The following is a 72,089-nucleotide window of genomic DNA, read 5'->3' on the forward strand; positions in this document are numbered from 1 at the left end:
TATTTTATTAGACGGGAGTAGGTAAATTAAATTTAAAGATAAATTTAATTTACAAGTGTCCCTAAATTTTTAATATGGCTATAGGATTGCAAATTTAAATTTTTAGAATTTAAATTTGATTAATTATATAGTTAACGGAGAGAATATGGATTTATGAATTGGGTGCAGAATAATTCATAAGTCCCCAGCGAATATGTTTGGTGCTAATATTCGCGAAATATTTTAAAAAGGTTATCGTGAAAATTTGATAAAATTTGGAAGCAGAAATTTTATCAAGCGCAGTCAATGCGGGCTTAATAAATCAAAAATGATTTATTAAGAATAAAATATAAGTCGGATGGGAATAAAAATAATATTTTTATTCTTGTTATATTTTATTTGATTTTTGGTAAAATTTTCACGAAATTTGGAAGTCGTTTCCGTTTAAACTACAAACGACTAGTTTAGAAGTTGGTTTAAAGTGCATGATTGAGCTAGTACTAAAACGTACTTTAGCCAATCTTATATATATAACCAAATGTTAGCCAAATGAAGGCCAACATTTCATTTCTTCATCTGAAGAAATAAAACAGAGCTGATTAGGCTTCTCAGTGCGACGGAAACCTAGGGTTTCGGCCGTTCGATCCGTTTCTCGATTCTAACTCCATTTCTTCAACGATTACTCAAGTAATCGAGGTAGTATACCCGTATTAAACGTTTATTTTGATATATATCGATATATTTCGAATATATATTCGTTTATAAACGGTTACCGTATCGAATCGAACGTAAACGTATTAGTTTTACGTTTCGAACGTGAATATGGATAGATTGGAATGTGTATACGTGTTAGGGGCGGAAAAAAATGGAGTTAAAGCACGTCGGAAAGCCCGAAAAATTGACTTTTCCGGGGCTGTGCACTCGGGTGCACGAACGTGCACCATGAGAGGGTGCACGAACGTGCACCATCTGGGGTGCACGAACGTGCACCAATAGTGCACGATCATGCACTACCCCAAGGTGCACGATCGTGCACCATGCCGAGATGTCGTTAAGGGGGGACTTTTTAAGGCTTTTTACCCTAAGAACTTGACGTAGTTTCGTTGAGTCGAAAACGTTTTAAAACGATAACTTGTGTTAGAAGAAATTGAAAAGGTTTTATATACTAAACCTAAAGACTTTTAAAAGGAGATTTTAAAAGTAAAGTTAAACGTTTATAATAGACTTTAAAAGAGTTAAAGTCAACGTTTAAACGGTTTTAAAGATTTAGCAATCGGTTTTGCTAAATACTTAGTATATGACCGAGAATTGTTTTGACAATTAGGTCTATACTATAAATGGTTTTCTTAGGGTATTGTGATACCTAAAATAACTTCCAGAGAGAAGTTAGAAAGTTTTCTCAAAACGAGAATCTATAATATGGTTTTAAAAGAAAACAGACCATAAGTGCTATATGTTTAAATGATTATATGTTTGACCTAGATCTGGGTTTAAGGACCTAGAAGTTTTATAGGAAACATATATTGATGTGTTTTATCCTGTTTGCTTTGTGTGTTTAGTCCGACCAGCTACCCAGCAGCCTGACCACAACCACAGGATTAAGTTCCAGACCTAGCGGTGTTTGTGAGTTCATTTGTTTACTTTTGAATATTAGTGTTCAATTGTTTTTAAATCCATAAATCGCACTAAGTATGAAACTTAGCCAAGGAAGATCCACTGAAACGAGCTATCTATTGGGCAACAATAGGACTGTGTGATCACCGGTGTTAATGAACTAGATGAGAGGTAAATATTATAAGCATACATACTGAGATTAGGTTTTAAGCCAGATGCTTGCTAAGCGGCTTAAACCTAATGGGTAGTCCTGAGGTGGCAGTGATTTAAGTTCCGGCCCAGCAACCCTATACAGAGTCAAGATGGCTGTGATACATATGTATACAGCATATCCTGTATTAAACAAGAGTTGTGCATATGCATTATATATATGATAGCATTATAACGTAATCAGGATTAGGGTTTCATTTGGATTGAAGACTGGTAATATTTTTATATACCTATATTTTGTCTATACGCGATTTTGGTATTTAACTGTAAACCTATCTACTCACTCAGAAATATTTATATTTCTGACCCCGTTGTTGTTTATAATTTTCAGGTATCTAGCTACCGGGTCTGGTCGAGCTTCCACCCTTTTCCATCAGGGAAGCTTATTCTGTTGTTATGTAAATAACACTTTAAACTCTTAGATGCTGCAATAGTGTATATAGGTTTGATATGCTTGTGGCCACGTCATGGTTCCTCTGTCTATATACTCTGATAGGAACCTGACTTTGTCTAGCTCTAATAAGTGGCTACTTAATAGGCATATGGTGTTTTATGGTGTCCCCTACGGGTGGGCCAAGCTTCGTGTCTTTGGTCTGCAAAGACACTGTGTGTAGTTTTAGCTGGCCTTACGTTTGTGTGCCTGCTGTGCATGTTTTTAAATATGTTTGATATAACGCTTTGAAAAGGAAAGTGTTCGATATATTTTATTAAACATATTGTTCGGGTGCGCGGTTTGAGACAGGGCTGCCTGCGAGGCAAGGCACGTGAGCCAAGTCCCTGTACCACCGCACCGGTTTTCAGAAATGCGCGTGGGTCAGAATAACTGGGGTTATTCAACCAGCATTTCTGAAAACGCGATATCGCCTATATGAATATTTTCAGAATGTGTTTTCCACGTTAAACGGAAAAATGTTTTAACGGTGTTTTCTGAAAACGGGTCGTACGCGAGGTACGATCTAGATTTATATATATTTATATTTAGGAGGCGAAAAATTTATAGAGGTTTTAGGCTTGCTACGGGTTTCGGAACAACCATTCCCATTCCCTAGCGCCGGTCTCGGCTCGAGTTTCGAGGGGGAAATCGGGTCGTGACAAGTGTGGTATCAGAGCAATGTTTTAGGACTTGAATGTCTGAAGAATTGTTGCTGATATTTGTTAAGTAGAGGTACTAGAAGTCATAAGAATTCCTAGTGAACTATTGCAGCAACATAGGATTCGAGTCATGTCTTGATCAGTTGTCAGTTATTGAATACAATCAGCTATAGATAGCAACTATACATGTGTGTAGTGTGTATTGATGTTTTGATCAGGAACACATGAGTTGTTCTTGTGTTAGAGATACGTTACAACTGATGGAACATGTGAGATGTTCCTAAGTTGGAAACACGTTACAATCATGAGGCGGAATGGTCATAACAGATGACCAGTATTCGAGGAGAATGGTTCTGTTAGAACACAGGACAAAGCGAAGATTTCTTCTGAATTTTTGTTCGAGAAAATAGTTAGATTTTCTCTGAATTGTGTGTGATTGTTATGTGTTTTGCTTATATAGGTTTAATAGTTGATACCTGTTATATAAAAATGTGATTTTTCTATAACTATTACATACGGTACTTATGCTGAAATTTCATGTGTTTCAGTATGTCTGGGCCTAGTAGAGCTCATACGCATGTGGGGTCTGATCCACATAATGTACCAGGTTTTCCTGTTATACCTGATACATCTATTCCCATAGAGGCTGTTGACTCAACATCAGCATGTGACATGGACATATGGGAGGATGCTATTGGAGTAGAGGAATTAGAGAGAATGTTGAATGAAGACATAAACAGTACTGGAAATAGTCATAGCTCTGTGTCTGAATCGACTGCTACGTCAACTTATCTGGGATTTAAGGTAAAAGAGTTCTTAGCTGAGGTGGACCATCTAAGGAGGGTTCAACAGCAAATAAGACACTCGCCGAATCAGTCATGGGAATACGTGAGCGAGTGGGAGGTGCAAGAGAACCAAAGTTTAGATAGGCTGAGAGATTATATGGACAAGTATACTAGGGAAGATTTGAATGTGGAGGCATATACTGTTGAGTTTATGCGTTTATGTGAAGAAGTACCTGAGTTAGTTCGTGATGGTGAGGAAGTTGCGAGTAGGTACGTCAAAGGTTTGGGGCCTGAGTTCGAGGAACTCATGGCGGTAAAGTCTGATTCTGTAGCATATCTGGCTGGGCGTGCGAAGCAGATAGAAAGTAAGTTGAGGAGGAATGACATACCCCTCCAGCCGTACTATTACACCAAACCTGAAGAACCTACTGCTACATTTCCTAGGATAGGAAACTATGGACCCGCGAGGCACTACAACCCCTACTTTGTTCCGCGAGGGGGAAAGGATAAGGGAAAACTGAAATTCCGCGGAGGGCGAGGTAAAGGCCCGATGATTCGTGAGGCGTTTCCGTCTTCGCGATCATCGTCAGGTAATGTTTAGTTATGTGTTTGATGTTTAAGTTAGTCTGTTTATGTGTTTTCAATATCACGATAGAATTGGAAAACATAAACTATAGATATAAATTATATCCTTAAACAAAAAGAAATACACATATAAGTAAACATTAAAAGTAAATGATAAATGAGAATTGATAAGTTAGGGATGTTAGAAACGTGCATCCTTAAAAATAGAAATCAATAACTATTGATAATTAACCAAATGATGTGAAGCAATAATAATCCTAATGTGAGGATAAATTATTAGGATTAAGAAACTTGAAATATTACGGAGAAGTAATTTGAAAGAAGCTTACAAAGTGAGTATTGCAGTTTTGTTTTAAAAGAATGTATTATTGTGCTCAGATGCATCATGAATGCATATTGCAACAATCACTATAGAAAAAGGAATACTTGAATTCCATATACTTATACAAAAAGATTTTGTTAGGACATGCATCATGTATATTAGTATATCAAAGAGAAAGTGGATTGTATAGCAACTCTTTGGGGATGAGAGATGTCATCACCCTGAGCCACAATTGTACAAAAGTTTTAAAAATGTGAATTGTTAGATTCACAGTTTTGAAGAGATGAATTTAAAGAAAAATCCAGCTGGTACACACATATATACTTATATATGTAGGTGAATATGTGTATATGCACATATGTTTGAAACGATTTGTTTGAGAAACCATTTGTTTATAAAATAAAATTGTTGTGAAATAAATTGTTGAGAAACAATTTGTTTACAAAAACAAACTGTATTTGTTTTAAAATGTAAGCATACTCAAACGAAAACTCTGTAATAATGTCAAGATAGGATACAAGATAGCGAAAATAAGATGTTGTGATTTTTATTGTTCATAATAAACAATAAAGATCTGGATTCTAATGTTTCATTCCGAAACATCAGAAGTTACTAAAGATTGAGAAGAGTAGGAAGTGAGAATTTACATTCTTACTCTGAGATAGACTAAGAGGTAAGTCTAGTAATGGACTTTTATGATAAATAAAAGTTCAAGGGTAGATAATAGAAGATAACTGCGATTAAGATAAGAGAAAGTAGGATCTAATTAAACACAACTCGGTTAGTTTGACTTCAAGTAACTGTTGGTGAACAAAGTCATACGCATGTGTTTAATTAAAATGGATCTGAGATTGGTCTTACGGACAGAGCAGATGTCAGTAATGGACATATCTCTTAAATCCAAACGAGTGGCTAGATAAACCAAAACTCATAAGTCTGAGAGGAGTAAACCTCAGCACTTAACTAATAAATAATAACGAATAGTTAAAAGAAAGATGATAAAAAAGAAACTAATTTTCAGAACCAAGTAGTTATACTACTAGTTCTGATTTGAATAAAGAGAGTCGTTAATTATGTTAACGACTGACAGACTTTGTGAAGTCGTGTCAAACAAGGTATTCATTATTAAAGGATTATTAATTACTTAATTAATAAACAATATACTTAAACAGTATAATAAACCTTGGATTAACATAAATGGAAATGTTATCAAGGTGAGAAAGAGATAAAAATAGTGAACTGAAGGATTAAGTTTCAGATGTTATCTGAAAACTAACAAAGTGTAGTAAATACCCCAGTAATTAATGATCGAACCGTTAGATCGGTTTGATATTGGGATAGGATAATCCCAGGACGATTATCTAACTTTAACCGTTGCGATTGACGAACGGAGAGGAATATGATGCTTGAAGATGAAGGTGATGCTGTGAAACTTGCGTGAATTTTGGCAGTGAGCCAAAAGCGCAAGTGATCACGATAGTAAGTATAAACTTTAGTTAGCTTGGAATTGTCAACATAAGCTCCATATATGTATACAAAATGAATTTGAAAACTGTGTTGAGACAGTAATTTCAGAAGATAAATTCCGAGAACCGGGCCATATGACTGTGAAGTCTAGGCTGACTGGTAACGGAATATACATGTAGCGTACATGTATTTTGAGTGTCGGGTTAAAAATGCATAATGCATGGCCGACTAAAAGTGGAAAAATATTTAATAAACCTTTTGTTTTAATGTGAAAATGTTTTGAAAATGGAGCTACAGTTGATAGTCAGTTAATTAAATATGATAGTAACAGCTATAGCACAGTTATGAAAACTGTTAGCTGTGAACAAGGAAGATATGTATATGGAGAAGAAGTTAAGAAGTCTAATTAACATTGGAAATTCCGAAAACTAGGAATGAAAGTATAGTTTTGCGGTGATTATAAAGGAAGTTACAAGGTGCTCTATAGTGAGATAGTTAGATTATAACCACACCTACACCTATACAACCACACTCTGGAAAGAGAGGAGATCAGTTACCCAATCTGTAACAGGAAGTTACTATAGATTGAGGAGTAAATAAAGGACATTCTATACAAGGTATAGAAATGTAAGGAAACTAAAAGATGAGTAGTTAGTTTATGAAACTGTAATCATAAAACATACTAAAAGTCATCTCAATAATAAGATGAGCCATAAACAAACAATTAAGATTGAAAAGAAAAGTTAAAGAAAGAAAAATGAAGTAAATAAATATGTATGACAAAGGTGGTATATTAAAAGAGGAGTTATCGAAAGCTAGCAAAGGTAACCTAGTTTTATGATAACCCTGGAGTAAGTTAAATGGTATTAACTTATACCTACCTACTTGGATCGCTTAGCAAGAAAGAGACTAGAGATTAGTTCTTGGAATGCGTTGCAGGACGCTAAACTAAGGAGCAAAAAGGTATTCTATACGAGTTATAGGATCAAGAGGAGTATATAAAGTGGATAATCTGCTGCTGAACAGAAGTTCAAACAGATGATAAGAACAACAGCGAGGAAGAGAGATATGATTGAGGATGCCAGTCAAAATGGTGCTATGCTTTTCAAAGCATGAAGTGAGATTAGGAATAAGTGAAATTTGGATTATAAGTGAAAAGTAAGTATATGTAAATTCGAGGACGAATTTATATAAGGGGGAGAGAATGTAATAACCCGGAAATTTAAGGGATAAAATATAGCCACATGTCTAATATTTTATTAGACGGGAGTAGGTAAATTAAATTTAAAGATAAATTTAATTTACAAGTGTCCCTAAATTTTTAATATGGCTATAGGATTGCAAATTTAAATTTTTAGAATTTAAATTTGATTAATTATATAGTTAACGGAGAGAATATGGATTTATGAATTGGGTGCAGAATAATTCATAAGTCCCCAGCGAATATGTTTGGTGCTAATATTCGCGAAATATTTTAAAAAGGTTATCGTGAAAATTTGATAAAATTTGGAAGCAGAAATTTTATCAAGCGCAGTCAATGCGGGCTTAATAAATCAAAAATGATTTATTAAGAATAAAATATAAGTCGGATGGGAATAAAAATAATATTTTTATTCTTGTTATATTTTATTTGATTTTTGGTAAAATTTTCACGAAATTTGGAAGTCGTTTCCGTTTAAACTACAAACGACTAGTTTAGAAGTTGGTTTAAAGTGCATGATTGAGCTAGTACTAAAACGTACTTTAGCCAATCTTATATATATAACCAAATGTTAGCCAAATGAAGGCCAACATTTCATTTCTTCATCTGAAGAAATAAAACAGAGCTGATTAGGCTTCTCAGTGCGACGGAAACCTAGGGTTTCGGCCGTTCGATCCGTTTCTCGATTCTAACTCCATTTCTTCAACGATTACTCAAGTAATCGAGGTAGTATACCCGTATTAAACGTTTATTTTGATATATATCGATATATTTCGAATATATATTCGTTTATAAACGGTTACCGTATCGAATCGAACGTAAACGTATTAGTTTTACGTTTCGAACGTGAATATGGATAGATTGGAATGTGTATACGTGTTAGGGGCGGAAAAAAATGGAGTTAAAGCACGTCGGAAAGCCCGAAAAATTGACTTTTCCGGGGCTGTGCACTCGGGTGCACGAACGTGCACCATGAGAGGGTGCACGAACGTGCACCATCTGGGGTGCACGAACGTGCACCAATAGTGCACGATCGTGCACTACCCCAAGGTGCACGATCGTGCACCATGCCGAGATGTCGTTAAGGGGGGACTTTTTAAGGCTTTTTACCCTAAGAACTTGACGTAGTTTCGTTGAGTCGAAAACGTTTTAAAACGATAACTTGTGTTAGAAGAAATTGAAAAGGTTTTATATACTAAACCTAAAGACTTTTAAAAGGAGATTTTAAAAGTAAAGTTAAACGTTTATAATAGACTTTAAAAGAGTTAAAGTCAACGTTTAAACGGTTTTAAAGATTTAGCAATCGGTTTTGCTAAATACTTAGTATATGACCGAGAATTGTTTTGACAATTAGGTCTATACTATAAATGGTTTTCTTAGGGTATTGTGATACCTAAAATAACTTCCAGAGAGAAGTTAGAAAGTTTTCTCAAAACGAGAATCTATAATATGGTTTTAAAAGAAAACAGACCATAAGTGCTATATGTTTAAATGATTATATGTTTGACCTAGATCTGGGTTTAAGGACCTAGAAGTTTTATAGGAAACATATATTGATGTGTTTTATCCTGTTTGCTTTGTGTGTTTAGTCCGACCAGCTACCCAGCAGTCTGACCACAACCACAGGATTAAGTTCCAGACCTAGCGGTGTTTGTGAGTTCATTTGTTTACTTTTGAATATTAGTGTTCAATTGTTTTTAAATCCATAAATCGCACTAAGTATGAAACTTAGCCAAGGAAGATCCACTGAAACGAGCTATCTATTGGGCAACAATAGGACTGTGTGATCACCGGTGTTAATGAACTAGATGAGAGGTAAATATTATAAGCATACATACTGAGATTAGGTTTTAAGCCAGATGCTTGCTAAGCGGCTTAAACCTAATGGGTAGTCCTGAGGTGGCAGTGATTTAAGTTCCGGCCCAGCAACCCTATACAGAGTCAAGATGGCTGTGATACATATGTATACAGCATATCCTGTATTAAACAAGAGTTGTGCATATGCATTATATATATGATAGCATTATAACGTAATCAGGATTAGGGTTTCATTTGGATTGAAGACTGGTAATATTTTTATATACCTATATTTTGTCTATACGCGATTTTGGTATTTAACTGTAAACCTATCTACTCACTCAGAAATATTTATATTTCTGACCCCGTTGTTGTTTATAATTTTCAGGTATCTAGCTACCGGGTCTGGTCGAGCTTCCACCCTTTTCCATCAGGGAAGCTTATTCTGTTGTTATGTAAATAACACTTTAAACTCTTAGATGCTGCAATAGTGTATATAGGTTTGATATGCTTGTGGCCACGTCATGGTTCCTCTGTCTATATACTCTGATAGGAACCTGACTTTGTCTAGCTCTAATAAGTGGCTACTTAATAGGCATATGGTGTTTTATGGTGTCCCCTACGGGTGGGCCAAGCTTCGTGTCTTTGGTCTGCAAAGACACTGTGTGTAGTTTTAGCTGGCCTTACGTTTGTGTGCCTGCTGTGCATGTTTTTAAATATGTTTGATATAACGCTTTGAAAAGGAAAGTGTTCGATATATTTTATTAAACATATTGTTCGGGTGCGCGGTTTGAGACAGGGCTGCCTGCGAGGCAAGGCACGTGAGCCAAGTCCCTGTACCACCGCACCGGTTTTCAGAAATGCGCGTGGGTCAGAATAACTGGGGTTATTCAACCAGCATTTCTGAAAACGCGATATCGCCTATATGAATATTTTCAGAATGTGTTTTCCACGTTAAACGGAAAAATGTTTTAACGGTGTTTTCTGAAAACGGGTCGTACGCGAGGTACGATCTAGATTTATATATATTTATATTTAGGAGGCGAAAAATTTATAGAGGTTTTAGGCTTGCTACGGGTTTCGGAACAACCATTCCCATTCCCTAGCGCCGGTCTCGGCTCGAGTTTCGAGGGGGAAATCGGGTCGTGACAAGTGTGGTATCAGAGCAATGTTTTAGGACTTGAATGTCTGAAGAATTGTTGCTGATATTTGTTAAGTAGAGGTACTAGAAGTCATAAGAATTCCTAGTGAACTATTGCAGCAACATAGGATTCGAGTCATGTCTTGATCAGTTGTCAGTTATTGAATACAATCAGCTATAGATAGCAACTATACATGTGTGTAGTGTGTATTGATGTTTTGATCAGGAACACATGAGTTGTTCTTGTGTTAGAGATACGTTACAACTGATGGAACATGTGAGATGTTCCTAAGTTGGAAACACGTTACAATCATGAGGCGGAATGGTCATAACAGATGACCAGTATTCGAGGAGAATGGTTCTGTTAGAACACAGGACAAAGCGAAGATTTCTTCTGAATTTTTGTTCGAGAAAATAGTTAGATTTTCTCTGAATTGTGTGTGATTGTTATGTGTTTTGCTTATATAGGTTTAATAGTTGATACCTGTTATATAAAAATGTGATTTTTCTATAACTATTACATACGGTACTTATGCTGAAATTTCATGTGTTTCAGTATGTCTGGGCCTAGTAGAGCTCATACGCATGTGGGGTCTGATCCACATAATGTACCAGGTTTTCCTGTTATACCTGATACATCTATTCCCATAGAGGCTGTTGACTCAACATCAGCATGTGACATGGACATATGGGAGGATGCTATTGGAGTAGAGGAATTAGAGAGAATGTTGAATGAAGACATAAACAGTACTGGAAATAGTCATAGCTCTGTGTCTGAATCGACTGCTACGTCAACTTATCTGGGATTTAAGGTAAAAGAGTTCTTAGCTGAGGTGGACCATCTAAGGAGGGTTCAACAGCAAATAAGACACTCGCCGAATCAGTCATGGGAATACGTGAGCGAGTGGGAGGTGCAAGAGAACCAAAGTTTAGATAGGCTGAGAGATTATATGGACAAGTATACTAGGGAAGATTTGAATGTGGAGGCATATACTGTTGAGTTTATGCGTTTATGTGAAGAAGTACCTGAGTTAGTTCGTGATGGTGAGGAAGTTGCGAGTAGGTACGTCAAAGGTTTGGGGCCTGAGTTCGAGGAACTCATGGCGGTAAAGTCTGATTCTGTAGCATATCTGGCTGGGCGTGCGAAGCAGATAGAAAGTAAGTTGAGGAGGAATGACATACCCCTCCAGCCGTACTATTACACCAAACCTGAAGAACCTACTGCTACATTTCCTAGGATAGGAAACTATGGACCCGCGAGGCACTACAACCCCTACTTTGTTCCGCGAGGGGGAAAGGATAAGGGAAAACTGAAATTCCGCGGAGGGCGAGGTAAAGGCCCGATGATTCGTGAGGCGTTTCCGTCTTCGCGATCATCGTCAGGTAATGTTTAGTTATGTGTTTGATGTTTAAGTTAGTCTGTTTATGTGTTTTCAATATCACGATAGAATTGGAAAACATAAACTATAGATATAAATTATATCCTTAAACAAAAAGAAATACACATATAAGTAAACATTAAAAGTAAATGATAAATGAGAATTGATAAGTTAGGGATGTTAGAAACGTGCATCCTTAAAAATAGAAATCAATAACTATTGATAATTAACCAAATGATGTGAAGCAATAATAATCCTAATGTGAGGATAAATTATTAGGATTAAGAAACTTGAAATATTACGGAGAAGTAATTTGAAAGAAGCTTACAAAGTGAGTATTGCAGTTTTGTTTTAAAAGAATGTATTATTGTGCTCAGATGCATCATGAATGCATATTGCAACAATCACTATAGAAAAAGGAATACTTGAATTCCATATACTTATACAAAAAGATTTTGTTAGGACATGCATCATGTATATTAGTATATCAAAGAGAAAGTGGATTGTATAGCAACTCTTTGGGGATGAGAGATGTCATCACCCTGAGCCACAATTGTACAAAAGTTTTAAAAATGTGAATTGTTAGATTCACAGTTTTGAAGAGATGAATTTAAAGAAAAATCCAGCTGGTACACACATATATACTTATATATGTAGGTGAATATGTGTATATGCACATATGTTTGAAACGATTTGTTTGAGAAACCATTTGTTTATAAAATAAAATTGTTGTGAAATAAATTGTTGAGAAACAATTTGTTTACAAAAACAAACTGTATTTGTTTTAAAATGTAAGCATACTCAAACGAAAACTCTGTAATAATGTCAAGATAGGATACAAGATAGCGAAAATAAGATGTTGTGATTTTTATTGTTCATAATAAACAATAAAGATCTGGATTCTAATGTTTCATTCCGAAACATCAGAAGTTACTAAAGATTGAGAAGAGTAGGAAGTGAGAATTTACATTCTTACTCTGAGATAGACTAAGAGGTAAGTCTAGTAATGGACTTTTATGATAAATAAAAGTTCAAGGGTAGATAATAGAAGATAACTGCGATTAAGATAAGAGAAAGTAGGATCTAATTAAACACAACTCGGTTAGTTTGACTTCAAGTAACTGTTGGTGAACAAAGTCATACGCATGTGTTTAATTAAAATGGATCTGAGATTGGTCTTACGGACAGAGCAGATGTCAGTAATGGACATATCTCTTAAATCCAAACGAGTGGCTAGATAAACCAAAACTCATAAGTCTGAGAGGAGTAAACCTCAGCACTTAACTAATAAATAATAACGAATAGTTAAAAGAAAGATGATAAAAAAGAAACTAATTTTCAGAACCAAGTAGTTATACTACTAGTTCTGATTTGAATAAAGAGAGTCGTTAATTATGTTAACGACTGACAGACTTTGTGAAGTCGTGTCAAACAAGGTATTCATTATTAAAGGATTATTAATTACTTAATTAATAAACAATATACTTAAACAGTATAATAAACCTTGGATTAACATAAATGGAAATGTTATCAAGGTGAGAAAGAGATAAAAATAGTGAACTGAAGGATTAAGTTTCAGATGTTATCTGAAAACTAACAAAGTGTAGTAAATACCCCAGTAATTAATGATCGAACCGTTAGATCGGTTTGATATTGGGATAGGATAATCCCAGGACGATTATCTAAGTTTAACCGTTGCGATTGACGAACGGAGAGGAATATGATGCTTGAAGATGAAGGTGATGCTGTGAAACTTGCGTGAATTTTGGCAGTGAGCCAAAAGCGCAAGTGATCACGATAGTAAGTATAAACTTTAGTTAGCTTGGAATTGTCAACATAAGCTCCATATATGTATACAAAATGAATTTGAAAACTGTGTTGAGACAGTAATTTCAGAAGATAAATTCCGAGAACCGGGCCATATGACTGTGAAGTCTAGGCTGACTGGTAACGGAATATACATGTAGCGTACATGTATTTTGAGTGTCGGGTTAAAAATGCATAATGCATGGCCGACTAAAAGTGGAAAAATATTTAATAAACCTTTTGTTTTAATGTGAAAATGTTTTGAAAATGGAGCTACAGTTGATAGTCAGTTAATTAAACATGATAGTAACAGCTATAGCACAGTTATGAAAACTGTTAGCTGTGAACAAGGAAGATATGTATATGGAGAAGAAGTTAAGAAGTCTAATTAACATTGGAAATTCCGAAAACTAGGAATGAAAGTATAGTTTTGCGGTGATTATAAAGGAAGTTACAAGGTGCTCTATAGTGAGATAGTTAGATTATAACCACACCTACACCTATACAACCACACTCTGGAAAGAGAGGAGATCAGTTACCCAATCTGTAACAGGAAGTTACTATAGATTGAGGAGTAAATAAAGGACATTCTATACAAGGTATAGAAATGTAAGGAAACTAAAAGATGAGTAGTTAGTTTATGAAACTGTAATCATAAAACATACTAAAAGTCATCTCAATAATAAGATGAGCCATAAACAAACAATTAAGATTGAAAAGAAAAGTTAAAGAAAGAAAAATGAAGTAAATAAATATGTATGACAAAGGTGGTATATTAAAAGAGGAGTTATCGAAAGCTAGCAAAGGTAACCTAGTTTTATGATAACCCTGGAGTAAGTTAAATGGTATTAACTTATACCTACCTACTTGGATCGCTTAGCAAGAAAGAGACTAGAGATTAGTTCTTGGAATGCGTTGCAGGACGCTAAACTAAGGAGCAAAAAGGTATTCTATACGAGTTATAGGATCAAGAGGAGTATATAAAGTGGATAATCTGCTGCTGAACAGAAGTTCAAACAGATGATAAGAACAACAGCGAGGAAGAGAGATATGATTGAGGATGCCAGTCAAAATGGTGCTATGCTTTTCAAAGCATGAAGTGAGATTAGGAATAAGTGAAATTTGGATTATAAGTGAAAAGTAAGTATATGTAAATTCGAGGACGAATTTATATAAGGGGGAGAGAATGTAATAACCCGGAAATTTAAGGGATAAAATATAGCCACATGTCTAATATTTTATTAGACGGGAGTAGGTAAATTAAATTTAAAGATAAATTTAATTTACAAGTGTCCCTAAATTTTTAATATGGCTATAGGATTGCAAATTTAAATTTTTAGAATTTAAATTTGATTAATTATATAGTTAACGGAGAGAATATGGATTTATGAATTGGGTGCAGAATAATTCATAAGTCCCCAGCGAATATGTTTGGTGCTAATATTCGCGAAATATTTTAAAAAGGTTATCGTGAAAATTTGATAAAATTTGGAAGCAGAAATTTTATCAAGCGCAGTCAATGCGGGCTTAATAAATCAAAAATGATTTATTAAGAATAAAATATAAGTCGGATGGGAATAAAAATAATATTTTTATTCTTGTTATATTTTATTTGATTTTTGGTAAAATTTTCACGAAATTTGGAAGTCGTTTCCGTTTAAACTACAAACGACTAGTTTAGAAGTTGGTTTAAAGTGCATGATTGAGCTAGTACTAAAACGTACTTTAGCCAATCTTATATATATAACCAAATGTTAGCCAAATGAAGGCCAACATTTCATTTCTTCATCTGAAGAAATAAAACAGAGCTGATTAGGCTTCTCAGTGCGACGGAAACCTAGGGTTTCGGCCGTTCGATCCGTTTCTCGATTCTAACTCCATTTCTTCAACGATTACTCAAGTAATCGAGGTAGTATACCCGTATTAAACGTTTATTTTGATATATATCGATATATTTCGAATATATATTCGTTTATAAACGGTTACCGTATCGAATCGAACGTAAACGTATTAGTTTTACGTTTCGAACGTGAATATGGATAGATTGGAATGTGTATACGTGTTAGGGGCGGAAAAAAATGGAGTTAAAGCACGTCGGAAAGCCCGAAAAATTGACTTTTCCGGGGCTGTGCACTCGGGTGCACGAACGTGCACCATGAGAGGGTGCACGAACGTGCACCATCTGGGGTGCACGAACGTGCACCAATAGTGCACGATCGTGCACTACCCCAAGGTGCACGATCGTGCACCATGCCGAGATGTCGTTAAGGGGGGACTTTTTAAGGCTTTTTACCCTAAGAACTTGACGTAGTTTCGTTGAGTCGAAAACGTTTTAAAACGATAACTTGTGTTAGAAGAAATTGAAAAGGTTTTATATACTAAACCTAAAGACTTTTAAAAGGAGATTTTAAAAGTAAAGTTAAACGTTTATAATAGACTTTAAAAGAGTTAAAGTCAACGTTTAAACGGTTTTAAAGATTTAGCAATCGGTTTTGCTAAATACTTAGTATATGACCGAGAATTGTTTTGACAATTAGGTCTATACTATAAATGGTTTTCTTAGGGTATTGTGATACCTAAAATAACTTCCAGAGAGAAGTTAGAAAGTTTTCTCAAAACGAGAATCTATAATATGGTTTTAAAAGAAAACAGACCATAAGTGCTATATGTTTAAATGATTATATGTTTGACCTAGATCTGGGTTTAAGGACCTAGAAGTTTTATAGGAAACATATATTGATGTGTTTTATCCTGTTTGCTTTGTGTGTTTAGTCCGACCAGCTACCCAGCAGTCTGACCACAACCACAGGATTAAGTTCCAGACCTAGCGGTGTTTGTGAGTTCATTTGTTTACTTTTGAATATTAGTGTTCAATTGTTTTTAAATCCATAAATCGCACTAAGTATGAAACTTAGCCAAGGAAGATCCACTGAAACGAGCTATCTATTGGGCAACAATAGGACTGTGTGATCACCGGTGTTAATGAACTAGATGAGAGGTAAATATTATAAGCATACATACTGAGATTAGGTTTTAAGCCAGATGCTTGCTAAGCGGCTTAAACCTAATGGGTAGTCCTGAGGTGGCAGTGATTTAAGTTCCGGCCCAGCAACCCTATACAGAGTCAAGATGGCTGTGATACATATGTATACAGCATATCCTGTATTAAACAAGAGTTGTGCATATGCATTATATATATGATAGCATTATAACGTAATCAGGATTAGGGTTTCATTTGGATTGAAGACTGGTAATATTTTTATATACCTATATTTTGTCTATACGCGATTTTGGTATTTAACTGTAAACCTATCTACTCACTCAGAAATATTTATATTTCTGACCCCGTTGTTGTTTATAATTTTCAGGTATCTAGCTACCGGGTCTGGTCGAGCTTCCACCCTTTTCCATCAGGGAAGCTTATTCTGTTGTTATGTAAATAACACTTTAAACTCTTAGATGCTGCAATAGTGTATATAGGTTTGATATGCTTGTGGCCACGTCATGGTTCCTCTGTCTATATACTCTGATAGGAACCTGACTTTGTCTAGCTCTAATAAGTGGCTACTTAATAGGCATATGGTGTTTTATGGTGTCCCCTACGGGTGGGCCAAGCTTCGTGTCTTTGGTCTGCAAAGACACTGTGTGTAGTTTTAGCTGGCCTTACGTTTGTGTGCCTGCTGTGCATGTTTTTAAATATGTTTGATATAACGCTTTGAAAAGGAAAGTGTTCGATATATTTCATTAAACATATTGTTCGGGTGCGCGGTTTGAGACAGGGCTGCCTGCGAGGCAAGGCACGTGAGCCAAGTCCCTGTACCACCGCACCGGTTTTCAGAAATGCGCGTGGGTCAGAATAACTGGGGTTATTCAACCAGCATTTCTGAAAACGCGATATCGCCTATATGAATATTTTCAGAATGTGTTTTCCACGTTAAACGGAAAAATGTTTTAACGGTGTTTTCTGAAAACGGGTCGTACGCGAGGTACGATCTAGATTTATATATATTTATATTTAGGAGGCGAAAAATTTATAGAGGTTTTAGGCTTGCTACGGGTTTCGGAACAACCATTCCCATTCCCTAGCGCCGGTCTCGGCTCGAGTTTCGAGGGGGAAATCGGGTCGTGACAAGTGTGGTATCAGAGCAATGTTTTAGGACTTGAATGTCTGAAGAATTGTTGCTGATATTTGTTAAGTAGAGGTACTAGAAGTCATAAGAATTCCTAGTGAACTATTGCAGCAACATAGGATTCGAGTCATGTCTTAATCAGTTGTCAGTTATTGAATACAATCAGCTATAGATAGCAACTATACATGTGTGTAGTGTGTATTGATGTTTTGATCAGGAACACATGAGTTGTTCTTGAGTTAGAGATACGTTACAACTGATGGAACATGTGAGATGTTCCTAAGTTGGAAACACGTTACAATCATGAGGCGGAATGGTCATAACAGATGACCAGTATTCGAGGAGAATGGTTCTGTTAGAACACAGGACAAAGCGAAGATTTCTTCTGAATTTTTGTTCGAGAAAATAGTTAGATTTTCTCTGAATTGTGTGTGATTGTTATGTGTTTTGCTTATATAGGTTTAATAGTTGATACCTGTTATATGAAAATGTGATTTTTCTATAACTATTACATACGGTACTTATGCTGAAATTTCATGTGTTTCAGTATGTCTGGGCCTAGTAGAGCTCATACGCATGTGGGGTCTGATCCACATAATGTACCAGGTTTTCCTGTTATACCTGATACATCTATTCCCATAGAGGCTGTTGACTCAACATCAGCATGTGACATGGACATATGGGAGGATGCTATTGGAGTAGAGAAATTAGAGAGAATGTTGAATGAAGACATAAACAGTACTGGAAATAGTCATAGCTCTGTGTCTGAATCGACTGCTACGTCAGCTTATCTGGGATTTAAGGTAAAAGAGTTCTTAGCTGAGGTGGACCCATCGGTTTAGTGTATGGTATCTTCAAACTTCTTTCAAAGACCTTATCTCGGATATTAGCAGTTTGAAGATACCATTTGACTCGAGATTTTTAAATCCACACCAATTCCACCTTTTTCTCCATAATCCATAACCCAGCTTTGAGATTAGCAATGTCAAGCAATTCGGCCTCAGCAAGTAGCCCTGACTCACTTGCCACATCTCTCATGTGAATATCCTCGCAAGCTCATTGATCTTTTATTTTGATCCCCAAAGATATCCATGTTCCATAATCTAATATTTTACCTAAACTCCTTTAATCTCTAAATGAGATTAGAAGTATTAGAACATACCGAACTCCAACTCTCTTCCACCAAAGCACCAAACTCCTCATGATCCCACCAAGCATCCACAAAGCGAAAAGGTTTGGGTCTCCAATCAAAAGTATCAGTAGAATGGAAACATATATGAACATCATTAGATTGACCTCTAGATAATGCCAAAAGACACAGACTAGGCCAAATAGTTTCAGCAAAAGCAAAAACTAAGCACCTATCAATATAGGACTTAGAATAAGAATTTTTCCAAGTAAAAAATTTTCCTTGTAGAGGCAAATCCAAAAGCTCAGAGTTATTCACAAAATCTCATAAAGCCAACATCGACGCCGAAAAACCTATCATATTTAACCTTTTTCCTGGAAGTAAAGTTTCATTGATATCACCACTGATAAAAATAGTGCCCATGAAGCCTAATAGAAGACTTAAATCTTTTCAACAAAAAAAAGCGCTCTTTCCATTGCCAAATTACTGGCATAAATATGAATATGATGAAATCCATGACAATACATCTAACACCCTTAATAATAGTCGCATTACTAATTAAAATGGTGTTCCAAATAATAACAAGCCCTCCCCGGGAACTATTTGATGTAATCCAACCAAACCCAAAATTCAAATTTGGCCGCATTTTCTAATAATAAAAGAGTCAACCACCTTACGTTTTGAATTCACCAAACAAATAAATAATAAATTATGAGCAGAAATCAAATTACGAATAGAGTTCTGCTTCCTCGAGCTCTATAAATAACCCATGCAATTCCAAGAAACAAAAGAAATAGGCATAGACATCAAAAAAAAAATCAAGCTAAAACAAGCTTATATATGTTGCCTCGAGTCCATATGTTTTGCCAATTTCTGCATCGTGTATGATCGTGAATTCATTTGAAAAATTCCCAACTCATGCACAATGGACCAAGTCTTACTCACTTCATACTCTACCTAGTTATAATAGTATGAAAACCAATATAGTGATCTGAGGGAACGGGCTACCTATTGGGCGTTAATAGAGATGTGTGTTCACCGGTGTCGATTTAAGTCGAAAGTGTAATACTCCGCAATTTTAAGTGAATTAAATGTGCCACGAGGTCAAATTTGGATAATCAAAATATTAGAAATAACATTTTGATATTCGAATATTAAGAAAATTATTCGTAAACACCCCATTTTATTTGTCGAAAGATAAAAGTCAAGTTTGGCAATTTCAGGTTATTAATTAAATTACAGGAAGTGATTTAATGTATCTGGAGTACATAAATTAAATTTAAATTTAAATTTAATTTAATTTATAAGTGTCCCTAACAATATATCCTGGTTACAGGTTTTTAAAATTTAAATTTGGGATTAAATTTTAATGAGTATGGTGTGATTGGGACTAAGGAAAAATTTATAAATTTAAATAAAATAATTTATAAGTCCTGGGTAAATATTTTTAAGGTTAATATTCATAAAATATTTTTAAGAAGTTATCATTAAAATTTTACGAAATTTTGGACGTAGTTTATTTTATCAAGTGGGACTGAGCGGGACCTCAGTTGTCGTTAAATATTTTTAGAAAATAAAATATAAGTTTCGTGCGAATAAAAATTATATTTTTATTTGTTTTATATTTTATAAGATTTTTGGGTAAAGTTTCACAAAATTTAGGATTAGTTTTTGTATTAATTACGGTCAAATAATTAAGAAATTGGGTTATAAGTGCATGATTGTCTTGACTTGACTGATCGACACTCATTGTATCTAAACATTAACCATTCATTAATGTTGGAGTACGACTAATCAATAAGTCTTAACTTCCATTTAACTTATTCGAATAATTATCTTTTACGTTGATTAGTCGTACTCCAACATTAAATGGAAGTTAAGACTTATTGATTAGTCGTACTCCAACATTAATGAATGGTTAATGTTTGGATACAAAGAGTGTCGATCAGTCAAGTCAAGACACCGTGATATTTCAATGATGGGCTATGAAGAGCATACATTTTGGTGATATAGGTTTTGTGAGTTTACAGTTTTCTTTTGCGTATTAATATTAAAAATTTAATTATTATATTACTATAATAAATGCATCGCATATTATATGGTATTATGTATTTTGATTATTACGATGTGATTTCACATAGTAATATGAAAACCAGTATAGATCCGAGGAAAGGTACTACCTATTAGGTGTCAATAGGACTGTGTGATAACCGGTATTGGTCTAAGTCTTGTGTCTTTGTTTTGTGATTCGTAAGAGTATAAGTCGGACATCCTTTGTCAGATTTGAGGTAACTCGGTAGATGCTCTCGGGACTGAGATCTCGGTGGAAGTGAATTTCTCGGAACCAGTATCTAGTAAGTAACTCGATGGTCTTCTCGAGCCTCACAATTTGGGTTTCAGAATGGCATTAGTAAATCGGGATCATGTCACTTGGATTAAGTTTTATTTGATTTGATATGTTTGGTATGAGTATAGAGTGTGTATTTTGGATTAAGGTTTCGATTGGATTGAATATTTGGCTATGTATTATGAATGGTTTTGATATATGCAATCTTATTTTATTTAATATGCATTAGTAAAGTGAACTAACTCATAAATATTTATATTTCTGATCCTCCTGTGTTTTTCCTTTCAGGTTATAGAGCTATGAGGTCAGACTTCCATAATAATTCCGGAAGTTGTCGTCTGTAGCTGTAGAGTTGCAAGTAGTTGGGTACCGGAAAGTCTGTCTTTCTGTTTTCAATAGTTCAACTGTATTTTAATAAACTCTAATTTTAACTAATGTATATGATATATGTTTAAAAAGCTGCGTGTTTGTCTAAAATGATTTGACTAGTTGTTTAAAGAGGTACACTGGTCTTATGTTAATAGCATTTTATTATTGTATTGAAAACAGAGCAAGTACGTCATAAGAAATTGATGTTTGTGCTCTGCTTTCTTAAGATACAAAAATGGTTTTACAATCGCATTTTCAATAAAGGTTTCAAAGTGTTTCTGCAACGAAGTTGCAAACCTTTTTATGATCTTAAAACGCGAAAAAAATTGTAAAGGTTTTTAGGCTTACTACGGGTTTTGGAGCAACCATTCTCATTTTTTAGCGCCGGTCTCGGCTCGAGATTTCGGGTGAAATTCGGGTTGTGACATTTTTAATCGTTATAATTTAAAAAAATTATATTTATGGGTAGCATGCCACACTGTCATGGGATTAGTAACGGTGACATTCGTCATAAATTTGCAAATCTCGCAATAAGAGTCATCCATTCCCCGAACATGTTTGCAATGGCCTTTTCCTTGGCAAACCAAGTTGTCTTGTATCGAGGCTTAACTCTCAAATTCTGGAAAATCCCCTCTTGAAGCTTTTTAATCCTAATGTCACGTTGCATTTGCAATTGCGTCTTGATTTGTTCAGCTATCTGTCGTGCTCTTAAATCCTGATGGTCTTGGTTGATTGCTTGGCTGATGCATTAGAGGGGGCCGTTATATCTTGTTAGCTTCCAATCTGCATTGCCTTTTAAAAGCGACGCATGCAACCTCTAGTTGCAAATGTCATTATTTACGCACACAAGCACTATTGGTTTACTAGTTGTTCGACAAATCTTGTATTGTCTATTCGCTGCCACGTGATAACTTATCGCACATGTCTAGACAACATACCTTGATCTAAAAACCATTCCCAGTTCGAACACTTTTCCAACTTCCCATATTGCATTTTCTTCGGGCCACAGATTCATATTGACAGCATCTCATCAACATTCAAATGCGTGTAGTGATAGGAAGATGCGACTGAAAAGGATCCGAATTTCGTTTCATGTCAACACCGACATCCTCATGGGCGCCCTCTCCATTCTTACCACCACTATAATCATCATCCTCGTCGTCATCAGCAACAGCCCCGTAGAAATGATCTTCTTCCTCTTCCTCATCACTAAAATCACGGTTGTCTACATCCGCTAGTTTGGTATCCCCAAACTCTGCACATACTTGGGAGAGCGGGTTATACACTATGTAAAACTCAAATAACCTCATTTGTGGCGTCCGCGAAACATCACAAAACATTTCTTCCATGTGAGCATATGTCTGCATAGGCAAACCATCGTATTTCTTAAATCTTTCATGTTCATTGAATCGGGGCACTCGTAGGCAGATCTTCACTATTTCATCACCATCGTTCAGTCCAATTACTCTTCTAGCTACGATTTCTAGTTGTGCATAATTTATTACACTCGTCACCTCAATCGATTCTGACTTACTGGAGACATAAACAACTCTACCCGGAGTGGTTAATATTGTACAATCCTGGTAAATTTATACGGCTGACAGTTCATTTGTCGTCATTACTACATTAAAAAATATAATATTAACTACATTATTTGAAGTTGATAATCCCATATTAGTTTATATTTTAGAATAATCTAATCGTAAATTATAGACTACTGCTTCTAAATTAATATTACGGTATATTAAGTAAAGATTTTATGTTAACAATTAAACATTTAAATTGTAATTCGGATTTGATACAGATTGGCAATTAAAACAAATTTATATTTTTCTAATCGTACTAAATTTTTCAAAAAATCAATTTTGTACTAAATTTTTAAAATTTTAAAAAATTCACTATATTCTCTAATTTATATGTCTAAATTAATATTACAGTTTATTAAGTAAAACAAATAATGTTAACAATTAAACATTAAAATTGTAATTTGGAATTGTTGGATTAAATTTTCTATTATATAACAAAAAAAATTACAAAGTAACAATTAAAACAAATTTACATTTTTCTAATCATACTTAAATTTTGAAAATAACGATTTTAATACATAATTTTCTAATTTATAATTTTCGTACTAAGTTATATCAAAAATTCATTATATTCTCTTATTTACATTTCTCAAAAAATTTAAAATAAATATTACTTTAATTTACATATTAATCTAATTTAAATTTTTTAAAATACACATTAATCTAATATATATTTTCAAAATCTCACTAATTCTGACTACATTTATATATTCTACTTACTTTTCAACCATTATAAACATACTAATAATTTAAAATAGAGAAAATTAGCCCAGATACGGGCGTTGAACTTTTTAATTTGAAAACTACGGCCCCAAAAGTATGTTTTGTGTTTTACGGTTATCTTCTTTTTAATTTTAATTTTATCAAATTCTTTGGCAACTATAGACTTCTCAAATTAGAAGAATCCCGTTAACTGAAAATGGTAACCTCCCTATTGAAAGTCAGATTGCATGTTTCAATTTGAAAAAGATTCTTCTAAAATCTAGCCGGAAATAAATCCACAATCAAATCATAATCTGTATCTCCAAATCTTTCCCTTTTATTTGATTATTGGTTGACACAAAATCTGAAATGCCGAAAACTAGGTCTTCTTCAACAATGATTCCTGATATGAAATCATCCCCAAAAAAGACACCCGCAATTGCAAAATCGAAGAGGGTATCTACAAAAAGGAAGGTTGATTTTATTGAAAAACTTCGAGTAAGAACCGTAGAGTTCTTAGTAATCAAGAAGAAAATCAAGAAGAAAGTGATAGTGATTTTGAGGCATTCACAATCACTAATAAGGAAAAGAAGAAAATTATTGCTCCTCTTCCTCATATTGGTGTTAAGGTATAATATTTTTTAATTCTTTATTTTCTGACCTTTAATTGATTTTTGTTAATTGTTTCATGTGACTCAATAATGTATATAGGGTTGTATAACTAAATATTGTGTCTTTGGTTATTTTGTTTTGGCTGTGTTTAAATTAATAAGTATTTGTTATAATTGTTTTCAATTTTTTTTTCAATTTTTTTTAATGCATGCTAGATGTTTATAATCTGTTTTATGAAAATCTATGCCGAAAATGTTGTTATTCCTGCATTATTAAAAAATAATTACTGTTAGTATCCATGTTAGTTAACCACTAGATAACAATTATTACACTATTAGTTAGCTTATAACAGAAACTTTAATTCTGCAAGCATTTCTAAAGTTTTTGAATCGTCTTTATTATTTTTTATATTGCAGTTTTTTTTCTGTCTAACTGATGAAAAAAACGATGAACGAAGGCGGTTTGAGTTGAACGAATAAAGCAGTCGTTGGAGTGAGACGAAGATAGGCGAGCGATGAACGAAGGTGGTTTGAGTTGAACAAAGAAAGCAGTCGTTGGAGTGGGACGAAGATAGGCGAACGATCAACGAAAGCGAACGATGAACGAAGGCGCGGTGGCTGGTAGCTGTTGTCTTTTTTATTGTAATTGGGATATTAGCAATGATTTAAAAATAATGGTTAATTATTGTAAGGTTAATTATATGTTTTCTAATTGTTAATTAATAGTCAATTAACTTTGTATGATTTTTTTATATAAAACATGAATATATATTGATAATTTTTTTTTTAATTACAGTTAACTAATATGTGACTAATAGTTAACTAACAGTTATTTTTATACGTATGATTATTTTTAAAATAATTGAAATTTGATGTTCAGTTGTTTTTTTGTTATATTTGAATAATTTTGAAAATATTTGGGGGGTAATTATATGTTTTCTAACGGTTAACTATTAGTTAACTATACTTGTGTAGGTTATCTAAAACATGTACTTATCATAATGTTAATTATCTTTTTTTTATTAGTTAAAGTTAACTAATAAGTGATTACCGGTTAACTGACAGTTAACTAATTAGGTGTACTGTTAATTTTAAGATATATTATTATTAGATTTATCTAAAAATGATTTTATGATAATAATAGTTTTTTTATTAAATTTAATTTATTAATGGTTAATCTACATGTAAACTGACAGTATATCAGTTTTTGTTGATTGTTTATGATGAATTGATGAATTTCTTGTTTTGCTGGATTTTTTTTATTTCTCAAATGCTTGTTGTTTTCATTTTTTTAATCATTTTATTTTTTTGGTTTCCCTTTTGCCGTTTATGGCATATAATTCAAATTATCAGTTACTATAATTAAGGATTATTAAAGATTCTTGAATATTAATTGTTATATATTTATGCTTTGAGATTTTGTAGGAGATTTTGATTCTTTTAACCACTTCCTTCCTTTTTTATAGTTGACAGTAATCCTCAAATATCATAAAGTTATTTGTGCAATTTAGAAATTTAAAAATATGTCATCAACTTTTTTTTAGTCAACAGTAAAAATCTAATTAAATATAGCTATGTAGGGTACTTATTTAACGAAGCCTTTAAAATAATGTACTTATAAATTTAAAAAGCTTGATGTAGTCCTCATTTAAATTTCTTTTTATCCGATATTTCTGCCAAAAAAAATATACTTCGTCAAAAAAATCGACTCCACCATAAAAATCGGGATATTAAACCCCGTAGGTCACTAGACTTTCCTCAAATTACAGAAAGGTCACTAAAAAAACTTTTGTTACAAAATGGTCATTAAACTATAATCTTTTATTACAAAGGGGTTCAGCCATATAAAACGCTGCGTTTTATGCAAAAACACAACATTTTTGCTTATGTGGCAAGCCAAAATTACAAAAAAAACATAGTCCAGTGGCCGTTTTGTAATAAAAAATATTATTGAAATGATTTTTTTTGTAATTCATAAAAATTTTAATGTTCATTTTGTAACAACATTAACATTTTTGTAATAAAAGGTATAGTTTAATGACCATTTTGTAACAAAAAAATTAGTTACCTTTCCATAATTTGAGGAAAGTTTAGTAATCTATAGAGTTTAATATCCATAAAAATCGACTCCGCTGAAAAAAGCGATTCCGCTAAAATTTCTCCACAATTATTCTCTTTATGAACAAGCCACTCTCTCTATATGTTTTCTTTTTTAAAAAACCGAGATCTGCATTCTAGGATATTAAACTCTGTAGATCATTAGACTTTACTCAAATTACAGAAAGATCACTAAAAAAACTTTTATTACAAAATGGGCTTTGAACTATACTTTTTACTACAAAAATGTTTATGTTGTTATAAAAACAACACTAAACTATTCGTGAATTACGAAAATGTCACTAGATAATACCTCTTATTACAAAAAAGGTCACTGAATTATGTTTCTTTTTGTAATTTTGGCTTGCCACGTAAGCAAAAATGTTGCGTTTTTGCTTAAAGCGCAATGTTTTAGATGGCTGAACCCCTTTGTAATAAAAGGTATAGTTCAATGACCATTTTGTAACAAAAGTTATTTTAGTGACCTTTCTGTAATTTGACGAAAGCTTAGTGATCTATAGAGTTTAATATCTCTGCATTCTATGAAGAAAAGGGTAACACTTCTGCGAGCCATAACCACAACATCAAGAGAATAAATTCCCTATCTCTTCGCAAGATACAGGAAATTTATTCTCTCCGAGACTCGCAGAAGACTTCTGCAAGTCACAGCTACATGGCTCCATCTGGCCCGAGGTGGAGCCACATGTGTAGCTCGCAGAACTCTTCTGCGAGTTACAAAAACTCGCAGAAGTGTTCTACAAGCTATAAGGCACAATTTTGAATTTTTTGCTAATTGAGGACTAAATTAGGAATTGTTTCTAAGTTTTGAGTCAAATATGCCGTTACTCAACCTTTTTATCATTGTGTCATTAGTTTCCTAATTGGAAAGCAACCTTTTCTAGGTGAGACTGGAAAAATTCTGATCGGTTAACTCATAATTCTTTCCCATGGAGACTATTCTAGAGTAACTAACACCATATATATATATATATATATATATATATATATATATACGTAAATATTGAACCCCTCCGCGCCACCTGTCACTTGAAACATTCCAGAAGAAATTGTGTACGGAGGGGTTCAATGTTTACGTTTTTATCAAGTTCAGGGGTCAAATCGGATTATTTGACAAGTTCAGAGATTCGATAGAGGAGATGTTATGTTTAGGGGTTAGATGGGTAAAAGAGTACAAATTCAGGGGTCAAACTATATATTCAGCCTCCGTAAAAAGGAGTAAAGTATGTTTGAAATTCCCATTCATGGTTATTAGCTGATGGATGGCAGACAATAAACCAGAATATACAAAAATAAATTTCTTTTTGACAATATAAGTTCAGTTACGCTCTTATTGTCCACTTATACTATCATTTCATTTGTAAACTAGTTTATTTAATATAATCATAAATACACTTCAAAAAGATTAAAATAAAATTACTAAATAAATTTTATTTTATTATATTTATATTTATCTATAATTAAATTATAACCATAGTATATGTAAACTTTCAGCCTGGTAGTTTCGTTTTGATGGAATATATATATGCAGCGTGACCAGTGTCATATACATGCCTCAAATATAATAAGGTGTCTCGATGGATTCTTACTATAAGACGATATTTTTAAATTTTTTACATTCAAACAATCCCGACTCAATTATAATAAGTATTTTATGTAAGGCAATACTAATTATCAAAACAAAAGTATAATACATACATAAAAAATGCTCGCGACTTCAATTAAATTAAATTAGTGTCTTATTAGTTAATGTACACCTTTGATATTTCATACTTTCTCTGAGTGTCCCAAAATCAGAAAAAGTAGATATATGTGGAAGTAGAACAAAGTGGGAGGGTGATGATGATAATTATCTCCCTGTGAATTAAAGTAGTAAAGAAGAAAATAATCAGAAATATTAAAAATAATAAAAAGACAGCATCAATCAATGGTTTCAGAGGAGAGCTCGCAAATATTTGGAATTTTAATTATTACAACTCTCTATATATATATATTCAACACAAAAATAAAAAGGAAGAAAAAATATTGCAAGCTGCAGCAATCATCATGTCTTCTACCCTCTTCCTCTCATCATTAAAATTCACTTTTGGAATTTTATTTACTATCTACCAACCGCACCAAATCTACCTCATCCATCTACCAAGAACAAAAGAAAAAGCTAAACTTGTAAGCTCAAGAAGAAGAAACCCTACTTCTAAGTGCATGATCATGAGAATTAAAAGAAAGAAAAAAATAGGGTTTTCTTTTTCTTAGAATATCTTCTCTTCTTCTATCTATTTTTGGGGAATCGAAGCATCACGGTCCGATTGTTTGCTAGATCAAGCCTATATCTATGTTGTTATATCTCTAGTTCTTTATTAATATTGTGCCTCAAACAAATCAAGAACCGACTGGTTGACCGTCAAGGCGAATTCAGGTCGATTGGAGATGGCATGAAACATGATAATCATAGCTCGATTTGTTCGGTATGTGTGTGATTTGTTTTTTCAAGACTAAAATCATCATCTTAATTCCCTCTCTATGCTCTCTTTTCATTTTGAATATTATATGTATGGATATATTTTCAGTGTGTTTGTTTAAAGATTGATAATAAAGATTGTTCTTTGAGACCATAAAAACAAGCTATAGCCAAGCTGACAAATTTCTATTATCAAGTTGTTATATATGTATATAGATATGAATATACGCACATCTATTTCATTGTTTCAAATATTCTATTTATGTGATAATTAATATACGTACATGTTCAATTAGGGCTTCATGTGGTTTTGAATTTTTTCTGACATCTCTGATCTCTTACATCTTTTATCTGAAACCCTAAAAGGACTTCCTGTCTTTTTGCTTTAAATTGTATATTTATGCTAACCAGGATTATTAGTAACTCAACCTTTATTTTCAAAATATTCATGGATCAATGCATTTTGATTGAATAGAGTTGTATAGTTTGTATACGCAGGAAAACTTTATATAAATATCTCCAAAAAAATTCCAACAATACTTGCCTAATTCACTATTTGGATTTGGTACTATGATTGCTATTTCAGCTGCTATATTATTGGGCTTTTTTCATAAACAACCAACATTTGATAAATTATTACTTTTATACAGACAAGAGTTTTCAATATGAAAACTACTGTACACGCTGAAAAATATTACTTTTATACGGATCTATATATATAAGATATTTCAAGTGAAACCCTCATAAATAAATAATTTTCTCTCTCATCACAATTAATTTTTCTCTCCTCTCTCTCAACTCATCTCTCTCAGCTCGTGTTTGCTCCATCGTTTTCAGCCGCTACGTCCTCTGTTCCTCCGCTCCTCTATCATCGTTCTCATCATCGTCTCCGCCAACGCCATCATCTCCTATGATCGTCGTCGTCATCAATTTTGATTTCAGATCTACAATTTATTCATTGTTTTTCTTTTTCTTTTTATTTTTTATTTTCAGATCTACAAATTTTATACTGTTTTTTCACCATTAAACATGTATGAAGATTATATTTAGATAATATAATGTTAATTATATGTTATGTGAAATAAATTTGGGGTTTAATAAAATATTGTTTTGTTATTTCTGCATTTTTTGTGTTTGGTTGTATTTCTGTGTTTTTTATTCTGCAACACAATTTGTTGATGATGGTTGATTGCTGAATAATTATAATGTTACAGTGTTGTTGATTTTATGTTGATTTTGTGTTGATAATCAGTTGGTAATTGTTTGATTTTAACATTAAAAAATTTTATTCTAGAAAAATAATGGTAAATTAGATAATTTTGACCGTGAAATAAATTAAAAAAAAATAAAATTTAACTGAAATTAGATAATGATATGTTAGCATTATAATGTTGACATGTTGTTGATTTCTTGTTGATATTTTATTAATTGTCACCGTCTTTTAAAAATATATGTTCTATTTTATTTTTTATGTTGATTCGTTGTTGATTTATTGTTGACATTATGTTGATAAGTATTTCAACTTTTTTTCATACTAAATTTTATGTTGACATGTTGTTGATTTGTTGTTGATTTATTGTTAACATTACGTTGATAAGTATATCAACTCTTTTTCATATTCAATTTTATGTTGACACGTTGTTGACATAATGTTGATAACATGTTGATTTTTCAATCATTGAAAGAAAAATAAAATTTAGTCTTAATTTGTTGTGTTGATGAGCTGTTAAAATGCTTTTGATAATATGCTGATTGTTTATGACTTAAATCAATCAATGTTCTCATTTTACAAATATCTTGACAAAATTAGCATTAATTGTTGATATCGTGTTGACATTATGTTGATAACTTGTTAATATGATAGTAGTAATTCTACTAAAGAACAACAAAGGTACAAAATGTTTAAAAGAAATGAACCAGATAAAAAAATTATCAGAGTAAGCAATCAAAATAATATGAAAAAACAACAACAATAATTCAAATGAAAAAAATAAAATTATTCTTACATATAAAAATAAAAATATATTAAATATACACCAACACAATAGTTCACAAAATATTAAAAGTTTATTTCACAGACAATATTATCTTATTTGTCAATGTTGAAATAAAAACAATCAGTTGATATCAACATAATATCAACATAAAATCAACAACGCTGTAACATTACAAAAATTCAGCAATCAATCATCATCAACAAATCGTTCTGCAGAAGAAAAAAAACGCAGAAATAACAGAATTTTATTATATAAAATCACAAAATTATTCTATATAACATGAAATAAGTATTAGATTCTTTAAAGATACTCTTTATACATGTTTAATGGTGAATAAACAGTAAAAGATAAACAAATTACAGATCTGAAAATGAAAAAAAATCAGATCTAAAATTAAAAAGATAAAAGAAAGATGGCGCGGCGAGAGAAAGGCGGAACGACGGAGGCGAAACGGCGAAGGCGGAACGGCGAAGGCGGAACGGCGAAGGCGGAGGCGGCGGAACGGCGGAGACGAAACGGCGGAAGCGAAGGAGCAGAAATCGTGAAAATTCTCTTTCACAGCTCAAAAGAAATCGTGTAGAAGAATAATAATTGAGAGAAATAAGAAAAATCGTATAAAAGAAAAGAATTTAAAGTAGAAGTTATTAAAGTAAGAAAATAAGGTAGGTAAAGTAAAGATTTGGATTGGGCCGTATAAAAGAAAAGAGTGGCCGATTTCCTGTATTTCATATAAAAAGCCCTATATTATTTGTATATATATTTAATATTTCCTTTTCAATTCCATAATTGGAGTTTTTGTCATGCATTCACTATTTTAAAACAAATTAAATACTTAACTAATGTCAAGCATCTAATAAAAATGTCAATTTCCTCTTTTCTCTGTAAATATGCAATTACAAGAATGTTATTCATTATCAGGATTAATTTTTTTTTTTTTTTTTTTGAGAAACAAGATTGCTATTTATTAATGAACCATAGATGTTACAAGCTCATTAACCGGAAACGGAAGACTTCCGTCAAACAAACAATCCCTACCAAAAAAGATTCCCCATTTGGCCAGAGCGTGAGCCACTTGGTTACAAGAACGATTTACGTAATGAAAGTGAACTACTCGATTCTCACATTCAGCAGTACAATCATCTAATAAAACCTGCAAATAACTATCTTCAGCTCCTGTACTTTGCAACCTGTTAGCCACATTTAACGCATCAAGTTCGCAAATCAATCCTTCGCACAGCAAATCCTTAGCTAGCTTCAAACCGAAGTGCACAGCCCTCGTCTCGGCATGTTCAGCGTTGCTACATCCATGCAGGATAGAAACTCCACTCTTCACAACATTCCCACTCGAGTTCCTACACACAGCGCTGATGACCGAGAGGTTCTTCTCTACCGACACAACAGCGTCTGAGTTGATTTTTAACCAAGAAACCGGCGGCGGACGCCATTGCTGCAACTCAGGAGTTCTCACACTTGTCTTCTGCTGCCGAGCTGTACCTGAGATCATCGAAGGAATATTGTTAAAGAGAACTGGCACTGGAAACCGTTTATTCTCGAAAACTAAATTATTCATATCCGTCCATATCACCCATAAACTCATTATGAACAAATCCAGCTCCTCCGTCTTCAGCGAATTGCTCATCATCACTAGCCAATCTACCACTGTATCACACCAAAACCTATCACTCCTCAAACTTAGAGGAGACATCAACCACAATCCTCTAACCACTTCGCAGTCCTTAAGACAATGGATATCTGTTTCCTCTTCAAACTTACATCTTGGGCATAAATTAGAAACTTGAATCCGCTTCTTAATCAAGTTGGCATTGCAGGGAAGAGTGTTATGGCAAAGACGCCATAAGAAATGTTTAACCTTGGGAGGAATAGAGGCTTTCCAGATCTTCGACCACTACTAACCACACTGGACGAACTCGCCATATCTCTTCTGCTCATATTATCTGCTAAGTAATAAGCCGATTTGACCGTAAATAAACCATGCTTATTATGAGGCCAGTAAAGCTTATCCGGAGGTAAGCGGTGACTAATTGGAATCTGCAGAATCTTCTCCCTATCTTCGTCTGAGAAAACTTGCTGAACACGTTCAACATTCCAGCTGCCATTGTCATCGTCGATGAAAAAACTCACCCGGCAGTCCTCGTTTGGGAAAACAGCTGCTATCGGTTTCATGCACCTATCAGAAACAATCCAGTTATCTCGCTTAGCGTCAATGGAACGACCATTGCCTACTCTCCACGCCAAACCGTCTTCTAATACCTTTCTGCCCTCCAAAAAGCTCTGCCAAACATAACTAGGACGACGGCCAACCTGAGCCTTAAGAATATCCGTACCCACATAATACTTGGCCTTGAAAACTTTTCCACATAAAGAATCCGGGAATTGAAACAACCTCCACACTTGCTTGGCTAGCATAGAAATATTAAAAGCACGCATGTTTTGGAAACCCAAACCCCCTTTCTTCTTCGCTCTGCAAATCTTATCCCAACTAACCCATGGAATCTTTCGTTTGTCCTCCGTACCACTCCAGTAAAACCGAGCAGTTGAACTTTGGATGTCATTACAGAACGAGACAGGCAAAGCGAAACAGCTCATAACGTATGTGGGAATCGACTGAACAATGGACTTAATCAACACTTCGCGTCCGGCCTTGGAATTCTCTTTCCACCCGGCTATCCTCTTATGGATTCTATCTCTCAAAAAAGCAAAGATTGGCTTTCTTGATCTACCGATCATCGTGGGCAGTCCAAGATATTTTTTAAAGTGCCCTACTTCTCGCACTTCCATAATATTCCCAATACTGTCTCGAATATTGCGATGAGACCCAGAGCTAAACATCATCTCGGACTTTTCGAAGTTGACTAATTGCCCTGACGCCGTTTCGTACTTCTTAATAACCTCCTTTAAGTATCTACATTCCCTAACATTCGCTTTAGCAAAGAGAATGCTATCGTCCGCAAAGAAAAGATGGTTAATCGTCGGTCCTCCTCTACACGCCTTACCTCCTGTCAACCTGCCGTCCTCCTCTCCTTTTCTTAGCAAAGCCGAAAAACCCTCAGTGCGTAATAAGAAAAGATACGGCGATAGTGGCTCACCCTGTCGTAGACCACAGTTAGGATAAATCCGACCCTGAGGTTGCCCATTTACCATGACTGAAAACGTTACCGTCCTGACACAAGCCATAATTAGGCGAACAAAGTGATCCGGGAAATTCATTTTATGCATCACCCCCTCCAGAAAAGACCACTCTACCCGATCATAAGCTTTACTCATGTCCAGTTTAATCGCCACTGAACCTCGCTTGCTTTTGGTTCTTTTTGACATTGAATGGAACATTTTGAAAGCTACCAAAGCGTTGTCTGTGATAAGACGACCAGGCACAAAAGCACTTTGCGCTTCATCAATAACCGTTGATAGAACCCGCTTCAAACGATTCGCCAATGTTTTTGAAATTAATTTGTAAGCAACGTTACACAAACTAATTGGTCGAAAATCTTTCATAGTCGACGGCTTTGCAACCTTGGGAATAAGCACAATGTTGGTATGATTCATGTTTTCCGGCATAATCCCATCCACGAAAAACTGCTTAGCACACTTAAGAACATCCTCACCCACCACTTTCCAGAACAAATTATAGAACAACGCCGACATGCCATCTGGTCCGGGTGCTTTTGTCGGCCCCATCTGCTTCAGAGCACCAACAATTTCCTCAGTACTGAACTGCCGAATCAAGTCTGCTCCCTGCTCAATTGATATTGCGGAAACTATACAAGATAAAACCTCATCCTGATTACATGGATTTGACGAAGAAAACAGACTCTGAAAGTACTGAATAGCGACCCTTCTCACCCCATCCCCAAATTGCCAAACATCGGTTTCATCTTTTATACGCAGTATGGTATTATTTTTCCGTCTATTTGAGGCCTTTTGGTGGAAAAACTTTGTATTTCTATCGCCACTTTGAAGCCAATCCGCTCTCGATCTTTGTTTCCACATCAACTCCTCTCTCAACAACAATTCATCAATTTCGGCCTGGATGGCGTTGGCAGCCCCATTATACATGTCCTCGCCGTCTCTAATTTGCATATTTTTGAGCTGCTCCAGATTTTTCTTTAGCTTCTTTCGGATATTACCAATATTATGATAAGCCCAGTCCTTCATACCATTACCACACTCCCGCAACTTGTCCATCAAATTGATGAAGTTGCCGTTAAATGACCCCCACGATTGGATAACACACTCATCGAATCCTTCCTGTCTCATCCACATCGGCTCAAACCGGAAAAGTTTAGCCACTTTGCAATTCTGCTCCTGCTTAGTACTTAGAAAAATAGGACAATGGTCTGATTGATGTCTTGCTAAATGGGAAACTTGCCAGTCACCATACAACTCCTGCCATTTATTATTCGCAAAAAACCTATCCAGACGACACTGAATAAGTTGATCTCCGCTCCTCCTATTCGTCCATGTGAAAGCATGGCCTTCAAACCCCAAATCTGCTACACCACACTCATCTATGGTATTGCGAAAAGTAGCCAGCTCTCTATGATCTCTAAGTCGACCTCCTTGCTTCTCGAAATTGTACAGAAACATATTAAAATCTCCACACAACACCGTCGGACAGTTTCTATCCCCACACACGTTTTTCATTAGATCACAAGTTAGGTGTTTATGATGCCCCTCCGGCCATCCATAAACCCCTATCCCTTTCCACATAGCATCTAACACAGGATCCGTAACACAAAAGACAATATGATTCTCAGAAAAATCATCAATAATAACATCCAAACTTTTATTCCAAAACAGCGCAATACCACCTTTCCTACCATCCGAATCAACAATAAAAGAATTAAACGACAAGAAACTTCTACAAATGGAAACGAACTCACCCCGGGTAAGTTTTGTCTCCATCAGAAAGAAGATATTTGGGGAATTAGATTGAATCATCAATTTAAGCGCTCTAACCGTCCAAGGATTCTCCAATCCTTGGAGGTTCCAACTGAAAATTTTCATTGCTTCCGGCGAGACTGCTCAACAGTCTCCGCCGATATCTCGATATTTCCAAACTTATCCGCTAATCCATCCCTTATTTTTTTTGAGAAAAGATTAGCCGGTTCTGTGACCTCCTGTATCATTAAGTGATTTCGTTTGGATGAAAGCACTTTCTTGTTACTCCCGTTACTCTCCTTATGTCCTTTCCTAGCTGCAACATTTTGGGTCCAAGTCCTCTTCTTACTGTCATTGATAAGTTGTGTTGTGCCCTTCGGATTGCTACTACAACTGGGCTTTTTTCCCGCCACCATCTCAATATTGCCTTGACAAACGGTTACATCAACAAAACCTTCTAACCCTTCGTCTAAATTCTGCCTCACAGTACGTAGTTCTTGACCTACTACAGTATCATGCACAGCTTGGTGACCCTCTCTATTCACCTCATTATCATTTACTTCCACTTCTTCACCTTCAAAATCTCCATCAAATACCAAATTCCGTCTTGTTGATTCAGCCCTCAGATTAGACGAAGAGGTATTTGAAAGCCCCTCCTGACCACTGCTTCCTACTCCCGGCACTGCCCTGCTTCCCATCATCCTTCGTTTCCTTGGCGTAGCCCTTAATTTTGGACCATACGGCCACTCTGCAACCTCCAACTGTTCAGGTTTAGCCTCACATTCCGCCTCTACATGATCCAACATCCCACACCAATAGCAATAGTTTTGAATCCGTTCATATTTAAACGAGATCCAACAGTTCTCCTCAAGCGAATTAATAACTTTCATTCCTCGCATAAGTGGTTTAGTAGTATCAATAGAAACACGGATTCTACTGTATCTATTCCATCCTTTCCCTTCATCCTCGTCTCGTTCAATAATCCTGCCAATCTTCGCCCCAATTTTCCCCACAACCGCCTTACCCCGACAGTTAAGGGGTAGATCATATATGCGAACCCACACTGAGAGTTGAGTTAACATTAATTGGTTTAGCTGCATGTTTCCTTGAACTGGTTCGAAAATAATTAACTGTTTGTCAAAGTGCCAAGGTCCCTCTCTTATAATTCTTCCCCTATCCAGTCTTGAAGAAAATTCACAGATGAATAAATTATCTCCTACACCCTTAAGGTGAAAACCCTTTGCCAATCGCCAAGCACTCGCGAGAGCGCTCTTCATATGGTTTAAATTATAGGGTTTTGTCGTCAGCAGTTTTCCTATCAGGCTTAGCTCAGATTTATCCTCAGCGATATCATCTACCACATCTTCTAAACTTACAGCAGTCAACTCTTCTTCTGTCATCCGTAATTGAGCACATGCTGCTACCAATCCTTCTTCCATCTCGACAGACTCAGCTCGAAACTAAAATCAACAACGTAACACGTACTTAGACGTAAAGAGACCGGAAAGATCCGAGAAAAACTTCAGAAAAACGAAGAAAAAAACCCTAATTCTAGAAACCCTGGAATAGGAGAGAGAAACTCCACATATTTGGGAGAGTTATACTTTTTCTATACTCATCAGGATTAATTATTCAATGTGTTAAAGTTGCTCTTTTTTTATTTATTAATGTATGTCTTTTTGCGTCTTTTATAAAAAATTCACACTTAACTATAGTTTTACATTTATCATCAAATTTAACTTCATCTTTGCTTGCCAAGCATTAGGAAGGTTTTTTATTGGCAAAGAGATATTATGAATTTTTTCTGGGTTAATTTACAAATAAATTCATGACATTTATATAAAATTATATTTATATTGCGTCTTTTTAGAGTTGGCAATTATATTCACTAGTGTTATTTTTTATACTTTTATGCACGTTTCAAAATCTGATAATTTTTCGGCTATCAAATCTGAAAATCAAGTAAAAAACACAATAAATTTGCAATTTCATGTAAAAGTCTTTATTTTAGTTGCGATTAATGCACAAAATTGAATAATGTGTTTCATAGGTGGATGGTGAATTATCTTATCACATAGAAGTCTAATAATCATGTCACCTGAAAAATTACCGAATCATGGGGTTTGATAGAATTTTAAAAAGATATTAGTGGTGCAATTAACAAATTTATAAGGATGGAATTGAATTGCATGTATGAATTTATTTACAATTAACTCAAATAATGATAAAATTATTAATTTATCACTTTAATTTATTCAAAGTTTATTAAATGTATCTATAATGCATAAATTATTATGTCTAGGCCTAATGGTAAATTAAAATCAAACATTTACGAGTTGCCGTAATTTTATTCAAATTTTTTAATTTTTATAGTAATAACTTAATTTCAATATTTGGTTGCAATTTTAGCCACTTTTTTAATCAATTTAATTTTTTTAATTTTTCACTTCAATACAATACTTATTATTTTCTTTTGCTTTTTTTTTATCATTTTTAGCTTCAAATTCATTTTTTATCTCAATTGTTATTTTTTTTTCATATTAGAAGTTGAATTTTAGAATTTTGAAAGATAAATTTTGTTAATTACGAAGTTAATTTATAAATTCAACTAAAAATTGAAACTATAAAATTAATTGGAAAAAATTGACTAAAATTGTAATAAAATATTGAAATTAAACTATTATTATCAAAATTAAAACATTTAGAGAAAATTGGACCAAATCGTAAAAATTTAAATCTATTTTACTATTAGGATTTATATTGATTTAAGTGACAATTTGCCCCCCTCAACTTGTAAGCAATGGGCAACTAACACATAAATTAACTTTGTAGGCAAATTAGTCACAAACTTGGTAATTATGGGCAATTAACTCCATTTTGAAAAATTAGTTTACAACTTGAAGTAGCAAATTGCAAAATGGGATTAATTGCCCATAATCAACAAGTCCGTGACTAATTTGCTCACGAAGTTAATTTATATGTTAATTGTTTATTGCTTACAAGTTTTTTTTTCTTTTTTGGTAGAAAACAACCAAAAAACTCTATTGAAAGACTTCAAAAAGAAAACACCTAATTAGACCTAGACATAAATAGACAAATATAAACTCTAACCCTAATTAGACCACTATATATTCAACCCTAAGTCATCCTAGCTAAGGGTGGCACACAAACCCTAAAACAATCACTGCAAAAGTTGATACCCCCTGGACTAGCCGTAGCCGAATGTTTCATGCATCACACACACAAAATCGCACCAATTTCCATTCCTAAAAAAATATGTATTAATTCTCCAAAAACGCAACACAAGCATCAAATTTAAAGCTAGATTTCGCATCCACTTCGCCAGCAAACGAGTTAAGGACTGATACCGATAATTCCGAGGACCCTCTCATTATGTCTCTTTGATTTTCCATTGATATTCATATCATAATCATTATTAATTGCTGAATTTATATGATTAGAGTGTATGTTAGCTTATTTGCCAATTTTAGCCATAAAATTGCCATGTTAGGTTCAATAGTTAGATCAATAAATTTCCATGAAATCGTTGATAAGTATGTTAATTAGCTGTAATTAACTATTTTTATACTCAAATACATAAAAACAATCAATTAAAACCTCTAGAATGCATGTTTCTATGTGTTTTTAGCGCTTTTTGCCATGAAAAATACTCATATAGAGATGCTATAATTCTATATTTTTTATGTTCAAATCACCTTAAAACAATTCCAGACTAATATTTTTGAATTCCTTATTCGATTTCATGCATTTTTGACTACTTTGCACGAAAAACGGAGCTGAAACGAGTGTGAATTGAGCTAAAAACGGAGTTGTGAACTGCTGAAAAATGAACTGCTGACCTGCTGCCTACTTCCGCCGCTGCCACTACCAGTGGCGTCGCCTTAAGTCACAACTGGCGGCGCTGGAAACCCCACCGTCGCCGAGTTCTTCCTCCCTACCTTCCCAGAAACGCTTCCCAGATTCCAGATTTCAATCTCAGATATTTGACTTAGGTTTCCAGGCTCGTTTGAGCTAGAAATTAGGCCTAGTTCGAACCCAGAAACACTGTTTTTAATGTAATTTATTTATTTGCATTGTAACGAGACATTCCCTATGTAAAACGGACCCAGAAGTCCATCGATGTAGCATAAAGTATAAACCGGGCCCGCGAGGCCCAACAAACTCGTGTCATCTGACCGAGCAGATTCCGGGTTCACCAGAACTCGGAATCGACCGCGGTTAGAGCCAGTAGAACCAGATCGACGAGACGCACAACTCTTGTCGTCTGACCGAGAGCCGGTTCCGACCAGACCAGTGTTCAAAATCCGCTCGAGTGCCAGACACTCAAAGTCAACGAGCTTAAAAAGTATTTCTAACCTTGTATGTATACCAACTGCACTTGGGCATGCCAGCAATGTTTATCGCTTTTCCAAAAGCATATCAATTAAATAGTTAAAGGGCTAATCACGTAAATTAGCCAATTAATGTAATTCCTACTCATCACCTAGACATCGTAGAACTGCCATGAAATGATTAGTAACAGTTGTATAGGATTTTCAAGACTCACTAAATAAAAATAAATCAAACATTTACATCCGGATTTAGGCGTTGTGCATGTAACTAATCTAGACCAGCCAGACTTTGCTACTTGTTAGAAACCTATAATGTTAGATGACCGTTTAGGAGTACCTGCTACTTGCCTCAAATGCCAGTCCAGATCGAGTCATATGCGGGTCAAACCTGTTTACACGCTTTCATACCTGTTTATTTACCAGCTTTCGTATCTTGTGAACTGTATATACTGTTGAAATGAGATTAATGCAAATATGTCCGACAAATAAAACTGGTAACCGATAAGCCAAGCACACGAGTCTCGGGGAGGTTCACGAACCCGATCTTTTGGTCCAATGTACGGTAATCTTACCCATAAGCGAGTAAGGTTAGTCTGTTTAAAAGGCATTTCCTAGTTGAACTAGGTGGCAACTCCATTTTCAAATCCCATTTCCAGATCGAGAAGTTAGCCATAAGCCTAGGGTGAGGGGCCCTCGAACCCCGCTGTGCTCATAGTGGCAACTCCACTGGGGATTAAAAATAAGTGTTCTTAAAACATAAAACATAGAAACATTTTCAGAATTGTTTTCAAAAACGGTAGCCATGTACCTAAACCACACGGATTGCGCCTTATCAATCACCGGCTTTATTTTTCAGACATATTTGCACATGTTGCATTGTATTAGATTTCTCTTCTCACCTACTCTCTAGGAGTCCCTTTCCAGCCCTAATACTCATAGTCGCTCTCATGCGCTGGCGTTGCACTCTAACATCCACAACGTCTTATGCGGAGTAGTATCACTCACAGCCCAGTACCTCGGTTGTTACGCTCGTGATTGAGGAGACCTATAAAAGGTATATTTGTCTATGGGAGCCTTAAACCGGCTACTACAAAAACCCAATGACAGCCCACATGTATTCAGCTTAGACACTACCCTCTAGGAAACCACCCAAAATAATGATTGTATTTGAGACAGTACGTTGATGTAAGGATTCTAAGTTGAAATTTCAAAATCACCATTTCAGTCTTAGTCTTAGGTCCGACCTAACAAATTTTTCAGTTTTCAAAACCAGATTTTTCAAAACATTATGTTAGGCCAGACCTAATATATAAACTCGATCAAGTGAAACCCCTTCCCTTTATTACAAACTCCAATAACAGTCCAGTAAAGTGTCTGTCCATGCACTTGACCAGTCAAAAGGCTAAATTATTACAGATTTCAAAATGAACTTTCACTTCCATTCTATGTTTGCACACCTCCAGAAGAGACAAACGAACTCTTATATCGATTATCGCCGCTTGTCTGTTTAGAACTGCTAAAGAGAGCTTGCAGGTATACGTCGACCCTTGCAATGCGATGTGAAGGTCCAGACCAAAAATCCTAGGAATCAAACCTCGCCCGGAATACGTGTGTGGGAGTCAAAACGCCATCCCTTCAATTGCTCTTTTGAGAACTCAGACGACATCCAGGATATCAAGTATCAGTCAATGGTTTATCAGACTCATAACATGGAACCCGTCGGAAATTGAAGCCATGAACTAGACAAAGAAAGAAGCGGAAGATCGACTCTGCACTCCAGAGTCATCCGGGAAAGGGGTTAAAAGACATAAATGTGAAGAAGGGCCCTTAGATTCAGCTATACGGGCAAAGGATGAAGATCAGTCGTTCCCTAGGACCAGCAAAACATATTCCAAAGAGGAGGAATACAAACTCACCCCAAGTCAGAAGGATCAATCACCCAAATATTCAGAAAGCTAATTAAGGAAGGCTATATAGAACTGTTGTCATCGAAAGAGTTTCCCGAATACCACAAGAAGACAAGGCACTCCACATAGCAGTGTACAAGCTTGAAGAAAGCTATCCAAGATTTGATAGAGAAGGGAAAAATCGAAGTCCTTATAGAGATCACCGGAGAAGATGTCGATTAATAGGAAAAGTTAATTGTTATTAAAGATGGCATGACGTCAGGTTTAAGGGCCGAAATGGAAACTTTCAAATACAAGATAAAGAATGAAGTTATGGCCATATTTGGAACTATGAACGACGAGACAGCTATACTAGGACCGCCCGTCGATATGCGGTATACTATTGGAAAGAAGATCCAGAAAGATTCAAGAGTACCAAATATTCCTGGCAGAAAATACGCCAAGATCAAAAAACCGTTATCCGACATATTTGAAGGATTGAGAATTATGGGTCTACTAAATCCAACACCGATGAAGATTATACCTGACCCAAGTAGACTGAACTATGTCGCCAACGCATACTGCAAGTTCCACCAAATTGAAGGGCATCATACAGATCAATGCGCCTCCCTCCGACTCAAGATTCAAGACTTGATTGATAGCGGAATCATTTCAAAATATTGAAGTGACGGAAGTAATGACCCCTTCCCATGTTTGGGCACTCAGAGATCCGTTCTCCTAAATTATCCTGCTATATAGCTGTAGTTTCTTTTCTGCATTAGAAGATTTTGAACAATTTGCTTATTTCAAATTCCAGAGTCAATGATGAAATCCATTCTGCTCATTTATATGATGTCTTGCCTAATGGACATGTTATTGTCAATCGTCATATGTGCATGAGTGATAAAATCGAGCTGTATATAACCAGCTCATTCAACCAGTATAAGGAAAATGATGAAATCAATTTCCAAAGATAATTCTATTTCAATAGGTCTACCCCTGGAGAATGCGAGTCAGTCCAGTTTGTCTCAAAACAGACAACGGTCTGCTAGTGGGTATCGGCCTACTGGCCAAAAAGATTTGGCCATAAAAAAAGTTTTATGAAGGAGAGGCACGCGTCAAAACGGATCGTCTAGCCCGGATAGAACACCAACAATGAAGTCCACCGCCCAGCAGCAGCCCAACAGCCTATCTTGGAGCGGGACGGCCTAAATAGTGAGAGGATCAGTTCACTAGAAGTCCTCCCCGGGATTATCAGTTACGATCGTGTAAAACACTCACGATGAAAATAGTTGATTTTGAAAATCCAAAAGGACTAGTTTACATAGGGGTATGATCGCTTGAAACATAAAGTATCTCAATTGTACCAAATATACAATGAGCCAGTATTACAGATCTTCTATCACGCATGCACATTGATTATTGACCAGCACATGTACCTAGAAAGAACGGACAAATGACCATAAATTCTAAATGCGCAATCTTTGAGACAATGTAACAAAAAAAATATAATAATCAAATTATTCGAAAATTTTCTTAAGCATCTTTTTCCAGTAGCGCTGTTGATAGTTGAATGCGCATAAACTTTCATAGAAATTACAGATTGGTATGTCCAAGGCCAGACTATAGAGTCCAAAATGAAAAAAACAAGAGCAAGTTTCATCATTGAACCATCCAGTCCCCTACCAGAACACTGAATGCTTCAGTGAGGGGGCAATACCGAGTCTACAATAGACAAGCTCAGAAAAATGAAAAAATAGGGCCAATTTTCACAAATTTAGAAGTCCCAAGCGGGTCTAGAAACCTCCACAAGCAGGGTACACCTCGAAAACCACATGCTTTAAGCTTCTACAACTCGGAACAGGCGCTATGCCACTACTATCCTGACACGGAAATTCGGATAATAAGGGGCATCGAAACCCTCATCACAGGTTTCAGGCATCATACTCAACTTAGGCGCTATGCATCTACCGTCCTACGAAGGACATCCGAATAATAAAAGACATCAAGGCCCTCGAACAGATTCTGAAGTCTCTACCAAAAAGACCCAGTCATGCAACATGCCTCTACTGCCCGGAGAAGGAAACCCGGATGACAATGGATGTCAGAGTTCTCTCAATAGGTTTCATGCAGACATGCCATTGCTATCCTGAGACGGAATCCCAGAATCTCAAAGGGACATCAGAGTCCTTATCCTAGATGACATGGGGAATCACACTCTTCATCCCAAAATCAGGGGGCATCAAAGTCCTCATAACAAGCCCCAAGCTTTCCACTATGGAAACGTGGCCCTATTATCAGAAGTAGCCAGAAACAAGACGGGCTTACGGCATTCTACTCTAGAAATATGCTGAAAAGGCATTGGGCCTTCCTCCAAGAGACAAGACGGGTTGCTGACCTCTTACCTCAAGGAATACACAAAACAGGTGACATACCTCCGCTATGCAAAGACAAAAATCTAGATATCAGGGAGACATCAGAGGGGGAAGAAGACCACCTCGGGTAGACAGTAGGGTGGCAGAAGATCCGCATCATCAAGAAATTGGGGATTTAAGGTCCCCACCACTCTAAAAAATACATGGAACAAGCACTACGCCACTACTTTCCTGAGACGGAAATTTGGATAGCAGGGGCATTGAAACCTTCATCACGGATTTTGAGCCTCCTAATCAGCTAAAGGCGCTACGCCTTTACCATCATATGAAGGACATCTGGATAACAAAAGATATTAAAGATATCAGAACAGGCTCGAAGTCTCTATGTATTAAAGACAGGCGTTAGTCCTCCTACTCCAGAAGTATTCAAGACAGGCGTCGGGCCTCGTACTCTAGAAATACCCAAGACAGGCATCAGACCTCCTACTCCAGAAGTATCCAAGACAAGCGTTGGGCCTCCCACTCAAGAAGTATCCAAACACAAGCGTGACGCCTCTACCATCCTGAGACGGAACCCGGATAGTAAGGGGCATCATAATACTCCCTATGAAAATCAACAAGCCTCTGCTACTAGCAGCAGTACGCATCAATCATGGGACTAAGGCCTCCCATGACCCAAACACTTACAGGTCTACGGGTTCCCGATTACAAGAATAAGCATGATTCTGAGCAGAAAACACACAGAGGATGGCTATTCTTCAGAAGATAAAAATACAAATGATGTATCCAGAACACGCAAAAGCTGTACTGCCATACAAAAGGCCAATGTCAGGAGAATACAACAAAGGGGTTGAATCTACTCATCAGAGCCCCACTCCTATGATAATAGCGCAGTATTGCCATCTTCGTTCCCAGAGAACATATCATCATCGCGTCTAGCATGCGCTTGAACAGAAGAAGAAGAGTGGTCCCAGCGTCCACCTCGGCCTCCGAGCCCATGACAAAGGAAGAAGCATGGTCCATGCGTCCACCTCGGCCTCCAAATATATGACCTCCTCTCCTACTGGGAAATCCAAGAGGAACGCTATCGCTACCGGCAGGAACCAGCTCCGCCCGCTGCAATCTACGGCCCAGATCGTCCACGTAGTGCTGTAAGAAACTAGAGAGCAATCAGAGCTAGAAATGCATATATGCATACATATAGAATAGATCGTATTGCATTTTGGCATGTTTACCCTCATTTGTGCAGATACGGTACATAGCTGATCTCTCCAAGAATAACGGGCTCCAAGCCTTCATCTCATTCCAGAACCAGCAGGCGCCAGCCCTCTATCTTCAAAAGCCACCACAAGAATCAGCAGGCGTCAAGCCTACACAACCTGGAAACGCCCAGAGCAGACAACCTACATGCCTGACAGCAGGCCACCGTGCAAGGGACTACTCCCTAGAAACACCAAGCTCCGAACCTACATCTCACCCCAGAATCAGGACAAGGTGCCATCCCTACTCCGACACCAGAACAAACATCAAATACAAGCTTCAAAAGAAGAAGTCAAGGGGCATCAGGTCTCCACCAACCAAAAGAAAGGGGGCATCAGGTCCCTACTAGCCAGAAGACATGAGGCATTAGGTCTCCAGCCAGAAGATAAGGGATAGAAGTTCCTACAAATCAGATACTACACGATTGTGGACTCCGGATTACAAAGATAAAAGAAAAGCATAAGGAAAACATATTATTCCTCGCGAAAAAGAAACATAAACATAAAAGCAATGTCAAGGCAATACAACATCCAGAATGTTAAACACGTAAAGTATAAGAAGGTACAATTTACTCTTCGGAGTCCATATCTATATATTGTATATGCAATTTCGAAATGGTTTTGAATTCATTATGGATCTGGATTGGAACGAGATACTCGATGGGCATCATCGGGACTGCGTGCGCACCGGTATATACACTGGGATGATTAGAGATACGTCTCGCCTATACACTGGGATGGTTAGAGATATGTCTCGCCTATACTCTGGGATTGATTCAATACTTATTCCATAATGATTATATATATATAAGTATAAGAGGATTGCTTTGTTTTAAAGGTTTTTTACTTAATATATGTAAATGGTAGGATGAACTCATCTTAGTATATCTGACCCCGTTGTTTTCCCCATTTCCAAGTTTATATTTTTTAGCGTGTCCGTTGATCTCCAGCTTTCATTTTCCGCGGAGGTCTACTTTTTGTTTTAAATAAAGATAGTCTTCTTATTTTAAAACTCTTAGACCGCTTTAGTACTAGATATGTCTTTATTGCTTATCTATACTTATGGATTGTCGGATTGGTCAGATTATTATGATTTTACTGTTGGCATGTTTACTGTATACTCTGGATGTTATTATATATGGCATGTTGTTGGAGTCTCGGGTTTGAGTCGAGCGTTTGGTTATATAATTTTTTTATATAAACTGCTAGACTTAGGTTGGAGTCTCAGATGCCCCCAAGCATTGGTTTCTTTGCAGGTTTATATGTTTGTATGATTATCCGCGAGGCTAGCTATGGGTTTCGGTACTACCATACCCATACCCTAACGCCGGTCACGATCTCTGAAACTGGGTCGTGACAATACCATATGTATTGATTGTTTGAAACAGTTTGAATACGGAATTAGTACAATTGTTTATGTTATACTTTCGGATTAGGGTTTTGATCGGATCTAATATTTGGAGTATGTTTATATTTGTTTTATGAGTATGCGATGTTATTTTATATAATACCATTAGTAACTTGTGAACTCGCTCAATATTGACTGACCCCGTTTATGTTTAAAATTTTCAAGTATTTAATGTTTTGGACTGTTATGTTTTGTTAAACAAGTTTTCGAGATAAATGAATGCTTTATGTATCATTTGTTTCGCAAAACGTTTATAGTGGTTGTAGGCTTGCTACGGGTTTCGGAGCCACCACTCCTATTCCCTAAAGCCGGTTGTGACTCATAGAATTGGGTCGTGACAACTGTCGCCTTAGACTTTTAGGCCGTCGCCTAGAGCTTACAATTCACAATGGCAATCACAGACTTAATCTAATATCAGTATTGGTGATCCCGTAATCCTATTGCCATAATATGAAACCCGTTTCAATGGATCTTTATTGGTACAATTTCATACTAGTGCGATTTATTATTTAAAATAGTTTAACTATAAACATTCAAAAGTAAAACATGGGCTCACAGAACCGATTTTCCCCAAAATATATGATAACTCCACAAAACAATTTACTCGTCAAAGTCCGGTAGCTCGCTGGCTGGTTGGATCTGGTTAGAATTCAATTGTTAAACACAATTCAATTTAAGAATTCTAGCTATGGAGAGTAGACTCTATAAAAAAATAACACATAATATATAAGGTAAATCCCCACATAGGACCCTTTGTTCAAAACCTTAATACCGTTCTTGGTATGAACTTACTATTCTCTTTTCTTTGATAGGTTTATAAAACCTATAATTTAATTAAAACGCCGCAACATTTTAATAGTCCAAATAACTTTTACTTTAATATTCTTTCTAACCTTTGGAACTTCATAACTCACTTTTAGAAGTCTGTTTAATCAAGTTCGAGCGTACTACTAAAAAATGGGGCGAAAACGCCGAATACCATCAAAACTAACGTCGTTGTGCGCCTGCACAGTCAGTTGTGCTCATGCACAGTGTTTTTTCTTCTTGCACAGCCCCGTGAAACGCTTCTCGGGCCTTCCTGATGTAATCCCGACCTCAAATTTCATTCAGAATTCTAAGACGACATCCAATTCAATTCGATTCCGCAATTTAAACGTTAAACCGCTACAAATTTGATCGATTTAATATGATTAACGTTATATACTCACATATAATCCAAATTATAAATAATCGAATTCAAATTAACGATTATTACCTCGTATACTAGCGGATTATCGAAGAAATTTTAGTTTGAGTCGAAAAAACGGACAATTGGTGTCGAAACCCTAATTCAATGTCCTCTAAGAATGAAAGAAACGAATAATACAAAGAAATGAAGCTACAACTTCTTTCTTTGCAAATGAAAATCCTTTATATACAATTGGGTAATTGCCAAGTCAGTCCTTGTGACTAACGAGTCACTTTAACCCAAATTCTTAATTCCGTAAATAATTACAGAAACTAACTCATAATCTCATGAAATTTTACTTATAAATTCTTAAAAATATAAAATGAATAAAAATATAATTTTTATTCGCACAAGACTTATATTTTATTTTATGTAAATCTTTAAAGATATCTTAGGTCCCGCTTAGTTCCAATTAATTATTGGCTTAAATGTACCCAAAACACCAGCTTTCGCGTGTTTTTGGTATTTAACATAATCTTTAATTTTGGCAAAAAACTACATAAACTTTTAAAATTTTGCAATTAAAGACGCCGACACCGTTTTGGATGTAAAACTACACCGTTTTGGATGTAAAATTGCACTGTTTTACATTAAAACAGCGCCGTTTTGGATGTAAAATTACACTATTTTTTAAAGGGAAATACACATGGTCTTAATTGTAAAAAATTGAAAAGTTCATGTTAAATATTCCAAAATTAAAAGATTATGTTAAATATCAAAAACACGCGAAAATTTGTGATTTTTAGTGCATTTAAGCCTTAATTATTTAAAGTATGACCAAATTTCATGAACTTTTGATGATAACTTTTAAAAAATATTTCGCGAATATTAACCCTGAAAATATTTGCTCGGGAGTTAAAAATTATTTTATACAGTTTTTTAAGGTTTTCTTAGTCCCGGTCACACCCACTTATTAAAATTTAAATCTCTAAATTTAAAATTTTCAAATCCTGTAATTATGATATATTTATTGGGACAAATATAAATTAAATTTATAGTTAAATTTAATTTACGTACTCATGGTTCTGAATATCACTATATGTGGCCTATAATAACACTTAAAAAATGCAAGGTGTTACAGGATATGTGTTTACAATGCATTGATGAAAACAAAAAATTATAGGAACCATAAAGGAGTTATCACAAGTCTAACGACGAAAAGATCAATACATTACAAATGCTCTGGGTCTAGTTGAAGTTGTTAAGCACCAATTGAACACTTTGAGGATGAATGAATAGGACGAGTTCTTGAATGAAATTGATATTTTTTGTGTGAGGTATAACATAATTAATGCCCAATATGGAAGATATTAGTCCTATGCGTAGTCGTCCAAAATCAGGTGAGCTACAAATCACTTACCTGCATCATTTTCCGCTTTGACGTGTTTTGTGCAGTAATAGGTTTAGTTTCAAACAAAATGAATAATCATTTTTCAGAGTTAAATTCAGAATTTTTTTTATGCATATCATGTCTAAATTCAAAGAACTCGTTTGAGGCTTTTGACCATGTTAAGTTACTTCGACTTGCTAAACTTTATCCTTCAGATTTTTTCAAGTGTTAATCTTATCATTCTTGGAGATCAAATTCAAACTTGTATTTTGATGTTAGAAATGCAAGCGATTTTTGAGATCTTCAAAATATTGGTGATCTGGCTAAAACAATGGTTAAGAACGGAAAAGATCATTTGTTTCCTTCGCTTTATTTACTTATTCGGTTGGCATTGACATTGCCGGTTGCGACTGCAATAATCGAGAGAGTGTTCTCAGCTATGAAATTATCAAAACAGATTTGCGACAATTCATGAATGATTGTCTAGTACGTTATACATAAAAAAATATATTTTAAAGCATTGTCGATGAAGATATCTTACAACGATTTCAAAAAATGAAGACCTGTAAGATACAATTGCCTCTGATTAAAAAGCAATAATTGTTTGATTTTGTACTATGAGTTGTATTTTACATTATAATTTTAAGATCAAATTACTGTAAGGCCTCCCATATATGTCATAATTCATAGTTTGGTACTACTTATTTGAAAATCAAACAATTTGGTAACTCAATTTTAATTTTCCAAACACTTACAACCTTCTGTTAAATATAGGTACCCAATCGTTAACGAAATTAAATGTGAGTTACCAAATCATTTGAAAATAAAGTACCAAATCGTTAATATAATTGAAAGTGAGGTACCAAATTGTTTACATAATTGAAAGTGAGATACCAAATCGTCTGAAATTTTGAATTTAATTTCGGTTTCCTTAAAATTCGTCACTGTCGGTTTTTAAAACTATAAAACCGAGCCGAGCCGAACGGAACCAAACTGAACCGGCCAACAGACATTTTAATAAATAAAAATAAAAATTATAACTTTTACGGTCATTTTATATATAAACAGCTACAGCTAATTAAATTTCACCAAACACTTATGGACTTGGTCTATCAGCTACCATCCAACAATTAACATCTATCAGCAACAGCTAACAGCCACCGGCTACAAGAAACAGCTGAGTTAAACATGCCCATATCATGTGATCGGACGTCCCGAATCAACACTGGCGATAAACATTCCATCAGAGAGAGCATTTTGTCTTCTTTTTTTTCTGCTCTATTTTCACTCTGTTCTCCGTCTCCCATTTCTCTCCTCCAAACCCTAACTCGTTCATACGCAATAATTTCTTTATCCCTCGTTTCAATCGGCCATCGATTTTGTTAGGGTTCGTTTCTTCTTCTTATTATGATCGCATAACAACCCATTATTCCTCCAATTTTGTTATTTAGGTTTTAGTTTTTCACATGGCAGACGCTTCTAATGATCGCATCACTATTAATCTCGGTCGTGCTGGTCAGGTATTTTAGCTATTGTGCCTTTTTTTAGTTGTTTTCTTTTCTGTTTGGTTGCCGAGAAAATTTAATTTAAGGAAGAATTGTCTTATTGAAACATGATTATTAGATAGAACTGTTTTTTTTTTTTTTTATGATCAAATTGAATTGAGTTTGTAAGTGTAACCAACTCACAGGTGGTGAAGAGAGCTGCAACGGGTATTGGATATAGTGATTCTATTATGCAAATGCAAGGTGCTGGGAGTAAACGTTCTGTCAGAGATAGATTGGGTTCTAATTTCGACGGCTACTCGTCCCATGCCGGAAACCAACTTAACAACAAAAGGTCTGTATGAAGCTCATCAGCTTTAAGGTTATGATTTGACTTATGTAAAATTACTTCATGTTTTATATTTGTATGCATATGCCTGATGGATTGAAGACCTTGTCAATGTTTACATAGTACTTGGAGAAAACAAGGTTCTCACGTCACCACCTGGAATAGTGTTTCTTTTATTAACTAACTTTTGAATCTTTTACTTTCTAATGCGTTGTGCAGCTTTGTAGATATGAAGAGGTTCAAATCATGTTGGGTAATAGTAAAACCAAACTGAAACACAATGTGAATGAAGGAATCACATTGTTTTCCTTGTAGTTAGTGCATATGCTGCATTGCATGATTTTGTTTCATTAGAGCAGTTGTGCTTAGGGAGTGCTTACTCAATGATATCACCAGCAGAGAATTTGATGGTTATCTTTTATCTCCTTTCAGGCAAAGAGGAGATAGTTGGCTGACAAGCTCTAATGGTTTTGAAGGTAGTAATCTTGCTGTCCACCAGCTATTTGATATGTCTCTCTCTCTCTCTCTCTCTCTCTCTCTTCATATAATCTCGGTGAAACTGACATACATTTTTTTATTGTGAAAGATATTTGCATTGGTAAAGATGACCTTAGATTGAAACTCATGCGAAAGACTACATCTAGGACAGCTCCAAGCAATTATGAACAGAAAACAATGGACCTACGTGAAAGGTTGTCTAGGACAGTGCAGCCTGCAGGCCCTCCACTTAGGACAGTTAATACACGGCAGAATATGCTTGCTCCTGCCCCGAAGGAGTCTAGTATTTTGGGTCAAATTCCTTCTACAAGAAGAGCAGATAATTTGCCACAGATGGATGTGTCGAGAAATTCTTATTCCCCTTGGACTTTGGATCATATTAGAAGGAGATCCCCGGATAGAATTTTAGGTAGCTCTAGAGGTTTATCCCCTTCTAGAAATGCAGAAGACATACAAAGAAGGCCATTAACCAGGACGTTTGATGATGCAAGGACAGTTTCATACATTTCCAAGGATAATGCATTCGATAGTAGAAGGCCTGTGAGTAGTGCCAGAGCTTTCATGTCAAAACCCATGTTGCCTACAGTAGCCACAAAACCTGCACCTCCTCCTGTTATGAGTCAACGTCCTCCTGCAAGTGGCATTATTCAGAAAAGCTCCTATATGGTACAAGCTTTTTGACCTTTTTCTTTCACACATACACATGATCCACGTGCTCATACTCAAATGTGTTCTATATTTCTTTGTTTATTTATTTATTATGACCAGTGGTTTCTTACATTTAGCTTACTGGTAAAGTACTTTTGAAAGTAGCTCCTTTAATGATTAGATATATCTTCTTAAATTTTTAGTAAAAACACATGGAATTTTGTCCCATATTCTGGATCAATTTTATGGTACACATGTTTTCTGAATCTTGCTCTTAAAATAATTAAGTTGTATGCTATAGATTTTATATTTTACATAAGGAGGAGATTAGTACCTGTTAAAATTGTTTTTGGGGTCTGAGATGTGCTAGAGACAACTTTGGGAAGTGAAAGAGAGGGTATAGACCAACAGATGGTTTTTGTTCCAGTGGAAAGGATATGAATGGGTTACCTGATCCAGTTGACCTCAGTATTTATGAACTATGCACCTAGGGTAAATTATTTGGGGACTTCTAATTAAATGACATGGATGGCATTGGCTGCATCCAGTAGGTTTTTAGTTTTTTGAGAATTGAGTTTTTAGTCACTAAATCTCATGCATTGCGTTTTTTTTTCTATTGATTGGGAAATGAGAAAACATAATTCAATAGCTATGGACTTTTTAATATCAACTCACTGAAAACAGAAACAGGTTGTGCTGTCCAGCATATTTATTTTCTCCTAAATGTGCTTATAGTCATGGGAGCTAGATATACCTTAGTAAGAACAATTTTGGTACTTAAGTAGCTTCATTTTTTGTAACTTGAGCATCTGAAAGTGAAAAGTTATCTAAGGGAATAATGCGTAAAATGGGTTAGTGTTGATATCTGTATCTTGTGTGTTGATTAGAGAGGAATGCATTTTACCTACCTTTTCTAAGAAGTTAGGTTGGAAAGAGGGAGTCTTATAGCTGACAGATGAAACAGGTGGTAATGAAGAGCTCTAGAGTTTGGTCCTGGTTATGCTTTTATAACTTGGAAAAAATGACAGAGCTTACACAGTAGATAGTAAGTTGCTTTGTAGTCGGTTGGGTGTAACGGGTTCCTAATTTGCTTACCGATGACCTGAACTCAAGAAATCCTGCAAATAAATGCCACATATTGGCTTGATATTCTTGGTTAGATGGGTTATCAATATCTTTGAGCTTCCTACTTTTTACTGCTATACTATGGGAAGTTTTTTGTGTCCAGATAGTTTTACTTTTTGCAATTTAATCTTTCTTTGTTTTATGGAAACTAATTGTTCCTCTGGGAAGAAATCTGTATTATTGATAATATATGTGTTTGGCATTGTGATGTGATGGAATAATTCAAAATTACTTTTTTTAAGATTTAGGTCAATTTTTGTCTTTAAGTTTCTTACCAAGATTTCTTCTCTATCTCTGAAAGCAGAAAGCTACTCGTATAATTCACATGGTTTCTCCTCTTTCTGTATGTCGGCACATGCTTAATCTCTTTTTTGTTCTTCTCAGACATTAGTTCAGTATGGTATTTGCTTAGTAGCTCATAGCATCAAGAATCCTCTTTTTGCTGCTATATTAAGTGCTTGCACATCATCACTTTCATTGTTTTTCGAGAGTTATTACTCTTGATGGCTTGGTAAACTGACTCAGTCTTTAGCATCCTATATATCAGTTTTTTTCTTGAAAATATATACCAATTCATGGTAATTGATGAGCTATTATGTCTGATGGCTTGGTAAACTGTTTCAGTCGTTACCATCTTTCTTTTTATTTATTTGTGTGTCTATTATTCAAACACAATATTCTTACTTCTATGTTCAATTTCCATGTAGGTTGAGGAACAACAAACTGTTGAAGGCTTGTTGCATTCTTTGGGATTGGGGAAATATGCCATTCTTTTTAAGGCAGAGGAAGTATGTTAAGTATATTTTTGCTCTAAAAAAATGGCTTCGCATTTTTATTTTTATTTTGCCTTGAATTTTCTTTCGGATGTCGCCTACAGGATCATTTGGTTGAAGGTGAAATTTATGTGCAAGTTGGACTGAGGTTTTGTCCATGCATTGCCTTGTTGATGTTTTTTATTCACAAGGCATGGCCATAGCCATCACTACTATTTACATGAATTTGAGGAATCACAGATTTTCAAAACGTCAATATGTTATTAAATTTGTAATAATTTGCAATTCAGATTTAGGTGTGTTTGTGATGCTGAATTATAGATAGTATAGTAGTTGATATGCTTAAGTTGCTTGGAAGGAGGAAAAAGAACTAAAGAATGACCAACATGTTGTTTCACTTCTATGCCTGTCACCTGTAATTGGTTTTATTAAATTGTAATTGGTAATTTGTACATCAAACCTAAATAAAAAAAGTTGTGCATCAAGGATTTGGACTGTTTGAGCCATTGTGGCAAATGGTTCTGTTGATCTTGATTCAGCTTCTCTGACATGTGAGATGATTGTCTAAATGATATATTTCATAGGTGGATATGGCTGCATTGAAGCAGATGGGTGAAGGCGATCTCAAAGAATTGGGAATACCTATGGTAATTTCCTCCCCCTGGATTGCATTTTTCTTTCCTCATATAGTGCATTCTAATCCTTAATATTATGCTGCTCAAATATTTCATATTTAATGATTTTTATACTTTGAACATCATATATAACAAAAATAGTACTTTTCGAAGTATGCATGGTTTTGAATCCCTTAATTTGCATTTACTTCAATGCTTTGAAAATTGGCGAAAATACAATATTAGCTGAACTATCGTTCTTATATTTATCATCTTTTGAACATGTATGATGACCCAAGTGAAGACAGTGAAATGAGGGATTACTGATTGTGTCCGTGTGCTACCGTTTTTCATCTTCAGACACCTATAGAGTGTTTTGTTCCATAAAAGCAAAAGAAAATTTAGCAAATTAAATTTTGATTGTCCTTTATTTTATTTTCCCTTGTTAATGCAATAGCAGTTCAGTTTGTGGTTCACAATCTGTGGATAAATCGTAGTCAAAAGACGATAATTCTTCTTGAATTTGTTAATTAGCGATTTCTGTTGCTATTACGTCTGAAACGCTTATAAATTAATGAAGTGTTTGTAAATTGCAGGGACCCAGAAAAAAGATTCTTCTTGCTCTCATACCTCGTTCCAAAAGACAATCTTGACATGTGTACTTGAAGTTTGCTGGGATTATAATTTGACTCAAGTTCTATGATGGATGGATCATACAGTATCTTTGGACGGACCAACTTCCATACATTTCTTCCGAATGAAGAATTTCGCATTCCATGATTGAGAATTACTTTTTTCCGAAGTGCGGTGGCAACGGTTAAATTCTTTTGCATCCAACAGTTAGCTCTATGGCGTTAATATTTTGATAGTGCGGCTAATTTTTGACATGTAGAATGTTGACTAATGCTAGTAGCTTACTTGTCCTGTATTTTTTCTCTATGATTATGTGTATTAAAGATATTTTCAGAGAATTCACTCATGTTGGCATGTAGCTTCTGTAAAGAGTTATTATCTCTTGTACTGTCCAAATGCGTTTCGTACATGCGCTTGATTTTTAGTAATTATTGCTGCCTTCATTCTATATTACCTGTCGTTTTAGGAGATAATTCACAAATTAAGAAACCAATTAATATGCCTTTAATATAGATGTTATTGACTAATTTAGCCATATTAAAGAGATTTATCCTTTCAAGTATACAATGCTTGCATTTCCTAATTTGAGTAATATTCAACTTGTTATCTATGAAGCATTGTAAACAAACGTTTTATATTCCGTGTTGGTGGGACTTTGAATAAAAAAGGAAAATTTCAAATTGAAAAAGAAAATCAAATTTTAATTTCCCTCTCAGAAGCAGGTTATTAAAGAAAGCAACTTAATCTAATATGTTCTATAACCAAATCAAAATGCCAACAAATGAAGAAGATGAACCTTGGCCTAACATTTCTGATTTAAATTTAGATTTTTCAAATGATTTAGATATTCATGATCCGAATATCGAATTACAACGACAAAATTTACAAGAGCAGTTGAATAATCGCATCCCAAACCTCAACGACGATATTAACGATTTTACTTTTGATCTCAACGTTCTTCAAGGATCTCCAACGAGTGATGGTACGTTTGTATTTTCATTAATGCACATATTTCATTATGACAACATATTTCACTACGGCAACAAATATTCTTTAATGGCAACATATTTTTGTTAGAAATTTGTTTAAATTGAATTTCTGATTCGCCGACATATTCAAGTCAAAATTGAGCACAGTCTTCTGTTTTCCGTCACTTTTTTTTTGCAATTTCTTCTCTACTCTTATGCTCCTCTCCGTTCATGCTTCTTCTTTGAAATTTTAGAACTAAAAAGAAATTGATGGTATAAAGCCCTTTTACCCATATGAAGAATGAGAAAGATCTGTGTAATTTAATGATTTTGATAAAAATGAGAAAAACTTATTAAAAAGAGTGTAATCAGATTTTGAAAACATTATTAATTAAAGGTAGGAGATAAGGGTAGATATGGAATATGAAACTTAAAAATGTATTGGAATTGCAAAACATCAGGTATTTGAGAATAATATTAACTCTTTAAAACGTCATGTAATTTTGAATGGAGGGAGTATCATTTAAGCATTGATTAAAAGGTCACATGCTTTCTGAATTGTGTGTCAAGATCGATTAATTCATATTTTTTGGTCAATTAAGGTAAATATTTTTTATTTTATACTTTCAAATTATATGTATTGAATGTGTTCAGGTCTTAATTGACTAAAAATAGAGATTAGTGGAAGTATTATGGTTAATTGTGAGTTAATTGATTTTAACGTACAAATTTAAGATGGCAAAGATCTAAAATCAATTCATATTTAGGTATTGTTTGGTTCAATTTTAGTGTGAAATCGATATTATTTTTAAATGAATTCAATTTGAAATTTATTTTAGAAATGAATTCTTAAATTTGATATCACGAATCTTAAATAAAGACTTTATTTCAAATGAAATCAAATGAATTGAATTGTGTTTGGTGTAGATTCAAGATTAAAATTTCAAGTTTTAAAATTTGATTTTATCAAAAATATTCTTATTATATATTATATTATGTATATTTTTCTTAAATTTCACATAATTAAGAAAAATAAAAAAACCAAAATCGGCTAGTTAGGTTATTTTTGATTTTCAAAATTCAAAATCAAACCGAACCAAAATCGAGCAGGCTGTGAAAAATTCAAAACCAAACCAAAATCAAATCGATCGTAAAAAGTTTGAAATCAATCTGAGCCAAAAGAATTTTTATTTTATTTTGGCTAATTCGGTTAAAAAATATAAAAACAAAGATTGTTTTATTAAAAAACTAATATTGTCAGGTTTGGTTAATTTCAATTTTCAAAATTCAAAACCGGAAATAAAAAAAATTGAAAACTGGAATCGAACTGATCGTAAAAAAAAAAAAAAAAACCAAATTGAAAATTGACTTATTTATGAAATTCCTGCCGGTTTGGTTAAAAACGATAAAACAAAAAAATTTGGTCGGTACGATTAATTCCGGATCTCAAAATTCAAAATCAAAAAAATAAAAAAATAATGAAAACCAAAACGAAGGTGAATGAAAAAAATTTATAACCAAATTGTTTTTTGAAATTTTAGTTGTTTCGGTTAAAAATTAAACAAAATCATATATCTGGCTATTCAGCTGGTTCAATATCACGACCCAAATTTTTGGACCGAGTAGGGAGTGAGAGTGGTAGCTCTAAAACATGTAGCGAGCCTAAATCGTTAAAACTTTTTTTTCCTTTTTCTTGCGTTGAATAAACAATTTTACTTGAAACATGTGACCCTTCTATATTAAATATCAGAATTTAAAAGTGAACAACATTCTTTATTGGTTAATCCCATTAAAATACCAATGGAGAAGATAGATGGTCTTCTCCATTCATAGGGAAGACATTCTAAGATTTTTTTTCTCCATTAATGGAGCAGACAGATCTGAGGTCTTCGCCATTAACGGAGAATACGAGTTTTCTAGCGACCCGCCGACCGGAGTGGGGGAGGACAGTGGTGGGCGGTGGTCGGTGATGGTAGGACTAAGTTTTGGGATTTCGTATAAATATAAAGTTTTGAATATAATTATGGTTTAATTTAATTTTAACTATTTTATTAAGAATGAATTTTAATTTAATTCAGTTAGTTAATTATTTTTTAATTATTTTTAAATATATGAATTTTATATTAATTTAATTTAAAAGTTGGATTTGAATTTGGTTTTTTTGTCATGTAGTTTGGTCATAAATTTTTTGTTTGAGTTTGGTTTGGTCATCATGGGTTTGATTGAATGAGTGGGCGATGCCACATCAGAAATTTGCTGACTTGACAGTGATGTGGATGTTAAGTTGGCAAAAATCTGGTTCGATTCAGAAAATGGTTATAGAAGGTACCGAATATTGCTAAAATTGGCTAATTCTGACAATTTTAAAAGTTTTGGCTATAACTTACAAAACCCGCAAGCGTTTGATATTTTAATAGGATTGACTTTTCTTTATTACAAATAAAATCAATCTAGGCTATTGCAGACGTTTAGAACTAAAACATTTGTAAGCTTCCTTCAAACCAATTTTGCTTCCCGTAAAAAATGAAGGAACAACGGAGTCAGTTAAAACTGAATGAGTTCACGTTATTATAAATAAATATTATGTAAAGTGGAAAACGTTTAAAATATAAAATGTAAAGCAAAAAGACTTTGAAAACATTTTAAAATCTTTCATGTATGAACCCACTATAACCATGTTTTTACTTTTTCCATGACTTATGACAATGATTCATCTGAGGCAGCGGTAGTTAAGCGAACTGATGCACCTCTTTGTCGATAGTAAATCCAACCGACAAACATCATACTTGGTATCGATAGCAAAACCAACCAATACGATCTCTCGTGGTTGGGCATCGATAGAAAATCCAACCGATGCAATCTATTCGCATGGACATCGATAACACATCCAACCGATGTAATTTAATCGCATGGGCATCAGTGACATAGCTAACCGATGCAATCTAATCGCACGGGCATCGATAACATAGCCAACCGATGTCATGACTATCGATAGCACAACCAACCGATGCAATCTTGTCACAATCCAAAATCAAGGGCCACGACCGGCGTTAGGGAACGGGAGTGGTTGCTCTGGAATCCGTAGTAAATCGGAAAACCACTAAATTTTTTTTGCGAAAACAATTCATTTCCATATTAATATCATTTTCAGAAAACCTATTTTAAGATCATATGCATTACTATCATTTTCTAAAAATCAATATGTAAACTTTGGAAACTAGAGTCTTACAAAGCGATATCACATATCCAGCGCTGCCCTGTTTCAATTATACAAACTATCGCAAGTCTTGATTAGATTACTTTGAATATTTAACCATATACAGTTCAAAGCACAATAACATAATCCTAATAAAACTGGTCTCATCTGTTTTTGAAAAATCGTCAATATAGCGTTTGAAAACTATGCAACTGACACCTGTTTAAAGTACCAACAACAAGGCACAAAATACCAACCAACCATAAAAGACAAACTTACATAGTTATAAGGTCGTGATACTAAATACACAATTAACATACTAGCTGGTTTCCAAATATATAAAGCTAGTGGCTGACTATTAGTCAGAAACGAGGTCTACCAAAATCATATAAACAAACAGCGGACAAACACAAAACCATCCATAAATCATTGTATTGGCCTTGACATACTAAAAAAATGTAACTACTGCAACTCTATAAAGAGTTAGAACTGAACATGCTAAAATGAACGACTTCCAGATCAAGAAATGGAAGTCTAAATAGGTCCAAATACTAAGCACCTGAAAAGTCAACGGGTCAGACATAGCTGAGTGAGTTTACACGTTACTAACAGTATTATATAAAATAACATCGCATTTAAAACAAAACATATAATTGAACATAATATATATCAAGTATTAGATTCGATCAAAACCTTAAACTTATACATAATCTAAACTAGGTACTTTCCTATTAATCATGAGCGATGCTAGTTTCTTAGTACTTATGGTATGGTCCCGAGATAATTGGATCAAATTCAACCAATACCATGTGGTACGGTCTCGAGATATTTCGACCGAGTTAAACCACTACCACTACTTAAATCTAATTTGTGAGTCCCGAGTTCAAACTAGATACATGTCCCGAGATAGTTCAACCGAGTTCAACCTCGTATTTAACAACCTAAGATATTTAATATTCAAAGTAAGTTGCAACAAACCCTAACGAATTACCCGGACACTGGTGATCACACAGCCTATTGACGCTCAATAGGTAGCTCGTTTCCCCGGATCACATACTAGTTTTCATACTTTATATCATTCATAAAGAATAAGCATTCCGATAAAATAATAAACATTATAAATAATCTTATACTATGCGATGTACTTGTAATTATACTATTCATAATAGTAAAATAACTTTTATTAATAACACACAAAAGTAAGTTGTAAACGCACTCTGACCGCAATCCAAAAACACGTAAAAATTGAGGTATGTCGCTTAGTTGCTCGAATGCTCCGAATCTTCGGTCAAGTTGCTTGTCGGATCTATAAATAAGAATGTAGAGTTATAATATATTTATAGATAATTTAATTCACATAACAGCCTCACAATCTATATTCAAGTATTCAAACTTGAATTTGATACTAAGCCCTTTCTTTTGCACTTTCCTTCTTAAAACACACTTAAACATCTAACATTTTCATACAAAATCACTTATGCTTAATTATGTTAAGTTCTTAAGATTTTAATGATTCACTTCAATCAACGAACTTTACACTTAATCACCTTCAATTTATCTTTTAACAATTTATTCAAATAAACAATTTTAAGATCCATATTCAAGTATTTAAACTTGAATTCAAACTATACCTTTCTTTTAAACTTGTTCTTTTTTATGCCAAATACTTAAACTCTTAACATATTTCATGCCTTAAATCAAAAACCTTTAGCATTTTAATGGTTTTCTTCAAACCAAAACCTATTTAATTCCTTCATAGCAAACCAACCTCTAATTACCTGCTTAATTCACAGGCGTTCTAAATCCAAAAAGAAATCAATTATGTCAAGAAAACCGACCCTCGGGGCTGCCTTCTCCGGCTTGCACACCGGCCGGTGCAGGTCTGCTACATGAGCAGACCCGTAGTCTGCTCACAAAGAAGACGAGCTTGCTTGTTTGGCAAGCCATACCTTGCTCGACGAGCCAGATTCTGTTTGTTAGAATAGATTACTACTCTAACGAGCAGCGCCTGTTGCTCTCAAGAGCAAGCCGAGATCAGGCCATTCCTTGGCCTGATCTTGGCTCCCTCCGCCCACCAATTTTGGCTAACACCCAACCTCAAATCTAGCTCAAAGACAACACCTCAATTCCCATAAAAATCCATCTCCAAATTCATGAAAAAATCACTTAAAAGCTAAATAAAAACCATCAAATAAATTAAATCTTAAAATCCATAAACCCTATTGGCAAAAATTCAATCTTTATTTTAATTAAATTTAATAATTAATCCGACTTATTTGAAATTCCATCTTTCCTCGGAATTTTCAAAGTTTTCTATATCTACAACTCCGATTGGAAAAAATAAATTAATCAGTCCATTTTATTAATTTTTAGAAATACGGGGTATTACAAATCTAATCGTATAGCCATCGATAACACAACCAACCAATATAATCTAATCGGATGGGTCCAGTAGTACAGCCAATCGATCCATCCTCTTCGCTCGCATGAGACCGATAACACATCTAACTAATCCATTCTATTCGCTTTGCATGTGATCGATGATACAACCAAACTATCTATCTCACTTGTCATGAGTTTCGATAGCATTTACAACCAGATACTTATCATATCAATCGAGTACGCACATATCCTACATCTCATGCACTTTACCGTAAACCTTGATCCAATCTAACCCATGCATCTCATAACATATAAATCAATTATTACATGTTTAAATACACTTGCACCTATTTCAAACTATAAACATGTATTCATATAGTACTGCAAACATGTATTGTTATATGATTACATGTTTTGTTTAAGAACAGATCAACAACGGATCTTAAAAGACCGTCCCTAAATGTAATATCCCGTACTTTTAAGAGTACCAAGTAAGATGTCACGAGGAATAAGTGGGAGAATTGAATCAAAGACATCGGGATTAAGTTCAAATAATAAGAATTTAGACCGAATCGAGTCTATTAAGAAGTATCGTAAAATCATAATTCAAGTACAAACTATTATTCGATAAATTGAAATTTAGCGGGACTAAGGAAAAATCAATAAGTTAAAATAAATTAAGTGGTAAGTCCCGAGCTAATAAATTTTACGATAAAGTTCGTAAAATAAATTTATGGAGCTAAGATTAAATTTTATAAAATTTGACGAAAGTATTTATGAAGCAGAATTTTAATAATCGGAAGGGAATTAAATAAAATATAGGACTCGGATAAATAAATAATGTGGTGAAGTCCGTTATTTATTATAAAGAAGTTATCGTCAAAGTTTCGTAATTTTCAGAGATCGTTTTAATTTTGGACACGACGATAATTAAGAATTTGAGTTAAAGTACAAATTAGTCATTTTAAGCTAAGTGGACTTTTAGCCAATTAAGTAACTTTTTAAAGAAGGAGTTATATATAATTTCATTTCATCTGCATCAAAAGAGAAAAGTTGTCTAGAGAAACTAAAATGCAGAGAGAGCTTAGGAAAAGGAGATTTCAATGTTAAATTTCAAACCGAGGTACGCCGATCGTTTTTCGGCCGATTTTGATGATTCTTGAAGCTATCTCTTTGATTTTTCCTCTAATATCAAGGTGAGCCTATTAATTTGTGTTTTGAATGATTAAAGTTGATGAATTTTAAATAGAAAAAGGTTAGGGTTTTCAACAATAGAGTGGAGTTCATGGTGTTTGATCAATTGATGGTTATAGCTATGTAATTTGTGATTTTTGTAATGAATTATGGATGGTTAGGAATGATTTCTTATAGCTGAAGTGAGTTTAAATTTTGAAGGGTTAAAATTGATTAAATTTGATAGAGATATGGATAGGGGTATTTGGCTATGGTGTTGAATTCATGATTGAGTTATTTGATGTGTTGTAGGCTTGATATTGTGTTGCAATAATTGTACATATTATGGTGACTGAATTGGATGAGTTGTGGCTGGATTTTGGTGTAGGTGAATAAAGCATGTCGGATTAGGAATCCGGTGGCTTTTTTTTTTGCTCCGGTGAGCATAAGAATTCCGCTCACCACGAGCAGAATTCCGCTCGACTTTGCCGGTGGAATTCTGCTCACCACGAGCAAAATTCTGCTCGACTTTGCCGGTAGAATTCTGTCGTCGGCAGAACTCTGTTCTACTCTTAACGAGCAGAATGTGTAGGCAGTCCCCAACCATGTTCGGGAGCGAGTTTTCTATGATAATTCGACTCCTAAACGCGATGATTTCAGTCCGGATGTATATATTGTAACCTGACGATGTTGCGAGGTATAGTTAATAGAATTTTGATTAAATTTAAGTCACGATAAGACGGAAATATTGAGTTTAGTGATAAGGATAAACTTAAGAAAAAATGTTGGATGCATAGTTAGTTATTTGACAAAGAAAATCAAATGACATTTTATTTAAGGTTAAGAATGAAAGTGACTAGGAATAAATTTTGATAGTGGATTGCGGCCTAACAAAATGTCGGATGAGTCGGTTTTTAGTGTCGCTGTGTTCGGTGCAAAACAGAGAACGGAAGTTTGGGAAAGTCGCTGCCATAATAGTGGCCAGGCAGCGGAAGAATTGGCTGCAAACATCAGTCCATAGGGCTGTTTTGCAGTTCAAAAACCAGTCAGGAAGGCAACTTCCAGGTTAGTTTCCAACACCTTCTAGTGTTATTTTGAATCTGAGGTCTAAACAAAAGTTGTAGAGGACGTTCCAAACTATAAGAGTTTCAAGTTGGTTTAGTAGACGAGTTGTTTTACGGGAATGTTTTAATAGCCCGAAGTCGACTAGTTAGCTAGTTTTGGAAAGTTAGTTTTTAGTTAACAAAATGTTAGCTCGTTAATTATTCGACTAATTAATTGATGTTTTGAGCTAAGAATAATTATAAATTATGAAAAAGTGATTAAATTAATTAATTATAGATTTAGCTCGATAATTGATTTAATTAGCTAAATTTGATAGCTAATAAATAACATTTGGATTAATGTTATTTAGTAAACGAAATTATCATTTTAAAGGATATCGATTTATTTCGAGTCGAATTTAATGCGATATAATTTAGTTTATTCTCTACGCATTCTGTATCTGAAACGTCTTTGGATTATGATCCATTTTAATTATATTGAATATCGTATTTGCGTAGACCCGGCGAGACAGCTACTGACGGGACCGGAACTCGAGGAGCGTGAAGCCGATTTGCTTGGTTTGGAAATTATGGATAGCAAGTCGTGAGTTTATATTTTTACTGTCACTTATAAATACTTGCATTATTTTATAAAATGCTTTATTTGAACTTCATTTTGCATCTTAAATGTTTCGAAACCTAATATAGATCCGGTGAAACAACCTATCTATTGGGCAACAATAGAACTGTGTGTACACCAGTTATAATAAATTTAATATACGTCTAATAATAAATAAGATATGAAGCCATATAAGAATCTCCTATAATTCGTCTTACAAGGTTAACTCGCTGGAACTATCTCGGGACTGCATCAATTAAGATATGAGGTTAGCTCGGTAGAACTATCTCGAGTACTGTATCTCTCCAGTCAACTCAGTGGAACTATCCCGGAATGGACTCAATAATAAAGTTTCGCTTGAATGATTAAGAGATACAAACTTGATAAAAAAACATAACAAACTTAGGGTTTCATTCAGTTCTATATTTGGATGCATATAAAGATGTTCTGTTTTTGTTAGTTTTCGGCTGTATTATATGAACTCACTTAGCGTCGTCTGACCCCCCAATAGTTTTTTTCCAGGAACATAGTATTTTGACGTGGGGACTTCCACTCTTGTTCTGGAAGTCTACAATATCTTGAAGGATGTTTGGGAGTATGTTTTGCTTCGTAGCACTGCAGTAGTCAGTAGATGTTAGACCATACTTTATGTTCTGTATCAAACGATGTTTGGTTATTAAACTCTGATTTTATGAAATGCAGGTACACAATTTTATAAAACTATGTTTTCATCCTTTTGAAAATTTCACCAATTGTCTGTGAATGGAATTGGCTATGTTTATGGTATGCAAGCTGGATAAGGCAAATGCTTGATGGTGTTATCACATAGTAAGACCTTGGTTCCTATCAAGCAAGCTTCGGTTTTCAAAATAACGTTTTCGACGCATACGAATTATTGTTTTACGATGTTATTTTGAAAACGTTTTATGCATGATTACATATTTGATTCGCGAAATATTTCTACTCGTTTTTAGGCTTGCTACGGGTTCTTGAGCAACCACTCCCCGTTCCCCAGCACCGGCTGCGGCCCTCGATTTTGGGTCGTGACACTAAATTAGCAACATATGAGGTAATCCGTCGCTAATTTGCGACAAATTAGGTACAAACTACCAAATCCGTCGCTATTTTTTTTGCCAAAAAATAAAATGGATCCTTTTCCATCAAAATACCGACAGATAGTCGCTAATGAGACTGTCGCTAAATTTTTGGGTCAATTTCCCGCCTTACTTAGGGACAGATTTTTTCGCTATTCCATAGGTACACCTGATGCTAATTGTAGATTTAGCGACTTATTTGTAATATGTCGGAGAAATATGTTGGGAATGAGCAGTTTCCAGTAGTATACTTCCATGATATAGAAAATAAACATGCTTTAATCAATATTTGAATGCAATAACATAAACTCACAGTGGTTGCTTAATCCCGTGGGTTTTTGATATTTGGGTGCCTCAAAGGCACCCAAAATTCTAGACCAGTGCCTCTTTCGAAATTAATTCCGAAAGAGTGTCTGGTCCCAGGTGGTCCGCATTCTAGGAATGCGGACCACGTGGTGTTCCGCATTCCTAGAATGCGGAACACATTAATCAGCTGATTAATTAATAACCAACTGATTAATGCGTGTTCCGCATTCTAGGAATGCGGAACACGCAGAGATTACCGTTGGGAGCTGACAGCTCCCAACGGTAATAAATGTGTTCCGCATTCTTAGAATGCGGAACACATTTAATGCTCAAATGCCTATAAAATCCGCCCCACACACACCACAACACATATCAAAGAAAGAAAATTCTCACAAAAATCTAAGGAGCGAAATATAATAGTTCGAGTGAGTCGGTAATTATTTCGGAGGACGGAAAAAAATTTGGATCGAGGTGTTTTTATTTTGGAGCACGGAAATTTTTTTGGATCGAGGTGTTTTTATTTCGGAGCTAAACAGAGATATTTTGGAGGTAAGGAGTTATATTTTTTATTCGATACTAATTATTTTAGAGGACTACAAGAGGTTAGTACGTTTAATTTTTCATTTATTGCTTTAAAATATTTTAGTGTTAGTAAATATTAGAAATGCATATATAAATTTAATTATAATTTAGGAAAATGTTAGATTTTAATTATAATTTTGAATGCATGTAGAAATTTAATTATAATGTAGAAAAATATTAGCTATTAATTATAATTTAGAAATATATGTATAATATAAAAAAATTAGATAATATTTATAATTGTTTTAATTATTAATATTGTTGTTGTTAAAAATTATTGTAGTTTACAAAAATATTGTTAATTGTTAAAAAATTAGGCCTCAATATTAGGATATGTTTAATTTAATTTTATAATATTTTAAAAAAAATATTAGAAATAAAGTAATAGTAATTACGATTGATATGTTAACGCTATAAATGTAAGATTTGCATTTTAAATATAACGGTGATATGTTTGCTGTTTATTAATTAGAAATGACGAGTCGAAATATATCTTTGTTGATATGGTGTGATGGCCGTATTGTGAGTTCTCCGTGTGGAATAGAATACCACGGGGGTCGTCCGGTTAATATGGCGCTTAGCGAGAGAATGAGTTTCGAAGAATTACAAAATATTTGTAGAAGAGCAGTTTCTACCGACGGGGAAGTAGAAATTTCAAAAATCTACTTCCGGCTTCCAAGAATAGTTGAGGGTGCGATACGGTCGTACTCGTTGTTTTCTGTGGAGAATAACGAGCATGTGTTTGGAATTCTGAACGAGGTCGTGCGGTATCCGCAACTGGAGATTTTGGAATTGTACGTGGAATACGAGGCCGTGGTTCGCAACAAAACTTTACTGGATCAGTTGGTCTTAGGTGATTCAAGCGGGTCTGAGAGGGGTAGTGGTGAAGAGGAAGAAGAGGATTTCTACGACAGCAACAAAGAGGATGTCGAGGAAGACTTAGAAGCAGATTCACAATATGAGTCGCAACTTCCTGAGCATGTAAGAACGGCGGATCTTTGCGACTTTGACGTCGCCCCGGAGGCTGATGAAAAGATTATGTGGGATCCTGGGATGGAATTCCGAGTAAGGATGGTATTCCCAAATCGCGATGCCGTCCGAGCTTGTGCGACTACTTATTCGGTCGGGGTGGGAAGGGAGTTCAAGGGTCACCGGACTACCAACTCCACAATAGTGTTGGCTTGTAGGCAGAACCCTGTATGTAAATGGTGGCTGCGCGCTACACTTCTGCAAGCAACTCAGACGTGGACGTTGACAAAATATATTGGCCCGCACACGTGCAATCAGCTGTTACCTGATCCAAACCATCGGAATTTTGGGTCTGTTGCAATCGCAGACTATATCAAGGGTCAAGTAAAGCTGCAACGTGATATACGGATCGATACCCTCAGAGCTGGAATTTGGCAACAATATGGAGTTAGGCCTCCGTATAAACGAACCTGGAATGCAAAGGAAAAGGCAATAGCTGATGTTTACGGTGGCTGGTATGAATCATTTGCTATGGTTCACAAGTTCATGAACGAGATGATGCATGTCAACCCTGGATCTTTCTGGGATGCAGAAGGTATACGTAATAACTCTAATTTGTTATATAACGAGTTGCTTCAAGTAATAATTCTAATTTTGTTGAACTTGTGATTTGTAGGCGCTGAGGTGTACACTGACGGGATCCTTCAGCTGAAAGTCGTAACGTTCATCCGAATGTTCTGGACTTTCAAACCGACAATTGAAGGGTTTCGTTTTTGCAAGCCAGTTTTGTTCGTCGACGGTACTCATTTGTATGGCAAATACAAAATGACCTTGTTGATCGCGTCGGCAATCGATGGGAACAGTCACATCATGCCACTGGATTTGAACAGTGGCCACTTGGGCGTGAGGATTCTTCCGAATCTGGCGGATTTAGGCCGCTTGCGCGATATCAGCTGGGGATCGGCGGTTCTGGCGTATTTGTACCACGAGCTATGCCTCTGCGCCGCTGCTTCGGCGAACAGACAAAACATCGGGGGCGCTGTGTGGATTCTACAGCTCTGGGCTTACGAGCGACTTCGGCCATTGCGACCCCGTTTGGCCGACTTTGATGTCACGGGGGGATTGCCTTTGGGTGACAGGTACATTTTTCGTCGAAGTTATCTTTATTTTACGTTTTTCACTACACTTAAAATATAATTTAATAATATGTGCAGATGGGGGGGTCCCAGACAGCGGGAGCGGGGGACACGACGAGTTCCCAGACACTCAGTTTCTCACTTCAGACTGCTATTGGACGGGCTGCGTTACGACGATGTAAGTTTTAATTTTTTTTTTGAATTTAACTAACGTATGGACAAATGTTAACAAACTTTTTAATTTACGTACGCAGATCGTTTGGCAGCCATACTCCGACGACGTTCTCCAGTCCATCCCACAGATCTACCTGACAGGGCGACATATTTGGCGTGCCCGAGTGCCAATGATCTACTATCACACCGTCGAGTGACACCAGCCGGATAGGGTTCTGCAGCAGTTCGGCTTACAGCAGCCCATTCCCCTACCTGCTATGCAAGATCGGCGCCTTCATACCATTCAGTATCAGGGGAACTACAACTTCGATGAACTGCTCTCAGATTACATTCAGATTTGGAACAACAGAGCGGCTTACGTTGTTCAGGGTTACCAGCTCCAGCGTCCACCTCACTACCATTCAGCGTATATGGAGTGGTTTCGGAGCCGCAGCCGGCGTTGGATTACCCATGAGGGCGCAGCAGCCGGACAGAGTGTACGTATTTATTTTATTATTAAATTTCTCTTATTATTGTATACACTGACAATTTGTTTGTTTGATGTAAACAGCGCGACACTTTCGAGATGATCGCCCTTCAGAGAGAGGCGCGTGCGTCTAGGATTGGGACTGCTGCACGCAGTTCTCAATTAGCTTATGGAGAGGAGCGCCGTGACGTCACACTGCCCCCACCAGAGCCAGCAGTTCCGGCTTACGTACTACCTCCTCTTCCTCCCCTGACCATCGATCTGGCTCACATCAGGGGAGCGCGTAGACGGCAGCCTAGAGCCGCCCAGCCTCGCGAGCGCCCGGCAGACCCTATCCCCCCACCGGTCTACTACCACTTCGATCCTACAGCCACTACAGACAGACGGGGGGAGTACTATGGCCCGACTTAGTACTACGGTTCCACTTCCACTTCAGCATCACAGCCTCCGTGGCATCAGACCTCTTTCCCACAAGTTTCATGTCATTTATTAATTATTTTATTGCTTTTTTAACTCGTAGTTAAATATATAATTTAAATGTTGAGTTTTTAATTTTGTATTTCAGGGACCCCAGGTATCATCGTATCAGGTCCCGCCTTCGTCGATGCCGTTTTTTCAGCCGTCGTACGGACAGACAGCACATACGACTCCTCTGGGCACGCCGCCGTCTCAGTTCCACCAAGGCACACCACCGGCGTCTCAGTTCCAGCAGGCCACACCACCGGCGTCTCAGTTCCTGCAGGCCACACCACCGGTGTCTCCGTTTCAACAGACCACACCACCGCCGTTTGCTGCATCAGATCAGTATTACCGTCCAGCGCCATATACAGATGCTCAACCGTTTACGTCTTTCGATCAGTGTTACCGTCCCACGATGCCTTCGGATGATCAGCCGTCGACGTCACATTCGCGGCCATCTTCTTCTCACCAGGCTCAGGATCCATCACAGCTACATTTTACACTGTCAGAATCATGGTTATTCGGTCCGGAGATCGGTTCAGAGGCGTACAAGGAGCTTTTATCACGACCGGATCTCACACCTCCATCTTTTAGACTCCTACCGCCCACACAGGAGGAGACCGGTACTGCACCACCAGCAGCAGACGTTGAGCATTCAGTTCAGGACGAGGACGCCCACGACAGCGGCGAGAGCCCTCCGGTACCCAGACAGTTTCACTCGATTACAGACAGCTCGCGGCACCGTCGAGAGACTCACGGTTTAAGGATACAGAGACCGAGGACTCGTAGATATGAGGATTAGATTTCATATTTTTGTTCATTTATTGATTTTTGTATTTTAGTATATGTTGTATGTTTACTATATTCTGTATATTATAATCGTTTGTTAAAATTTTTATTTTTTTTATAAGTGTCTGTTCAAATCATTAGTTAAATAAAACAAATATTTATATCGTCTGTTAAATTTTTTATTTATTTATAAGCGTTTGTTAAAATCAGTAGTTAAAAAAAACATTTAAATCGTTTCTTAATATATCGTTTGATAAAATTATTTTATATTGTTTTTAGTTTATGGTTTTATTAAAATAATTTTTATTTTTTTTTAATTAAAAATCAGCAATGATTGGGCACTTTAGTGCCCAATCATTGCTGCCCCAATGATTGGGTCCCCAATCATTGGGGAAGCACGTTCCGCATTCCTGGAATGCAGAACGTGCTTAAGCAGCTGATTAACAAAGTTAATCAGCTGCTTTAATGGTTCCGCATTCTAGGAATGCGGAACACAAGGTGTTCCGCATTCTTGGGGTCCTTGGCACTCTTTTGGAATTTCTTCCAAAAGAGGCACTGAACCAGAATTTTGGGTGCCTCAATCAAAAACCCTAATCCCGTTGTCTTACTCTGTTGCCTTCGATCTTGAGTCTTTGGTACCGTCAGATCTATTTACCATCCATATATTAATATAGATAATCGACATCACATAATTAGCAATCTTAACTCTAGAATTGACCTTTAAACTCAAACTACATTTTCACATAACACACATCCCCAAATCTCTATACTTTTTGTTAACTTATATAGTTAACCAATTATTAATTCTAGCTTCAGTTTCAAAAACATTTTCATTTCAAAATCATTTTGAAAATTATCATTCAAATCATTTCATAAATCATTATGAAAATTATTTTTCATTCTCATATCGTTGGCCGAATTCGTTAACTCTAGACTCGACGTTTAAAATTGAAAAAAAAAAACTTTCATTTCTCAAATGCACTTTTCATATCTCGTAATCTGTCGTCCGAGGCCACACTCTGTTTAGGCCCAGATATTTCTTTCATCGTA

At 35.3% G+C, this 72,089-nt stretch overlaps 3 protein-coding genes and 1 long non-coding RNA gene across 4 annotated transcripts; all 4 read left to right on the forward strand.

Annotated features, from left to right (window-relative positions):
- The first annotated feature begins 50,767 nt into the window (after window positions 1-50,767).
- LOC126687730 (uncharacterized) lies at window positions 50,768-56,111 on the forward strand. Its single transcript, XM_050382287.2, has 7 exons — window positions 50,768-51,079; window positions 51,250-51,398; window positions 51,825-51,868; window positions 51,979-52,556; window positions 54,371-54,451; window positions 55,021-55,083; window positions 55,647-56,111. Exons 1-7 carry the CDS (start codon window positions 51,026-51,028, stop codon window positions 55,701-55,703), a joined length of 1,026 nt encoding a protein of 341 aa, XP_050238244.1. The 5' UTR covers window positions 50,768-51,025; the 3' UTR covers window positions 55,704-56,111.
- Window positions 56,112-63,275: 7,164 nt separating this feature from the next.
- Window positions 63,276-65,369, forward strand: LOC126653564 (uncharacterized). Its single transcript, XR_007632269.2, has 3 exons — window positions 63,276-63,425; window positions 63,791-64,099; window positions 64,965-65,369. It is a non-coding gene; the product is annotated as an uncharacterized LOC126653564 (long non-coding RNA).
- A 2,099-nt stretch (window positions 65,370-67,468) lies between these two features.
- On the forward strand, window positions 67,469-69,522 carry LOC126687790 (uncharacterized). The gene is made up of 4 exons (XM_050382345.2): window positions 67,469-68,610; window positions 68,692-69,154; window positions 69,230-69,329; window positions 69,406-69,522. Exons 1-4 carry the CDS (start codon window positions 67,521-67,523, stop codon window positions 69,520-69,522), a joined length of 1,770 nt encoding a protein of 589 aa, XP_050238302.1. The 5' UTR covers window positions 67,469-67,520.
- Window positions 69,242-71,114, forward strand: LOC126687791 (extensin-like). The gene is made up of 3 exons (XM_050382346.2): window positions 69,242-69,329; window positions 69,406-69,801; window positions 69,876-71,114. Exon 3 carries the CDS (start codon window positions 70,396-70,398, stop codon window positions 71,050-71,052), a length of 657 nt encoding a protein of 218 aa, XP_050238303.1. The 5' UTR covers window positions 69,242-69,329; window positions 69,406-69,801; window positions 69,876-70,395; the 3' UTR covers window positions 71,053-71,114.
- Window positions 71,115-72,089: the final 975 nt, after the last annotated feature.

This window comes from Mercurialis annua, linkage group LG6 (assembly GCF_937616625.2).
Source record: "Mercurialis annua linkage group LG6, ddMerAnnu1.2, whole genome shotgun sequence".
Lineage (NCBI taxonomy): Eukaryota > Viridiplantae > Streptophyta > Magnoliopsida > Malpighiales > Euphorbiaceae > Mercurialis > Mercurialis annua.

Excerpts from the sequence above, each read along its gene's own strand:
- LOC126687730 (XM_050382287.2), top strand. The coding sequence starts at position 51,026 with ATGGCAGACGCTTCTAATGATCGCATCACTATTAATCTCGGTCGTGCT. Across the intron at positions 54,452-55,020 it reads TTCTTTTTAAGGCAGAGGAA|GTGGATATGGCTGCATTGAA; the intron begins GTATGTTAAGTA and ends TATATTTCATAG. Across the intron at positions 55,084-55,646 it reads AAGAATTGGGAATACCTATG|GGACCCAGAAAAAAGATTCT; the intron begins GTAATTTCCTCC and ends TGTAAATTGCAG.
- LOC126687790 (XM_050382345.2), top strand. The coding sequence starts at position 67,521 with ATGACGAGTCGAAATATATCTTTGTTGATATGGTGTGATGGCCGTATT. Across the intron at positions 69,155-69,229 it reads GGATTGCCTTTGGGTGACAG|ATGGGGGGGTCCCAGACAGC; the intron begins GTACATTTTTCG and ends TAATATGTGCAG. Across the intron at positions 69,330-69,405 it reads ACGGGCTGCGTTACGACGAT|ATCGTTTGGCAGCCATACTC; the intron begins GTAAGTTTTAAT and ends TTACGTACGCAG.
- LOC126687791 (XM_050382346.2), top strand. The coding sequence starts at position 70,396 with ATGCCGTTTTTTCAGCCGTCGTACGGACAGACAGCACATACGACTCCT.